Source organism: Spinacia oleracea, chromosome 5 (genome assembly GCF_020520425.1).
Source record: "Spinacia oleracea cultivar Varoflay chromosome 5, BTI_SOV_V1, whole genome shotgun sequence".
NCBI lineage: Eukaryota > Viridiplantae > Streptophyta > Magnoliopsida > Caryophyllales > Amaranthaceae > Spinacia > Spinacia oleracea.
In genome coordinates, this window is record NC_079491.1 from 42,067,763 (window position 1) to 42,139,851 (window position 72,089).

General features: G+C 36.9%; 2 protein-coding genes across 2 annotated transcripts in view; both read left to right on the top strand.

Annotated features, from left to right (window-relative positions):
• The first annotated feature begins 5,900 nt into the window (after positions 1-5,900).
• Positions 5,901-9,320, top strand: LOC110775221 (polyadenylate-binding protein RBP47C). Its single transcript, XM_021979819.2, has 6 exons — positions 5,901-6,572; positions 7,698-8,163; positions 8,293-8,351; positions 8,430-8,560; positions 8,640-8,736; positions 8,818-9,320. The coding sequence occupies exons 1-6, from the start codon at positions 6,090-6,092 to the stop codon at positions 8,968-8,970; spliced, it is 1,389 nt and encodes a 462-aa protein (XP_021835511.2). The 5' UTR covers positions 5,901-6,089; the 3' UTR covers positions 8,971-9,320.
• A 52,903-nt stretch (positions 9,321-62,223) lies between these two features.
• The window catches only part of LOC110775218 (probable sugar phosphate/phosphate translocator At3g17430), a 10,789-nt gene continuing 923 nt past the window's right edge, over positions 62,224-72,089 (top strand). The window contains exons 1-9 of the mRNA XM_021979815.2: positions 62,224-62,429; positions 62,706-62,848; positions 64,145-64,252; positions 65,824-65,855; positions 65,938-65,988; positions 68,300-68,361; positions 68,449-68,710; positions 71,322-71,587; positions 71,873-71,970. Of these exons, the coding sequence (XP_021835507.1) occupies positions 62,765-62,848; positions 64,145-64,252; positions 65,824-65,855; positions 65,938-65,988; positions 68,300-68,361; positions 68,449-68,710; positions 71,322-71,587; positions 71,873-71,970 (963 nt within the window). The 5' untranslated portion in view covers positions 62,224-62,429; positions 62,706-62,764. The remainder of the gene's footprint in view (positions 62,430-62,705; positions 62,849-64,144; positions 64,253-65,823; positions 65,856-65,937; positions 65,989-68,299; positions 68,362-68,448; positions 68,711-71,321; positions 71,588-71,872; positions 71,971-72,089) is intronic.

The window sequence follows — 72,089 nt, forward strand, 5'->3', positions numbered from 1 at the left end:
GGGGAGACACGCTAGCCAATGTGTCTATAACAAGATGCTCAGAACCACCCGGCACACCCCAAGAACGAATAGCAGAGGTGATACACTCTTCCTGTCGGCGCCGCCTAACACCGAAGGAACACTCACGATTACTCCGCGGAGAAAAAGCCGTAAGGACACAAAGTGGTAACACGAGCAACTGAACCCAACAAGCGATGTCATCTGGTTTGCCAATCACCTTATCAAGCGCCCCTTTCAGAACTCGCGAAAAACCCAAACGACATTTGGGAGGGATGGATTTCACAGAACGCAACCGCTTAGACAGTAAAGAGTCTAGAAGAGAAACATCAAAGGAAAAATGATGTTCTCGAGGCGCATCAGAAGAAGACAGCTCGGAAGTAGGAGCTAGAGGTTTTTGAATACCGTAGAGAATAAAACGAATAATACCATCCCCAGAATCAGGTGGATCCACAAAAACAGAACTAGAACCACTGCCATGTCGACACCTAATACGATGAGTATGAGTCTTGAAACAATCTCCACATAGCCAAATTCCCATACGACGAAAGGTCACCTAAGCCGTAGAAAAAACATGCAAATTGGTTGAAAGGGAATGACGGGTTACATCCCGCACACCAGAGCAACAATGACGATCACGTAAGTGAGTGAGCAGTGAACTCCTCACCAAAAAACCACGCCCACCTCCATCCTGGAACCCGCTAAGACCCACAAAAGGGCAATGAAACTTCTCCACGGAAGCCGCCATATCAAAGTACTTCAACAGAAAGCAGCACCTACACGCCACAACCACCCTAAACACCACCGAAAGCCCAGAAATGCCTCCCAAAACAACACGAACAATGCCGGAGAATCCTACGCCACAAATCAACAACAACAAACTGATTGAACAGCAATAACAATAGCAAAGCAACACCACCTGATTGTTAACGCACAACCTGACAAAGACTCACAAACTCACAACCTGATGGTTAACGCACGCGAAACACCACAGCCACAGCACCGCCCTAATAACAGCCCTACCAAACGAACAACCTGGTTGAATGACGCTGCACCTGACCGGAAACACAGCCGAAACACCACCGTAACACCACCGAAATCGCAGCACCACCAAATCACAGCACTACTGAATCACCCCTGATCGAAATAATGGTGCACCTGATTGGAACACACCCAAATTCCGGCCGGCCTGAAAACCTTATTGAACCCCTGTAAATCACCTGAGAACCGCACGTAAAACGCCACCGGAAACCGCCTGCCAAACGGACCAACACTGCACCAAAACCTCAACAATTAACGTACCGAAACTGCACCAAAACGGACCAAAAACGCAACCGAAAGCAATAGCACCGCCCTAATAACAGCCCTACCAAACAAACAACCTGGTTGAATGACGCTGCACCTGACCGGAAACACAGCCGAAACACCACAGCAACACCACCGAAATCGCAGCACCACCGAATCACAGCACCACCGAATCACCCCTGATCGAAATAAGGGTGCACCTGATCGGAACGCACCCAAATTCCGGGCGGCCTGAAAACCTTTTTGAACCCCTGTAAATCACCTGAGAACCGCACGTAAAACGCCACCGGAAACCGCCTGCAAATCGGACCAACACTGCACCAAAACCTCAACAATTAACGTACCAAAACTGCACCAAAACGGACCAAAAACTCAACCGAAACTGCCCGTGGAACTGCCGAACAACTGCCCGAATAACAGCCGAACCGCCGTGGAAGCCTCACCGAACGAACCGCCGCCGGAATAGCCGTGTATGCCGCCGGAAAAGGGACCTGGAACACCCTAGACGCCCATAATACGGACCCTAATCGCCCAAAGTTATGATTATTATTATTATTATTATTATTATTATTATTATTATTATTATTATTATTATTATTATTAAGTTAAATTGAATTGAATTAAACTGAATTGAACTTAATGCTCCTGAACTGAACTGAACTGAACTGAACTGAACATAACTGAATGCTCCTGAACTGAATTGAACGGAACTGAATGCTCCTGAACTGAACTGAACTGAACTGAACTAACTGAACTGAACTGTCAAATAAGTTCTGAAAATGAAATTAAGCCAAAAAGATGTGGGATTGGAGTACCTTCACCGTGCAACAGTACATGCACATGGGTGAATTAATAACTTTAATTTGTTTTATCATGGATTTAACTAGTTTTATGTACATTTTTTGTTTTTTAAGTGTTTCACTTTAACGGACACATAATTTTAGAAGATTTGAGTTGAATTTAATAAACTACTCCTTTTGTTTAAATGTTCTTCTCATTTCACCTTCGTACATTTGCCAATGCGCATATTACACCATTAACATCTTTAATTACGTATTATTAAAAATTATACTCCCTCCGTCCCAGATTAGTTGTTACACTTTCCTTTTCCGTTTGTCCCAAATTAGTTGTTACACTTCTAAATAAGGAATGACCCCACAATTATTATATTGTCTCTCTTCCCACTAAATATTGTTTTGTCCTCACCCCCTCTCTCATTCAATTAAAAAAATACCCCACTAACTCCTATCACATCCACTTTTTCAATAAAATAACAATTGATAACCAAACAACCACTTATCACCTAAAACTTTGTGCAAAGATAAGTGTAACGACTATTCTGGGACGGAGGGAGTAAATTTTCATATTGTCAAAGTGTTCAGTGAGACGAATCAAATAAGACCCCACATGACTATATTTTTCTTATATATTGATAGTAATTCAAGATATTCTATTCCATTGTGAATAGTGTCAAGATTTCAAATGGGAAGATCGAATATAAGGAACGGAGGGAGTAATATGTAAGTGATGTATTGAATTAATTATTTATTTTAAAAATGATAGTAAATGATTTATTTATTATAAAACATAATAGTAAGTGAATTATTTATTGTGACCAAAAAGATAGTGTGAGTAAGTGTAAGAGTAAGTGAGAGACCGTGAGAGTGAAAAAAAGATTAATATTTTTGAAAGTGGTGACCATGAAAGAGGACATATATAATTAAATTGTAAAAACGTAATAATTATATATAAAAAAAATCTTATGAAGGTAGCCACAGTGCCACACCATTGCTTTGACTCTCTTTACATTAAAAATAAAAAAACTAAAAATTGTCATAAATTTTAAAATAAGACTTGGTATCACAAATTCTTATTTACATAAAATGTACGACAAATATTGTATATTGAAGTTAAAGTTAAAGTTAATGTAAAATGCTTAAAAGTTACCCTTATATAGGTAAAAGCTATTTAGTTATGTTCAAGGCATTATTATCTCTATAATGCTCCACCTTATAAAAATTAAATAAGTGAAATAAATAATGGAGCTAGGATTTTTAAATCGTGGTGTCAGGATGTCGAGAATTTTAAATTAGGGTATTTATATGTTAGAAAAACAGTTATTTAGTCCGTATTAATTTATTTTTTCTAATAAATACAAGTATAAGGTACAAAAGTTTTTTTAAAAAACACAAAATTGGGTGGTCGGCTGACTACCCTTGACACCACCTGTCTCTGCTACTTCTTTACTATAAAATAAATTTTAATTCGTCTGGCTGCTCTCCCCTCCCCTCTCCTTCTCTCATTTTATAGGATTTATTTTCTTGGCCATTGTAGGCGGGAGATAGTCTAATTTCGACTCTTTTCGACTCTTTCTCTTCATTTAATTCAGTTATTGTCTCTTATATTCATTAAATTTTCACCTATGGGCGGATTTCGCCCTTGTTCGTTATCTCCCTATGGTGGAGTTAGTTTTAGTATTTTTGTTTTGTCTTTCACTCGTAGTGGATTTATGTAGAATTGATTGTTGATGAAGTTTTATGCGGGATCGCAATAAATATCAAATTTTCGGGTATATTCAGATGAATCAAGTGGAAATCATCATCGCGGCTACAACAAATCCTTAGACCTTGTATCTGAAAAGGTTGCATGTTCCAGCGTTGTATAGGAGACGTTCTACAATGCATCTATTCAACGATCGTAGTTTGATGAAGGAAACCTTTATTTGATTAAATTTGTCATGTGTTAATTGTTTGATTTATATTTCTCTTGTAAATGTCGTATGACTCTGTATTAATGAATTACTTTTCCTTTCAAAAATAAATCCGTAAAAATTAGTATTTCTGAGAAAATTTAAAATAAGAATAAAAGGGATATTTTATTTATTTTGAAACTAAAATTAATCATTGATAAAAAGTCATACAACATCTACAAAAGACACCTGAATCTGTCAAATACATAGAAAATCGTATACAATAAAACTCTTTTTCTGCAAAAGTATGATCATTGCATGTCGAGCATCTCATATAGTCTCTTACACATTGTTGTTTGATACAACATCCAACGGGGATTCTTTTGATCTATTGTAGTTTTAAAATGAAGTAAATCAGATTCAGATGATTGCAGACGTAAATTAGACATCTGCTGCACACCACGCAAATATATATCGACGAATCAATTTCTCCTGCGAAATTAAATAATACTTTTCTCTCGTACACCAAAAATCTAAGATTCTCTAAACTAAGAAATATTCTCCTTAAAAGGAAAAAAACATTTTTTCTTTCGAGGGTCGCACAAGGAGAAAGCATTATATTATTTTATCCGTAAATAACAAACAAACCAACAAAATAAAAAGATCGGGGCTTTCCACCCTTTGACGGAGTATGGCACGTACACGATAATTTAATTCTCCGTAAAAGAAAGGCAAATTTGCCAAATACAACCTAATAAAGTTCTTCATTTTCCAATTACAACCTCAAAGTTCTAATTTTTCCAATTACAACCTTAAACTTGTACATCTATTTTAAATTACAACCCGAAACCATTTTCTGGAAAAAATCACCGGAAAATGATGTCATAACGTTATTAAAAAAAATTATGAAGTACAATTTTTTTTTTCCGATTATTTTATTTTCTTGATTCAATTCTTATGTATCGATTTAATTTTTTTTATAGAAAATATGTCACTATTTTTTTTAATAACATTATGACATCATTTTCCGGTGATTTTTGCCGGAAAATAATTTGGGGTTGTAATTTAGAGAAACCCTATGGTTTTGTTGTATACAACTTTTTTTTATTATATATATATTTTATAATTACACTATATACAAAATGTGATAATTAATTAACCATGCAATAATAAATGTTTTATAAAATAAAATTACACTATATACATAAAATGTGGACAATTAATTAATAATCCGCAATTCCATAGTCAAGACGCTATTTGTAAAATTTGTAAGTGTTTGAGCGGTTTAGATAATCGTTAGCGGTAGAAATAGTGGTTATATAACTTTTGTGAAACGTTAAAATTAGTAGCGTTCAAAGGTAGCAGGTAACATTAGATTTATTTATAGTATATTTTTAAACATACACTTCGTATATAACTTTTATTGTATTTACCGACAGCTAACCATTACACGTTACCCGTTGTTCAACCGTCACCGCTAGTTTTATCGAATAGGGAAAATTATAATTAACAATTATTTAAATTACCATTGAAAAAGTCAAACCAAATATCAGATTTTGCTAACTGTAATTTTCTTTTTCTTTTTGGAAACTAACTATAATGCCTTTGAATTGAAAAGAGTTTTTAAGGTTTAAGAAAAAGAAAGCAAGAAAATCAGTAAAACAAAAAATAAAGACAAAATGATGGGAAGCAAGTGGTAACAAAATTTAACAAATTGACAACATGCTCTCTCTACTGCGGCTCACTTTGTCTCTCCTCAACGCTCCCCACCGTACAATAGACGGCAGAGATCAGAGTGCAGGCAAATCCAATCCAACGGCTACGACAGTGACCGCGTTTTTACCAGAGTGAGGGCAAATCCAGTTCTCTTTTTATTTTTCTTTTAAAAAAAATAAAAATACCCGAAAAAAAAACTCATCTCTATCTAAATAAACCCATCTTCCCCCTCCCCACCCCCCACAGCAGCCTCCTTCCTTCAAAACCCTTTTTTCTCCATTTTCTCTCTCCTCTTTCCTTTCTTTCCTCCCTCAATTTTAGAAATCTTAATAACTGAATAATATTGAAAAGATAGTGGAGTGGACCAGTATAGCTGAAGAAGATGCAACAATCAACTGTTAATGGTAATGGAAACGGCGGCTCGTCTTCGGATCAGAACAACAACAGCAACCAGCAACAGCCGCTATCGGGAGGAGTGGGAACACCACCACCAGCAGGTGCTGTTTGGATGCAATACCCGGCTGCGGCTATGGTAATGCAGCATCAGATGATGGCGGCCCCACAACATTACCCTCCGCCGCCTCACTATATGGCGGCTTACCATCCTCACCATCCTTATATGCAGCCTCCGCCGCCTCATCACCACCACCACCAAAGAAATAACCACCATAATAATAATAATAACAATAGCAATAATAATAATAATGCTAATAGTAATGGAAATAATAATACTAATAATGGAAATAACAATAATAATAATAATAATGATGGGTCAAGTGCTGAAAATAAGACTGTCTGGGTTGGTGACTTGCACCATTGGATGGATGAGATTTATTTGAGCAGCTGTTTTGCTTCTGCTGGCGAGGTCTTTCTTCTTTTTCTTTCTTTAAGATTTATGACGTTAAATGTTAATTGAGATTTGTGAATGATTTCTTTCTATATTTGTGTTTATGTTTTCATAATTTTTTCTGTGTGTTTTTAGGTTAAAGATCGTGTTTATTGAGTTTTTTCATTGGTTTTTGTTTTATTTCGTTAAAGAATGGTTTTTGTGAAGTGGGAATATATTCTAGGATATCTTAATAAAGTTTACAGTTTTTTATTTTTTGATTTAAAAATCTAATTAATGACTCTCTCAACATTAAAAATGACAGTTATTTTATTGGATGGATTTAGATCTTGGGTTTTTCTCTTTTGATGGTAATGAGTAGTTTGACTTCAGTTGTGTTTTTGATAGTTAGAATGCGTAGAAGTAGTTATGTCGGGTTTTGACCACGGAATATGATGCATTTAGATATGTTATTGTGATTGATTGCTTACCACTTAAAGTTAGTTTAGTTTGGAAAAGATAAGTGTAACTTGTTTAGTTTGGGAAAGATAAGTTTAACTTGGGGGCACAGTCATAAATTAGTGTCATTATGATTGACTGACGAAACAAGGAATAACAAGATAAGTTTTGTGAATCTCTTAAAGAAATGTATTTTGTAAGACTATGGTTTGATAGGAGACACTGTCGATGAACTAGAAGAAGCGTAAAGTCAAGGCTTGTTTTTTTTGGTAGCTGTATGTGGTATTATTATCATTGCAGAGTGTCCACTGTCTAGTAATTGAAGCTGCTATACCGGTACAGTGGTCAGAAATTGTTATCAGTTCATCAGACATTCTTTCTTGTTAGTGTTAAGGCTTTCATATGAATTTGTTGATTCCTGTTATTCATATTGTTCTGTTCTGACGATCATGTGGAGTATTTCTGGGATTTCGGTTGCTTTTTCGGTTTTGCTGGTTCATGGAAATCATTAACTTGAGATATCTTGGTATGTTTGAATGGAATCATGAGTTTAAGAAATGTTTTTTCTTTTGATAGAGTTTGATGTTAGTAAAGTCCATGAGTTAAATGAATGTTGACAGGATTAGGTGATTTATCTAGTATCCTATATTGGGTAATTGGATGGGTTTTTCTTAAATTTGGAATGGGTATATTTGGTTAATGCAGATAGCATCTGTTAAGGTTATCCGCAACAAACAGACTGGTGCATCAGAAGGATATGGATTTGTTGAATTCTTTACTCATGGTGTTGCGGATAAGGTTCTACAGAGTTATAGTGGACTGATGATGCCTAATGCAGAGCAGCCTTTCCGTCTGAACTGGGCCACTTTTAGCATGGGTGATAAGCGTACAGATAATGGTTCTGATCTTTCTATTTTTGTGGGAGACTTAGCAGCAGATGTGACTGATACTATGCTGCATGAATTATTTGCAACTAAGTACCCTTCTGTTAAGGCTGCAAAAGTTGTCATCGATGCCAATACTGGTCGGTCTAAAGGCTATGGTTTTGTTAGATTTGGGGATGACAGCGAAAGGACTGAAGCTATGACTGACATGAATGGTGTCTATTGCTCAAGCAGGCCAATGCGGATTGGCCCTGCTACTCCTCGAAAGTCTCTTGGGTATCAACAAGGTAATTGCATTCACTTTAATTTCATTGCAATGTGTGCCGGGCTATAGTGTAGAGATGTTGTATTGATATGATATATGATTCACTAATCATGACTCATGACTGGTTAAAAAAATAACATGTTCCTGTTAGGTGGATATGGATCAAATGGAAATGCTGCACAATCTGAAGGAGATTCGTCAAACACAACAGTGAGTAGATTTTGAATATAATTGAACAAAGTTAAAAGAAGTGTGTCGGAACTGATAATACCTTATTTTTGACTATAGATATTTGTTGGAGGCTTGGATCCTAGTGTGACAGATGAGGATCTTAGACAACCTTTCTCCCAATATGGGGAGATAGTTTCTGTTAAAATTCCAGTAGGGAAAGGATGTGGATTCGTGCAATTTGCAAACAGGTATGGTATCCATAAAGTGCATTCTGAAACAAAAATGATGAAGAGGCTGTGCTAAGAATTAAGATTGTATTAACTGCAGAGGCCATGCTGAAGAGGCTTTGAACAAGTTGAATGGGACAGTAATAGGAAAGCAAACAGTTCGTCTTTCATGGGGACGCAACCCAGCTAATAAACAGGTAAATAATGTTCTCTTGTGTGATATTTGAATAGATTTGAGATATTTGTAAAACATACTTTAACTTTACTGCGGATGACAGTCAAGAGGTGATTATGGAAATCAATGGAACGGAGGGTATTATGGAGGACCAATGTATGACGGTGGTTACGGATATGTACCACACCCTCATGACCCAAGTATGTATGCTTACGGAGCCTACCCTATGTACGGGAATCAGCAACAAGTAAGCTGAAGACAGAAGAAAACAGGAGAAGCAAATTAAAGCCTCTAGATGATCGATCATCGATCATCGATCATCGATCATCGATCAACGATATGTAATGTGTCGCACTAGCTAGCCAAAATTGTTTGATTCTTTCTAGTGTGAGCCTGTTATGTAGAAAACTTTATCAACCACTGCCCCTCCTATTGTGCCCCTCCTATTGTGCCCCTCCTATTGTGGATTGTGGATTGTGGATTGTGGAGTGGAACTAAATTTTGATAACGCCCAACCTAGTTTTTTCTGTTTTTATTTTATATTACTATTAGACATTCATTTGAGGACAAGTTATCAATGGAACGGGCAACTTGCTCCTTACAATATATTATCATTTTCATGCTTGCAATTGCATATCTATTTGTGCTTGCTGCCCAAAGTGTTGTTGTTGCAATTATAGTTTGTGTTTGTGTTTGTGTTTGAAATGCATGTCTAGTTTCAGCTGTATTTTTGCTCAGAAAATTAAAGGATCAAATTTTGGGGGGTGATTATGACTTTTACTAGTATTTTCTTTGTTTTATGGCCTACATATGTTTCTAGTACACTTTACGAAATTTCCTCACCAAAAGGGCAGGCAGATTTTCTATAAAAACAATCGATTTAGGAAAGATGTCTGACCTTTTCCTATAATAACAACTTACTACTCTTACTATTTACGGACGTCTAGCCAATTACTTACTTGGATTTGATTCACACATAAAGGGGAATTTATCACTTCCCTACAGCCTACCTTATGAGAGAGCCCGAGGGAAACCGTACAATCGAAATCGAAATCAAAACCTTACACATATCATATTTTTTGTTGTACCCGTGTCCAAACACCTGACTTAACCCGCTAATTTAAGATATGAATTGATCCAGCAACCAATCAAAGAAAACCGTACACTCGATGTTGCTCTAATAAATAAAAATTGTACCAAGTCCGTGTTTGATTCGATAGAATAACCTGAAACCTAAATTTTCATGGTAAGACTTGAAATTGACCCAACCTGATTAAGTGATTAAACTAGATATGATGTGACCCGCATTAGTATAACCTCAAAATGTTGTTGATTCAACCCAAGTGAACATGATACCCTAAATCAACCCGACTCTAGTTAATCGAATGTTGATTCAATCTGATCCAGATAAGCTAAACCCAATTTTAGTGTTCACTTGACCCACTTAACTAATTCACTCAAATAACGAAAACTCATAGAACAGTTTACAATTATTTAAATAGGCTATGTATACTTCAACTGTATTTACTGAACTTCAATTATTTTCGCCGCCGAACTTAATTTAGTTATAGTCTAAATTATTTTACTGACTAACACTTGTTTCAGCTGGCAGAAACTTTTGTGTAAAACAGCATAACAGTTAGACTAATTATTTTGGTACTAACTAAACTAGTGTAAAACATAATTAAAAGTAATAAAATCATAACTAATTGAATAATAAAATCCCCTCAAAAAAAAATTTGAATAATAAAAAGTTAAGGTATAAAGACAAATAGTTAAATTTAGGAAAATTTGGTAATATTAATCCAACCTTTGGGCGATTTTCTTTTATTAATCCCACCTATGACATATTTTTTAATAATCCCACCTTTACTACCCAACGACTTTTATTGGGCTTAAGTGACCGATAACCGGTGAAAAGGTCAACGAGATGGTGATAAATTGATGATGATGACTGGATATATCGAGAGAGAGTACTACCACGTAGGGATATATTACCGCCTACAACAGATTTATGACCTTTTAGGTCCAATAAAAGTCGTCGGGTAGCAAAGGTGGGATTATTAAAAAATATGTCATAGGTGGGCTTAATAAAAGAAAATCGGCCAAATGTTGGATTAATATTACCAAATTTTCCTTAAATTTATGAGTCGAAGAATTATTATTTTTGAACAAACTTATTATTAACTAAAACTCATAAAATCTTAACTAATTGATCTCATTGATTAACTAATCAGTTTCATTGTTTAACTAATTGGTTAAGTGCTAAACTAATTGATTCGGTTGCATAACTAATTGGTTTCGTTGCTTAACTAATTGAATTTCAGACTTAACTAATTGGTTTCAGTGGTTAACTAATTAGTTAAAGCGCATAAGTAATTGGTTCCAATGCATGAAAGTGGTCTAACAGTTAGACCGTCTTTCCTAAAAGTTTGTATTCAGCTGATACGTACCTAATAGTATGCAAGTTGAATAGGAAATAGGTAACATAACATGTGGTATGACAGTTAAATAGTATCAGACGATGTTTTTAAATAGATTTTTTTCTATTGTAGACACCAAATTTGTCTCCAATTATCTCAGCGTCATGCGAAGATACTAACAATACCTTTACTTGTTTATTATGTATGGTTCTGGTTGTCCCTCTTATACTGTCTTGTTGTACTGGTTTTACAGTTATTGTGGGTATCGTCTGTGTTGTAGCGTCTCTTAGTTTATAGGTTGTAATAGTTTTTCGTTGAATGAACTTCTTGTCAAAAAAAAAAAACAATACCTTTACTTGAAAGAATCCGGCCAATTCAAATTTCACAAGTCTAAAGGGTTAATTTTGACCCAATATTAATTCGTGGTTCACGGTCAAATAAAAGGTGAAGCGAGCCCAAAACCACCAAAAACAAGCTCATGAAATTCATAAATACATTATTGTCCTTCAAAAAAAAGCTTTCCATCCATATATCATATTCCTAACTCCGATTTGAAACAAAAGAGATACTTCCTCCTACTAAAAGATTGCACCATTTGATTTTTCACAGTCTCCATTGCACGACTTAAAACGTAAATATCTCTGATTCTACATGCGTAAAAATTATAAAAGGTTGATATTAAAAAAATGTACATCGAAGCAGATCCAACAAGTCCCCGCATGACTATTATTTCTTATAGGCTTATGAGAATTCATGATCAAAGTTTTCAAAATTTAACATAAAAAATTGCAATGGGGCAATATTTTAGGAACGGAGGAAGTATGAGCTATTTTCTAAACTCGGTTTAAAGCGAACACCGTTCACTATTTTCTCTATATTTCAAGACCTACAAATAATAAGCATTCAAACGGGTTGGGAATATAGACATCCTTAGAATTCTAACAAGTTATTATAAACCTAAATCCAAAATTGCGAGAAAGAGTTATGAGCATTTTATCTAGGGTACGACATAAGCTGCGTGTTGTGTCAGTTCTTAGCATGTTGCGCTGGTTTCGGGAGCATCGTGTTGCACCCAAGCGCGGTGGATTCTCTAGTAATTGCCTCAAATGCTCCGGGTTATAAATTTGACCTAATATCTATCACTTTGGTATACATACGAGCCCAAAAATTGATTAAGGGTCTATTTATTTCAGCTTATTTCAACTTATTTTAGAGAAAGTAAGTTCAGATAAGTTCAACAAAAATAAGTTTTTCTAGACAATTATCACACAAATAAATTCAGTTCAGAAAAGTTCAACAACAATAAAAATTTTCAGACAATTTAATACATGTAGACACCAAAATTGTGTCTCCCTTTAAAAGTCCTATGACGATACTACATGTCCACTTTTAGTTGGATAATTACTAGAAGTGTTAAATTGCTAAATACTAGTTCCAGTTCCGAAAACACAAAATCTGATTTCGATTCCCGATCCCGGACTCCAAATCAAAGTTAAGAAAATCCAAGTTCCGAGTCGGATTTCTGAGGACATCGGCTAAAAGTTACAAATTCCAAAATCCGAGTCTAATTTCAAAAATCCGAGTCCAAAATTCAATTTCGAGAAACAAATCCAATAAAAATCATATACCAACTCGAATATACGAGTCCCAAATTCAATTGCAAAACACAAATCCAATCAAAATCATATACCAACTCGAAAATCTGAGTGTTGACCCATAAAACAGAGTAAATAGGACACTGACCCATAAAACCGAGAAAAACCATCTCCGAAACACTTTTACAAAGAATATTAGTTGCAAACACCATTTTCGGAAAAAAATATAGACGCAAACACTATTTTCGGAAAAAAATATAGACGCAAACACCTTTCCGAATACTTGCCAACACAAAAAAAGTATAAGCATCTAATGTCAACATTTAATGCAAATCATACGAAAATATCAAATCACAAATATTTTTATGCATGCACACAGTTTGTTCAGAGACCAACGACACCTGCGCATCACACCCTTTACACTTGGCTTAGGGCACATGCTCTCGATGCAGCTCTTGTGCCCGATGTAGGCTGACGTCAGGAGACATCTTCCAAATCCTCTATATAAACCCCTCATTTTTCCGGTTTTAGAAGATGAAATTTCCAATTTTAAATCGTTGAACCTCTTCCCAAATTTTTATATCATTTAACACAAAAAACACTAATTCTAAGCATAAAAAATCTCTTCAAAATTCAAGTTCTAAGTTTTAAATCGTAATCAATATTGGAGCCCAAGCTGTTAGGTTATGAGCAATCCAATCTTCATGCGGAATAAACCTAGAGTGCCAAGAAACATTTAAATCACATAATCAATTAGCATAATTAAGGGACATACAGTGTGTGATGTGTGCCTTCCCTTAGCTGCGCCCGAACCAAACAAGAACGAGTTTAGGAATCCAAATGTCGCCCCTCCGTAGTAGTCCACAGTATGTTCGAATTTGCCTTAATTCAATTAGCTTAGATTCTCAATATAAGGTCTAGATAATAATTCAGATTCTCACTTTTAGGTGATAGACAAAGAGTAAAAACTTATTTGTGAATATTATGGCCATAGGCCTATATTTATAGGAATAGAAACTCTAGAATCATACTAGGATAAAAAACCCCAATTTAATTAGGTTAGGAAATAATCCTAAAACCAATAAAAAACTTTAGGAAATTTTGGAAACACACAAAACCCTAGAAATCCAAAAGACTGGTTGTACCTTGCTTGTGGCCCAAGTTACTTGCGCTGCAAGTAATCTTGGTGCCCAAGGAAGCCATTGGGACAGCCCATGCACGTTAGGGTTGTGCGCTGCGATGTTACTTGCCCATAAGACCCGGCCTTGCGGCCAACTCGTGGGCTTGCCTCGTCCATGGGTTACGATGCATATGACCTTTGGTTCGTGCTTCCGGCTCTTGGTTCGAGCATGTGTATCCGATTCGTTTTCAGATTTCGGCAATATTTCCGATTCGAATATTTTCATTTCCGATAATATTCACAATTTCGACAATATTTCTGTTTCCGGTAATATTTCTATCTTTGGTAATATTTCCGACACGAACCATATTTTCGTTTCGGGAAATATCTTTGTTTCAGACAATATTCTTGTCTTTGCCTTTTGATAGTTTATTTAACTCCCACTGAAACCAACATCCATCATTTCCGAATATCCATTATTAGAGTATTTGCTGAATATTGCATTCACCTAAATACTTGATCCGTTCACGTACTATGTTTGTGACCCTAGGGGTTCAGTCAACAGTAAGCTGTGATATTAATAATATTAATCCCACTTGATCTGAAGCGGCCTCTACCTAGGCATTCATATCACTTGATCTCACTGAATAATTAACTTGCTTAATTAATTCTGAACCGCATTTATTAGACTTCGTATAAATAAATGCATATTTGGAGCAAGGACATGTATTCTTCAATCTCCCACAAGTGTGCATTTCCTAATTCCTTTGTCACTTGATGCCTACTCATGAACATAAGGTAAGAATAGTTATCCTTATTACGTTTAGAGGTGTTGCTCAGTGTCAGAGTTAAACTGATCAAATAAATAGATGATCACAACCTATGATCCATCCGAGCACGACCATCCATTTTACAGTTTCTAGCTCTTCGAGTGGCCTTGTACAACTTTTGACATATCTGTTAGGTTATGATACATATAAACGAATATAAATCATGCGGAAAAACCATAAACGCCAGGATTCCAAATTAATTGCCACATAACAATTAACATAATTAGGATGCATACTCTTTGTAGCGTGCCCTCCCTTGCTGCGCCCGAACCGAACAAGAACAAGTCTTTAGGACTCCAAGTGTCGTCCCTCCGTAGAAAGTCCACAACACGTCCGTATCCGCCTTTAGATTGACTAACTAGAATCGCCCTTAAAGTTCTAATATTTTCGGCTATTATGGGCAAAGTGTATGACTGAATTTTTGCTCAAATTCTTACCTTTGAATACTTCAAACTCGTTATAAATTATGAGCACTGATCTCATATTTATAAGCTATGGAATAAGCAATCGAATCCTACTAGGATACGAATTAATTAAATTAGAATCCTGGCAGAACTCTTATTTAATTAATTTAATTATCTTTTAGGATTAGGAATTCAATCATCAAATGAATCCTATATGCTTTAGGTTTCGTATGTGAACACAAACACACACGCATGCACAACAGCCCACGAGGGGCGCCATGCGCGCGCGCGTGAAGCGCGAGCATCGACGCAGCCCAGGCGGCCACGAAGCCCACGAGGCTTGCTTGCAAGCCTTGGGCGCGCGCTGGGCCTGCCTTGCGGTGGGCCTGGGGAAACCTTGGGCTGTTCGTGTGTGGCGCGCCATTGCTTGCTGGACGCGGGCCTGGCTTCGTGCTGGGCCTTCGTCTAGCAAGCTCATCCGATGCTAATTCGTACGACGCGCTTCCGATTAATTTCCCGATTCCGGAATTCTTTTCCGATACAAATAATATTTAACATTTTCGATTCCGGAATTAATTTCCGTCTCGAACAAATATTTAATATTTTCGTTTCCGGAATTATTTTCCGATTCCGCTAATATTTCCGATTCTGACAATATTTCCGTTTCCGGCAATATTTCCGATTCCGGCAATATTTCCATTTCCGATAATATTTTCCGATACGTACCATGTTTCCGTTTCCGGCCACATCTACGACTTGGATAATATTTATATTTCCGATACGATCCATATTTCCGTTTCCGGCAATATCATCGTTTCCGGAGTATTCATTTATTTGCCTTTGACGATCTCAGCTCCCATTGAAACCAAGATCCGTCGATTCCGAATATACATAGATGGAGTATTTAATGCCATTAAATACTTGATCCGTTTACGTACTATTTGTGTGACCCAATGTAATACCCCAATATTTTATGATTTCATAATATATATTTTTATAGAGAAAATGAAGTTATAAGTATTAATAAATGAATTTTTGTTTTTAATTAGTCTTTTTTAATATTTTCGGAAAGTTTATAAAGAGCTATTTTAAACTTAGTAGGACTCTTTTTACGAGACAATATAAATATCCTTAAACCCTAATATTTTTAAAGGAAAGAAAAGGAACCGCCGTTTGCTAGTTTGTTTGATCAGTATCTCAATCTTATTTTCTTATTCTCCTCTTTTACGTGCATTTGATTTCTAAAGCAAGAAACTTGATTCTTTAATGATCATTGATTGATCTTCCATAATTCTTTTCATCTTCCAACAAGTATTTTACAAATAGATCCTCCATAGCGGTGCACAAGGGGATTAGTTTCGTGGGTCTTTGTGCATGTCTGCATATTAATACTCTCAGTTTTTGCACCATGGTATTAAGTTTTGGAAAGGTAATCACACTTAGTCCCTTTTAATTGTTCGTGTAAATTATTATTTGTAATCACACACACTAAGTCTCTTGGAATTGTATGTTGTTTGTTGATTATATGTATTTCTATGTTATTTAGTAATTATATGTATTCCTAACATGTGATGGCTTTAGATTATAGTTTCTTGATGGAGAGTTATATTCACCATAGAGTATATTGTGATTGCCTAATTGCTCGGTTGATTTTATCTGTAGTGCTATATCGTGTTACAAGCGAGGGTATTGCATATAAGTTGTTTGTTGATTAATGGTGCGTCAGATTCAAGTTCTTATATCAGTAATGACAATGTAGTTGCTTGATGCATTGATTTTATTGCTGAGTAGTAAAATCTCCATAGTGGCATAATATATGTTGTTTGATTTTAAGTAGTTGAATTGCTTTTGGGAAAAGCAATTGTAGTGCATTAATTTGGAGGAGTATAATTTAAATTTCTTGGAAAATTTTGATATGAGGTACTCCGTATATTTTTGGGTATTATTATTAGCATTGTTATCGCAAAAGTTTGAAGAGATTATTGACCAAATTACGCGCGTCAACGTTATTATGGAAATTTGTGCCAATATTGCGTATTGTAGCTAACCCTAGATGGGTATTGGTCATATTATGAGGAGAAGGTAGATAGTGAATGTTATATTCTTGGTTTGAGGCTCGATGTTATAGACCTTAGTCCTTGGCATGTTGGTAAGGAGATGATAACCATTAGTAGAGGAGCAAGATACAATCTTTATTTTTCTTAATATCTCCAAAAGTGGGATTTGGTCCAAAAGCAGCCTTGACTCAGAGAGTCTTTTTATTAGCTATTGAGAGTTTCAAGTTTTTATACTTGTTGGTTTATTATTCGAATTACCCATGTCCAAGGCTAGGTATAGAACGAAGAGCAAATATGGCACCTATTAGTTTGAGTACGTTTAGTAGAGGAAAAGATCATATCAATATATTTGAGGTTCATACGAAGATAAGATTTATAGTTTCCATAGAGTATGGAGTTAGTTTTTTTCTTTGGGATCATACTTGAAATGTAGTTTCATACTAAAATTGTTTACATGAGCCTTTATTATTCTATATTAGTATGTTTCCGTTTGTCACAGGTGATTACTCAGCTTTTTGCTGACGTGTGTGTTTATTTACTATGTTTGTTTGCGGCCATGTCTTTTTCTTATGGTAGCCTTGCGACGATCCTTTTGGAATTTTCCCTCTATGGTGAGCAGTCAAGACGACTGGAGCAGATTGATCGTGAAGGATTGCAGTTGGAAGTTAAAGGAGCTCAAGTGTTACCGTTTAGTCTTTTATAACAGTTGTACAGTTGTAAATAGATCACCTAGTAATTGGGTTGTAATAGTTTGAGTTGTGTAAGCCTTAGCACTTGACAATGTGGTCAAGTGTGGCGGTGATACCTCCGATTTAGGTGTAAGCTTCCACAAATTGTTATAAAGTCTTTTATATTTTTATTTACATATTTCTAGTTAGTATATCGGGGGTGTTACACCCTACGGGTTCAGTCAAGAGTAAGCTGTGGATTAATATCATTAATTCACTTGAACTGAAGCGGCCTCTAGCTAGGCATACAGTTCACTTGATCTCACTGAATTATTAACTTGCATAATTAATACTGAACCGCATTTATTAGACTTACCATTAAATGCATACTTGGACTAAGGGCATTATTTCCATCAGTCTCCCACTTGTCCTTAGGGACAAGTGTGCATTACCTAATTCCTTTGTCACTCGATGTTTTCTCTTGAACATAAGGTAAGAGTTGTCATCCTTATTATGTCCAGAGGTGTTTCTCGGTTTCAGAGTTCAACTGATCAAATAAACAGATAATCATAGCCTATGATTCATCTGAGCACGGCCATGCATTTTACAGTTTCTAGCTCTCCGAGTGGCCTTGTATAACTTTCAGCATCTCATCCCGATTTATGGGAGGATAATCCCAATCTTGCGATCTTGAGATTAGACTTCGTTTGATAGGTGATTACCCGAGCGTTGCCTTTATAGCCTCCTTTTACGTTGCGACGGTTGACAACGTCAAAGTAAGCAGTTCTCAAACAAGTAATCTCAAATCTCTCAGGTATTGAGGATTAGTATCTAATAACTTTAATGAAATTTACTTATGACAGATTTTCATCTCTTACAGTAAAGTTTCATAGGTCTTTCCGATACTAGTCTTCCCAAAGTAAGTATCTATGCAAATGATTACGACATTGCCATGTCCACATAGTTCAAGAAACAGAACTACTAGTCATCTTGCATTCTAGTCGTCTAACGTTTTCTATGCGTCCATCTTTATAGAGAACTCCGACCAGGGACCATTTTCAACTTTTGACATTCAAGTTCACTTGTTAGACATTTCTTAGTCACAGGACTGGTCCTGACAATCTATCTTGAATATATCGTCAAATTGAAGGGACTCATTATTTAATACTAAACCAAGATTAAAGAATATGAAAATACATTTCATATATGATAAATGTTCAACCTCAATGTTTTACAACCATGGGCCTCAAACCCATCATTAAAACAGTTCATGGAATTCGAAGCTATGCTTGATTTCCAGTGTTACAATGTGAGTGTTGCTTCTCACTTGTTGCATAGGTTTAGTTATCATGCTTTGTCAATCTTAATATCCCTTTCGTCGAATGTTTTTTGAGATAAGATGATAAGATCTTTTGAGTTTGTTTATTATGTGATCTAGTCTTTTTTACTTCAATATTGGTTCTACGCATTTTGCAATGAAGAACCATCATGGTCAGCAGACATGTGATCCACCCAAGTTCAGTGAAGAACCTTTTAATGTAAACAAATCTATTTTGTTGCTTCTTAGGCAATAAGTACTTTTACTTCAACTGTATAGGTTGCTTGTGATGCTTTGTTTGGATTTACCTATCCAAGCAGTTCACAGATATGCGGAAGACTTTCCAACTATATCTTAGAACATAGAAATTAATATTTAATTTCCCACGCAACAACTCATGGTCTCCAATCCATGTTGCCATTTTAAAACATGATGCTCTTTAGCTCGTCCTTGCCAATGGTTAACTCCAAAGGGATCTTGCTTGATCCTTTGCTAGTGTTTATGCGGCTAGCATCAATATTTAGCATGTCTTTATTTCCTTGAATCAAGAACTATTCCTATGTACCTTTTCAAGTACCATAAGTTTTTCTTGATCTCAATCTACTTGATATTTACTTAGATCAATAGAGATTGGTATATATTCATCATGCCTAAAGTCATACGATACATTTTTGGCGATCCTCATATTATATCATACATGATAAATTCTTTTGCAGAATAATTCCCAATTGAATTCTATTCATGTAACTTTAGCTCATTTAGTTTCAGTAGATACTAAATCCATCTAAATTCTTTGACATACAATATAGGTGAAGAATCTCATTAGATTCTTTGATGTTTTAACTTAGTAAATGCTTATACATAGTTCAAACATTCATTATTTAGATTTATTCATATGAATATCTCCAATGGAGTCTTTCGTGTTTGATTTAGTAAATGCCATTACTTAATCCAAAACAATATTATAAGATCTTTGTAAATGGATCTTAATACCCAGTATGTACTAAGTTTCGCCTTGGTCCATTATTGATGAATAATTTCAAATCTAAGTCATTAGCATTTGAATGTTATTTCACAATAGAGAGATATGTGTGTGATACACATAGGACCAATTAAGTTTTATGTACTCCCACTAAACTTCTTATATATCTATAAGAATCATGTGCATTTTATGAAACTAAAATACTTATTAGCTTCACTAAAATACAGTTTCAATTCTTAATTGCTTGCTTAAATCTGTACTTAGATTTGATAAGCTAGCTTTCCTTTTCAAGTATTTATTTGGATCCACAAATCCTATGACATACCATTTACATAGTTTCTTCCAACATTTGATTGGGGAAGATGTTTTGTCATCCAATTGCCATATGTACCAATATGCAATCATTTATAGACTTGAGCATTAAGATTATGCATGAGGCTTCAACACAATCCATGCCATGAATTTGCTTGTAACCTTTAGCAACTAATCTAGCTTTGTGTGTGAACACAATTCCATGTTTGATTGTTTTTATCCTTAAAACAAACTTGCAACGAATAGGTGTGAAACGTATTCTTGCAAATCAACAAAAATTCAATTTTGTCATCAAAACATTGAGTATGTTTTATGGCCTCTAACCATTTAAAACATTGAGTCTATATATGGCCTCTAACCATTTTAGGGAATCTAGGTTTCGTCATAGCTTTCTTACAAGTCACATACTCATTAATCTTCATAATAGTTTGACTGCAAGTTGTAGGTTTATTCACTATCTAATAGAAGAATCTCATAGTTTCATTGACCTGAACTTTATGTTTCTTCACTATCTAATAGAAGAATCTCATAGTTTCAGTGACTTGAACTCTATGTCTACTTGGGTATAGAACATCAAACAATAGAATATCAACATGAACTTTGAGAGTCCTTTGAATATTCTGTTCTCCGTGAAGCACTTGTAAAGTCTTTTAAGAGATGTCTATTCTTAAAGCCACTTCTAAAGTCCTTAAAGGATACGTGTTCGGATTTTCTAAAGAACTTCGAAAAGCCTCCGGAATGTCCGTTTATGTTTGTTGTTCGCCTCGAATACTTTCGAGGTCTATTTTCTCCCACTTGTCATTTTGGAAACGAATCTCCAAAAGGACATTATTTCGAGCAAACAAACATTATGTTCTCGAAAATTCGTGGTAGAAACAATACCCTTGTGTCTCATTTGAATAAATCACAATGAAACATATATCTATACTTGGGCCTTAGTTTGTTGAATAACAAACACTAAGCTCCCACTGAGTTTAGCAACTCTTTAGATATATATATATATTATTGAAAAGATATTCTGAAATTACTTTTCAATAGCTTTGACCAATTTGGTTTAGTTTAGTGGTAGTTGAGCATTTTGTTTTAGAAATTATAGGAAAAATCTTTATGATTCATCATTGATCGAATCAAGTACTAATTGACTTTGATCATTCCAACTTAGATATGCCATATCTCATGGAGCTAGATTGTGAAATTACAACACACAATCATTGATGATCATTTTTGGTCTCAAGTAATCATTAACATGATCTATCCTAGATGTTTATGATTTCTTACCAAGTGGACGTTTTTATACTTTTCTATGAATCTTTGAACTAGCCAAACAGATTCAAATTTATATCACTTTGAGTAAATAAATCCATATTAACTCAAAACCATGTGAAATAATAAAGTCATAAAGTCTTTCTTTAGCTTTAAACTCTATTGTCTAGGCGTTCTAACAATAGTTCATATCCTTTTTTACTTTCAACAAGTAAGACTAGCTTGTCTTGAATTGATCTAGAAATCAACCAACTTTCAAAAGTCCATAACAATTTATGTTGAATATTTTGTTTCAACTTAGATGATCTTACCAGAAGCTTCTAAAGTTCTCTAAGCATCGATCTATTCGAATGTCTAGGGACTAGACTCATTCGAAAATTTAAATGGATAAAGATATTAGGTTGTTAACCATTGGTAAAGCTGAGCGTTTAAGCTCATGCTTTATGATATCAAAACTACATTGTATTTTGAATTCCCAAGCACCAATCGGTTTGCCATTCGACTTTGATACTCGAAAACAACCATAAAAGTCGATATAAGAAACGTACATTTTGAATTGCTCACTTTCTCTCATTTCCGTGAATCGTTCTTGGATTGACTACCAATCGAGGAAATTTACTGTTACCTTTCTAAAAGGATTTACTGCAGTGCAAGACATTTAACAATAATTAAAACATACATTGAAGCATGCAAAGTCTAAACATTTATCATGAATAATAACTTGAAAATTAAAGCAATCATGCAATTTAAACAAGTTATTGGCATTTTATTCGAATTTTATTGTTCCGGCAGGTGTGAATAAAATGATTCCAAGATCCTTAAATCATTGAAGAATTAAGCACATTATGTATTTAGACTCAATTCTAAAATATTTTAGGTAAGCAAAGCCTTTGCTAATAGTCTAGAAACTACTCTTGGTTGATAGGTACGTCTAAGAACTTATTAGGTAAACCTGTCTCATTTGCCACGACATAAAAGGACTCCTTACTTATATCGCTGAGTTTCACCAAAACTAACATGTACTGACAATTATTTGTGTACCTTACCCCTTTAGAATCAATAAGTAACACCTCGCTATGGCGGAAAACTATTACTAAGATTGATGTAAAGGTTATCTGTAATACCCCGAAATTTTAAAGTCGATTTATTAAAATTAAAAATATTTATTAACTTGATTTCGTTTTAATTAAATTATGAATAATCGAATTTCGTTAATTTTAATCGTTTTTACGATTTATTTTAAACGATAAATTTATAAACTGAAATTATTTATTTTCGTTAACGATAATTTATTTATTTTTAAGGAATTATTTTAATTAAACATTTTATTACAAATTCTGAATTTTTGCCAAATATTGTGAATTTATTATAAAAAAAAAAAAAAAAAAAAAAAAAAAAAAAAAAAAAAAAAAAAAAAAATGAAAATGTCAGCTTTATTTTCTTGCTCCCCACGCTCAAACCAGGAAGTCAAAAACTTCCTTCCTTCCCACATTTCAGTCCAAATGCAAATGCTTGGACCCCAAGCACAATTCCTAGCTTGTTCAACACAATTCTCATGTACAAATTCAGAAACTTTAGGTGGAATTTCAACAACAATCAAATTCAACCTCAAACTCACTCCCTTGTTCCCTTTGATTCGGTTCACGAACCACCACCGCAAGCACCACTGCAACCACCAGCCACCACTACTGCCACCACCGTCCAACAACCACCAGAACCACCCTAATCAAGCACAGCCGCCGCCACACCCACCGCAAGCACCACCTCACCTCCCCTGCTCTCTTCGCACTCCCCTGTCCCCTCTCCCTTTTCTCTTCGCAGCACCACCGTCGACACCACACCACAACCGTCATCATCAGAACCAACCTTCGCCGCCACTCTCCCCGGCGAACCGTCCTCCCCTCCGCCCAGAACCACCCACGAAACCGCCCCAATCTCCCCTGTTTTCGCCCCTGTTCGTGCTCTTTTCCCCTTTTCCTCGCCGTTCTGCCGCCACCAAACCACCAGCAACACCATCGCCCGTCGGCGTCGAGTCCCCAGCCACCCTTCCTTTCCCCCTCCTCTTCCCTTCTTCTCGTCCGTCTCCTCTCCCTCCTCCCCTGTCGTGACTCATTCCCAGAAGCAAAAACCAAAACCCAAAAATTTGTGATTTTAAATTTTGGTTTTAATCCTCCTCAAACCCAATTCAGATTGGGCCATAATCCCTTGGGCTTTTGGGTGAGTTGCAATTTTGCAAACTAAATTGCATGTTCAGAATTCTAATTATTAATTTGCTTGCCTTAATAATTTAGTTATTTTCCCAATCAAATTGTTTATTATCTGTTTTCTTTCAAATAGAAAAATGTATTTAATTTTCAGGTTTTACTAAAATAAAGTCACTAGATTGAATTAATAAAAAAAGAAATTTAAATAATATTTTCATGAAAATCAATTTATATTTGATCGAAAATTCGGTTAATAATAATAATATTTCATTAAATTTCGAAATTATGTTTTATTAAAATTCGTTATTTATAAATCCATTACTTATAAAATTTATGATTTATAAAATATTGATTTTATAACTATTTATCGATTTTAGTACTAATTCCATTATTTACCACTTTTAAAGAAATTGGACTCGGAGCTCAGGACGAACGAACCAACGAAAACCCTTAGCAAATCGCGGAAGTGAGGTAACGGCTATTGCTAGTACCCGCAATTCCCTTATAAATGTGATTATGAAATTACAACGTATGATTGATTTATTAAATGAATGTTTTGACATGTTTTATGAATTGCGGGAAATGAAATATGATTTTATTGAATAATTTATTATAATATGATTTGATGGAATTATTCCTTATTTTATGATTGATTATAAAATGCTATGATGATTGATTGAATTTCTTATAAAATGCTGGTTATAAGAAACCAGGAAAGAAAGGATGTTTGATCTTATGATCCAAAGGAATTATGTTACTTCAACTGAAGTAAAAAGACTAAAATGTAAAATTAAACGAAACATGATAAATGAAAGTGAAATTCCTAGTCCGTTTGGCAGTATATGTTCACAGGTTACGATTCTCGGTCATGCATGTACCCATGGGGCATCCGCCCATTGAGCCAAGGCTCTCATGTTTTCGGGCCAAGGCCCCATGTTTATGGACAGCGGTCCATCGTGGAAGACGTTCCACCATGTCATACTTGCCACGACTAGCATGTGCACCCTAAAGTTGAAAATGAATTAAATAAAGGACTTTATAAAATGTTTTACATTATTCTATTCTCCCTGTGTTATTAAATAAAACGAATTGAAATGAATTTACGTTGCTAGAATAGTTCGTTACTGAGTCTTCGGCTCACCGTTATTTTGTTTTCTGTTTTAGGTACCGCTGGGATCGATGGGAACGAGTAGTGGCGAGGATTTCACTTTAATAATTCCCACCTAGTTTATGCCTTAAGTTTTAATAGTTTAATTACAGACTTTTAGTAATTTATGTACCTTTATTTTGGTAATATAAAAGATTATTATATTGATTTTTGGGATTTAATATCTTATGATTGAAGGTTGCCTTGTAATTCCCAAGAGGGAGTTACGGCAGGTAATGCCCCGACCAATTAGGTTAATTCCGCTGCTAATTATGCTTTAATAATGTAATTAGAGGTCGGGGTGTTACAGTTTGGTATCAAGAGCAAAGGTTCTGGACCATAAGTGCTAAACCTTACGGGTTTTCGCACGAATAGAATTCATTAGGCTTTAAGTAAAGAATTTTAAGGAATGAGTTAAAAAGAATGTTCTAAAATCTTGCTGAGTTAAAATGAATATGAGTGTGAGTGTAGGAACGGGATCAAAGGGTTTATTTTATATTATTATTTCGCTTCAACCTGATAAGATATGTTATGCAGAATGTCGACCATCGATGCTATCAACGATGTTACCAACGGAGCTCGCAACGAGCATCATGTTCACGATGATAACGACATCACTCATGAAGAGTATGTCCATGTTAATGGCCACGAGGAAAGGATGGAACGATTGGAAAATGTGAGTTCAATGTTGGCCGAATTAGTCCATGATTCTCGGAAAAAGAAAGATGTTAGTGGAAACGAGAGCGCAGCGACGTTCAAGAACTTTTCGTCACTCAACCCACCATCCTATGATGGCAAGCCTGATCCAGTTGAGTTCGAGGATTGGATAAGTCGCATTGATCAGTTGTTTGAAACCCTGCAGTGCCCTGAGAAATGGAGAGTTGATTTCGCAGTGTTCTACTTGTCAGGCCAAGCAGGATTATGGTGGAAAGTTATCAAGGAACGAAAGAATGGGCCTGGATTTGGTTGGAACGAACTACAGAAGTTAATGAGAGACAAGTTTTATCCACCATCCTTGAGGAAACAAAAAGAAGATGAATTTCTACACTTGCAACAAGGAACGATGAGCGTGTTGGAATACGCAAATAAGTTTATGGAGTTGTCAAGGTTTGCACCAGACTTGGTGTCGACAGAGCAGTCCAGGATGAACCGTTTTGAACGAGGTCTGCACCTTAAGTACCAGGATAGGTTGTCCACTCAGAGGTTTACTTCATACCAGGATATGGTTGATATTGCGGCTAATGTGGAGCGAGTGGTACTACTTCGAGAAGCGAAGAATGTTGGGTATAAAAGGAGAAATGATAACCAAAGTCAAGGAGGAGCAAAGAAGCCCAACCAAAGTTACCAGGGAAATCAAAGGAGGAATGATGGTAATCAAGGAAATAATAGGGGACAAGGATTTCAAGGAAGGAACAATCGGTCGCAAGGATGTGCCAAATGTGGAAAAAGGAGTCATGTGGAGAGTGAATGTCGTGTTGGCACGAATGCTTGCTATCGATGTGGAAGCCATGATCATTACGTCAGAGATTGCCCAAATCAAGTGACGCCAACCATGAGAGGACCAGTTTCAACTAACAACGATCGTGGTCGGAACAACAATGTAGGAGGTTCAAACCGCAACCCACCTCGACCACCGCCAACTGGAAGAGTTTTTGTGATGAGACAAGATGAAGCAGATGAGGATGATAATGTTATCACCGGTACCTTTTCTATCCATTCGTTACCTGCCCATGTTCTTTTTGATTCTGGAGCTTCACATTCCTTTATTTCACCATTGTTTGCTAAATGTTTAAGTTTGAAACCATGTTGTGACTTTCATGCTATGAGTGTTTCCCTTCCTAGTGGAGAAATAGTGAAATGTAGAACCATGTATAGAGATTGTCCCATTGTAATAGAAAAAGTAGAGTTTCTAGCAGACTTAGTAGCCTTTGACCTATCTGAATTTGATGTAATCTTGGGAATGAATTGGTTGACTAAGTATGAAGCTAACCTTAATTGTTCGAGGCAGAGTGTGACCCTTAGAACACCAAGTGGAGATAGAGTTTCATTCCATAAGTTAGTAAGAAAACCAACGATTCAAATTGTCCATGCTTTGAGAGCACGTAAAATGATTGAGAGTGGTTTATCTGGTTACCTATGTAGTGTGGTTGACCTAAATACCCATGTACCTTCCATTACTGACATACCTGTTGTTTGTGAATACCCACATGTTTTTCCAGAAGAAATACCTAGTATGCCCCCACCAAGAGAGTTAGATTTCAGCATTGAATTAATTCCCGGATCCACCCCTATTTCTAAGGCACCATATAGAATGGCACCAGCTGAGTTACAAGAATTAAAGAAACAATTAGATGAGTTACTTGAAAAAGGATATGTTCGACCTAGTGTTTCACCTTGGGGAGCCCCTGTCTTGTTTGTGAAGAAAAAGGACGGAACTATGAGGTTATGCATAGATTATCGAGAGTTAAACAAGATTACCATTAAGAATAAGTATCCTTTACCCCGTATTGATGATTTGTTTGACCAACTTCGAGGTGCAAAGGTGTTTTCTAAGATTGATTTGAGGTCAGGTTACCATCAACTTCGAATTAAACCTGAGGATATTCCAAAGACAGCCTTTAGAACTAGATATGGTCACTATGAGTTTGTTGTGATGCCTTTTGGGTTAACCAATGCGCCAGCTGTATTTATGGATTTGATGAACCGTATTTTTAAACCATACCTTGATAAGTTTGTAGTTGTTTTCATTGATGATATTTTGATATATTCTAAGAGTAATGAGGAACACGAGGAGCACCTGAGAAAAGTGTTAGATATGTTGATTGAAAACCAGTTATATGCTAAGTTGTCGAAATGTGAATTCTGGCTTAAGGAAATATCATTTTTAGGACATATTATCTCTGAGAAAGGTGTATCTGTTGATCCTGAGAAAATAAAAGCAATTGTGGAATGGTCTAGACCAACTAATGTACCCGAAGTACGGAGTTTATGGGTTTAGCTGGATACTATCGAAGATTTGTTCAAGATTTCTCTAAGGTTGCCTTACCCATAACCCGATTAGTTAGAAAGAATACCAAATTCGTGTGGAATGATGATTGTGAATGTGCATTTCAAGAACTTAAGAAACGTCTCACCACTGCCCCTATTCTTACCCTTCCATCTGGAACTGACGGATTTGTAATCTATAGTGATGCTTCTAAAAATGGGTTAGGATGTGTCTTAATGCAAAACGGAAAAGTTATAGCTTATGCTTCACGCCAACTCAAAGTTCATGAACAAAATTACCCTACCCATGACCTCGAACTTGCAGCTGTTGTTTTCGCCCTTAAGATTTGGAGACATTATTTGTATGGAGTTTCGTGTCAAATTTTCACCGACCATAAGAGTCTTAAGTACATTTTCACCCAAAAAGAACTCAACATGAGACAACGTAGGTGGTTAGAACTTCTTAAAGATTATGACCTTGATATTCAATACCATCCCGGAAAGGCTAACGTTGTTGCGGATGCATTAAGTCGAAAGTCTCACTTAAATTCTATCCTAACTTTCTCCCGAGTCAACCAAGATGATCTACAAAAGATGGAAATTGAGTTTATCAAAGGAGATGCTTGCTTGAATGTGTTGGTAATGAAACCAACTTTGATTGATGAGATTAAGGAAGCGCAATGTAAGGACTTGCAATTGGAAAGAATAAGGAGTGAAGTGGAAAACGGGAAGTCACCTGGTTTTGTCATTCAAGAAGATGGCACGTTAAGGTTTCAGGGAAGATTATGTGTGCCTAATGATGAGAAGTTGAAAAAGAGAATTTTAGAAGAAGCTCATAGTTCACCATACTCGATTCACCCTGGAGGAAATAAGATGTATAAGGATTTAAGGCAGGTGTATTGGTGGAGCAACATGAAGCAAGAAGTGGCAGAATATGTGGCTAAATGTTTGACGTGTCAGAGAATCAAGATCGAGCATCAAAGACCAGCAGGTTTGTTGCAACCTCTGGATGTGCCAGAATGGAAATGGGATTCAGTTTCAATGGATTTTATCATAGGTTTACCAAGATCAACCAAGGGAATGAATGCTATTTGGGTTATTGTTGATCGATTAACGAAGTCAGCACATTTCTTAGCAATGAAGAGTAATTCGAGTTTAGATCAACTGGCCGAGCTATATGTGAACACTATTGTGCGATTGCATGGAGTGCCTAGTTCGATTGTTTCTGATCGTGACACGAGGTATCAATCAACCTACTGGAAAGAATTGCAGAAAGCCCTTGGGACGAAACTTAACTTTAGTACCGCATTTCACCCAACGACTGATGGACAAACAGAACGTACCAATCAAATTGTCGAGGATATGTTGAGAGCATGTATTTTGGATTTTCAAGGAACCTGGGAGAAGTTTCTACCTATGGTTGAATTTTCGTACAACAACAGTTATCAGGCCACCATTGGTATGGCACCTTACGAAGCACTTTATGGAAGGAAATGTCGAACACCATTATGTTGGAGTGATATCGATGAGGCGCGTGTTATAGGACCAGAATTGATTCAAGAAACTACTGACAAGATTCGTTTAATCCAATCAAGAATGATGGCAGCGCAAAGTAGGCAAAAGAGTTATGAAGACCAACGAAGAAGACCTCTAGAGTTTGAGGTTGGAGATCACGTGTTCTTGAAAATTTCGCCAACGAAAGGAATAATGAGATTTGGTCAAACGGGAAAGTTGAGCCCAAGATACATCGGGCCATATGAGATACTAGAAAGAGTAGGTGCAGTAGCATATCGACTAGCTTTACCAACCGACTTGGAAAAGGTGCATAATGTATTCCACGTGTCGATGTTAAGAAAATATGTTCCTGATCCTAGCCATGTGATTACGCACGAACCCTTGCTATTGCGAAACGATTTAACTTACGAGGAGAAGCCAATTGAAATTCTAGAACGAAGAGAGAAACGACTTAGAAGCAAAGTAATTCCAATGGTTAAAGTCTTGTGGGCCAATCACTTGACATCTGAAGCCACATGGGAAGTCGAAGCGCAAATGAGAGCGAAATATCCCCAGTTATTCGTTTAGAAACGATAAGATGTATGAATTCTAATATGCTTTTTGAATGATTATGTTATAATGTTATTCCGCCATGTTTGTCTAGCGAATAGAACGAATAAGTATGAATTGTATGATTTCTAGGAATGGCTAGTTCGACTGAGCTCCAGTTTCGAGGACGAAACTTTTTCTAACGGGGTAAGAATGTAATACCCCGAAATTTTAAAGTCGATTTATTAAAATTAAAAATATTTATTAACTTGATTTCGTTTTAATTAAATTATGAATAATCGAATTTCGTTAATTTTAATCGTTTTTACGATTTATTTTAAACGATAAATTTATAAACTGAAATTATTTATTTTCGTTAACGATAATTTATTTATTTTTAAGGAATTATTTTAATTAAACATTTTATTACAAATTCTGAATTTTTGCCAAATATTGTGAATTTATTATAAAAAAAAAAAAAAAAAAAAAAAAGAAATGAAAATGTCAGCTTTATTTTCTTGCTCCCCACGCTCAAACCAGGAAGTCAAAAACTTCCTTCCTTCCCACATTTCAGTCCAAATGCAAATGCTTGGACCCCAAGCACAATTCCTAGCTTGTTCAACACAATTCTCATGTACAAATTCAGAAACTTTAGGTGGAATTTCAACAACAATCAAATTCAACCTCAAACTCACTCCCTTGTTCCCTTTGATTCGGTTCACGAACCACCACCGCAAGCACCACTGCAACCACCAGCCACCACTACTGCCACCACCGTCCAACAACCACCAGAACCACCCTAATCAAGCACAGCCGCCGCCACACCCACCGCAAGCACCACCTCACCTCCCCTGCTCTCTTCGCACTCCCCTGTCCCCTCTCCCTTTTCTCTTCGCAGCACCACCGTCGACACCACACCACAACCGTCATCATCAGAACCAACCTTCGCCGCCACTCTCCCCGGCGAACCGTCCTCCCCTCCGCCCAGAACCACCCACGAAACCGCCCCAATCTCCCCTGTTTTCGCCCCTGTTCGTGCTCTTTTCCCCTTTTCCTCGCCGTTCTGCCGCCACCAAACCACCAGCAACACCATCGCCCGTCGGCGTCGAGTCCCCAGCCACCCTTCCTTTCCCCCTCCTCTTCCCTTCTTCTCGTCCGTCTCCTCTCCCTCCTCCCCTGTCGTGACTCATTCCCAGAAGCAAAAACCAAAACCCAAAAATTTGTGATTTTAAATTTTGGTTTTAATCCTCCTCAAACCCAATTCAGATTGGGCCATAATCCCTTGGGCTTTTGGGTGAGTTGCAATTTTGCAAACTAAATTGCATGTTCAGAATTCTAATTATTAATTTGCTTGCCTTAATAATTTAGTTATTTTCCCAATCAAATTGTTTATTATCTGTTTTCTTTCAAATAGAAAAAATGTATTTAATTTTCAGGTTTTACTAAAATAAAGTCACTAGATTGAATTAATAAAAAATGAAATTTAAATAATATTTTCATGAAAATCAATTTATATTTGATCGAAAATTCGGTTAATAATAATAATATTTCATTAAATTTCGAAATTATGTTTTATTAAAATTCGTTATTTATAAATCCATTACTTATAAAATTTATGATTTATAAAATATTGATTTTATAACTATTTATCGATTTTAGTACTAATTCCATTATTTACCACTTTTAAAGAAATTGGACTCGGAGCTCAGGACGAACGAACCAACGAAAACCCTTAGCAAATCGCGGAAGTGAGGTAACGGCTATTGCTAGTACCCGCAATTCCCTTATAAATGTGATTATGAAATTACAACGTATGATTGATTTATTAAATGAATGTTTTGACATGTTTTATGAATTGCGGGAAATGAAATATGATTTTATTGAATAATTTATTATAATATGATTTGATGGAATTATTCCTTATTTTATGATTGATTATAAAATGCTATGATGATTGATTGAATTTCTTATAAAATGCTGGTTATAAGAAACCAGGAAAGAAAGGATGTTTGATCTTATGATCCAAAGGAATTATGTTACTTCAACTGAAGTAAAAAGACTAAAATGTAAAATTAAACGAAACATGATAAATGAAAGTGAAATTCCTAGTCCGTTTGGCAGTATATGTTCACAGGTTACGATTCTCGGTCATGCATGTACCCATGGGGCATCCGCCCATTGAGCCAAGGCTCTCATGTTTTCGGGCCAAGGCCCCATGTTTATGGACAGCGGTCCATCGTGGAAGACGTTCCACCATGTCATACTTGCCACGACTAGCATGTGCACCCTAAAGTTGAAAATGAATTAAATAAAGGACTTTATAAAATGTTTTACATTATTCTATTCTCCCTGTGTTATTAAATAAAACGAATTGAAATGAATTTACGTTGCTAGAATAGTTCGTTACTGAGTCTTCGGCTCACCGTTATTTTGTTTTCTGTTTTAGGTACCGCTGGGATCGATGGGAACGAGTAGTGGCGAGGATTTCACTTTAATAATTCCCACCTAGTTTATGCCTTAAGTTTTAATAGTTTAATTACAGACTTTTAGTAATTTATGTACCTTTATTTTGGTAATATAAAAGATTATTATATTGATTTTTGGGATTTAATATCTTATGATTGAAGGTTGCCTTGTAATTCCCAAGAGGGAGTTACGGCAGGTAATGCCCCGACCAATTAGGTTAATTCCGCTGCTAATTATGCTTTAATAATGTAATTAGAGGTCGGGGTGTTACATTATCCAAGTAAGTGTTATTTTGGCATGGCACCTTTTAACTCAAATTTAAAGTTTGAAACTTAAGGCTCTTACTATGTTGGTTAGATTTTAAGTGAACTAAAATCCTTAATCATGCAACATAATCAAGCCATTATCTCATGCATAATTAAGACATATTTAAAGCAATAAATAACTTAAAACATGCATAAGATATAAATGTGATCTAGTATGGCCCGACTTCATCGTGAAGCTTCAACTTCAAAGTCCGTCTTGAAAATGGATTGGAAACTCCGTCTTGAATTTCACCATGGGAGGCGCCATTTTCTTCAAATAGGATAAGGTATAATTAAACTAATTACAACTATTTGATGGTACACACACCATATTTAAATTGAAAACAAAACTTTGATGCATTAGACCAATTTTACATTCAAATTAATGGTACCCAGACCATATTATTTTTTACAAACAAAGAAGAATCCCCGTGGCATAAACAAGCGGTAGATTCGACCGCGGAAGTCCAGATATGTAGAAATAAAAACCTCATTCATGAATCTAGAAAAACCCTATTCTATCCTATTTGGGCCATACTAGTCACTTTTCAATAACCTGCAAAACAGTACATATACAATATATAACATATTCACCCATTCATTATCATGAATGGCCCACATAGCTGGTTAGTAAAACATGTTATGCATCACATAAATATTTGCAGCAATTAATCAAGGGCTTCCAATAATCTACCAATTATTCAATTCTTATTAATTCTAATCAAGTTGTTTTAACCTTAAAGGAATGTAGACCCAATCAAGAGTTTATGACTAAAATGCTCCCACTTAAACCAATAAATTTACATGTTTTACTAATTTTAAACATAAAAATGTATTTCCTAGTCTAACCGGAAACATACAAATTTATTAAAATTTAAAGCTCATATAAATTTATAATTGAATCCATTTAATTTCTTTTCAGTTGAATTAAATGAATTTAAATTAATTCAAGGTTTTAATTTTAGTAAAATAATTAGTATAAATTAAAATTTATAATAAATAGATTATTCAAAATTAAATTCCGAGAAAACAATTTAAATTACGAATTTTAAAATTAATTAAAATCGTTTCCGAACTGAAAATTCAAAATTAAAATTAAAACGAACCAATCGGGTCAAGACAAGGTGTGAGGGGGTCGAAAAAGCACGAGGCTAATGCGTGACCTCGTCCCTCGTGGGTGTGACGATTCTTTTTATTCAATCAAGTGTAATTGGATTTTCTGTGAGTTTACACCCAATTGACTAGTAATATAGGAGTCGCCATTCAGTTTTTAACGACAATGAGAAAAACTGACAAAACCCGGTTATCGTGACATAAAGGGAGTCCAGTTATGTTTGACCACGATGGCCGTAGGTTCCCTTGTGATCCCTGGTGGTGGGGATCGCTCAACGTACACCCGCAGGGTAGGGATTGAGGGTTCGGGGGACTGTAACTACCGAGAGAAGTACTCGCTCTTCGATAACTCCAGAGGGCAGGATATCCTTACTAGCTCAGCATAAATAATTGAAGGGACATGCGTTAACTATTAAACTAATCTGAGTTGACTTTAATAATATGCAACATATAGTACTAGATCGAGCGCGATTATCTGATTTAGATTGTTTTCAGGGACCTAGCATGATAATCCATTTTCCCAAAAATATCATATTTATTAAGCGTGATAGAACAATCAGATTTAGTTAGTTTAACAGTTCATAAAGAGGGCGAGGAAAGTAATTAAACCATCGAGAAGGGACACATTACGACGCACCCTTGAGAGGTGCGTCACGGTTCTCAGAAAAATAACCACTTTGACTTTGCTATTTCTCCTTTTTATTTAACGAATCTCAAATTATGGGACATGATACGTTCTGTTCGATTTATGGATCGATTGCGACAGAACGCGTGAACAATTTCGCAGCGTGAGGCTTGGGCTAGGGGTTGGAGTCAATACTCAGAATATGAATTGTGTGTTGTGTTCTTTTCACGTCGAATTTGGGGCTGTATTTATAGGGAAGAGTTCGTGGAAAGATAGAATTGCAGATTTCTAATAAACAAAAAATTAGGAAAAAAACACGTACCCAGGTATTTTCAGCGCCCAGCTCTGGGCGTCAATGATTTCGGCGCCCATCTCTGGGCGTTGAAAATAGGACCCATGCAATTTCAGCGCCCAGGGCTGGGCGTTGAAATTGATGTTTGGGCTGTTTTCTTAGTCAGATTCGGATTCTTGAAATCCGTAGTGTTTGAGACTTAATCGAGTCTTTTAGTGCGTATCAATTTCGTGACGGAATGCGTCTGGGCCCATTACGAACTCTAGGCTCGTTAGGATTTTAGTTAATACGTAACTCTTATTTCCGAATCATATTAGGAATAGGATTCTCGCAGTTTTCTATCTCATTTAGGATTTATGTTGGAGTGCAACACCTAATTCTGACAGGTTTCTATCTTTTATGACTTGCCACTTTTAGAAGCTACCCTTTACGGCAGTTACTAGTTTTAGCAGGTTTCCATAAATAGCAGGTTTCGGGTGAAATGAAAAGGGGAATTGTGATTCGTTATTTTATAGGAGATGCGTTGTCAAGTGGAGATTTATGCTTTCATCATCGAACCTTCCCTTTCGGGAATGGGGACAAAAGTAGGTGTCTACAGTTAGCCCCCACTTTGACTGAGTCTTGGAGTAAGACGATGGTCAAAGTATTAGACGGAGTGCGTCACACAAGCCATGGTGACCTGTTTTTTGCGAGGGTCTCATGAGCCCCCGAGTGATGACATTTGACTTAAGGGTCGTCACTTGAAATGTCGACATATCCCTCACGTGTCATTGGGATTTTTCAACTGATAGTATAGAAACTTCCTCACTTTGTCATTGGAAGGATCTAAAGGTGCGTAGAAACTCCCTCACTTTGTCATTGGGAGTAGCTACAGATGTTTTCGAAATCAAAGCTATAAACTGTAATTGGGCCTGGCCAAGCCCAACCACGAGGTAAAAATGTTTTTAAAGATTCTCATTTTCAGGGTTAGCCAAACGAGAAAACCCCCTTGTTTTTACAGGATATAAAACGAAGGAAAATCCAGCACATCGCTCTTTTTTGGAAAAAACGGAAAACCAATCCTTTTAATTTTTGGAAAAGGGAAAACCAGAAAAAGTTATCGTTGCAGCGACTAAGGACCTGCGCGGCTTGTGACGTAGACCCCGCCGGCTAAAGATGGCGAGCCTGTCCGCTAAGGGTGGACGCCCCGTCCGAAAAAGTGGACGAATCTTGTTTTTGAAATTTGAAAATAAGGACCTACGCGGCTTGTGACGTAGACCCCGCCGGCTAAAGATGGCGAGCCTGTCCGCTAAGGGTGGACGCCCCGTCCGAAAAAGTGGACGAATCTTGTTTTTTGAAATTTGAAAATAAGGACCTACGCGGCTTGTGACGTAGACCCCGCCGGCTAAAGATGGCGACCTTGTCCGCTAAGGGTGGACACCCCGTCCGATAGAAGTGGACGAGTCTGTTTTGAAGTTCGTTTGTTTTTTTTGAAAATAAGGACCTACGCGGTTTGTGACGTAGACCCCGCCGGCTAAAGATGGCGAGCCTGTTTTGAATTTGAAGACTTTATTTTTCGAAAACTAAGGACCTGCGCGGCTAGTGACGCAGACCCCGCCCGCTGAAGGTGGGCGAGCCCTGTCCGCTAAGGGTGGACGCCCCGCTCGCTGGAGGTGAGCGAAATTGAATTCGTCTTTTTGATTTGGGATTCGCGTGCCGCGGTCTTGCCTGATTGAGGTGGACAAGTCCCTATTTCATTTTTTTTCTTGTGATTTCTCTTTAGAATTTCTTTTCATTCATTCTTGCAGGAGTGAATTCTTTCGAGGGATGCTCGGATTTAGTTGCAACCTGAATGTGGGTTGACAACGTGCTTAGACGGACCATTGTCTTGTGGTCTTCTTCTTTCATGGTTTTGAGCTAGTCTTTATGGCTCAATTCTTCCACTACTTGGGTCCTTGATTAGGGGACTATGTATAAATATCAACGGCGACCTTTGTCTGGAGGTCGTAAACTGGTTTTTTTTTTGAGACATCCAAACACGGGACTTCGTACAGTGTAGTATGGGAATACCGTTTTAACTTTGCACACTTTCTTTTGAAATATATATTTTCTTTCGAGCCCCCAAGCACTCGTGCTTGACGGTCATTTTTTGTCAAAGAGGTTCCTACGCATTTTGTAATGTCTTTGATCGTGTTTGGGATCGTGCTCGTAAGTGCGAGCGATCTTTGTAGTGGTGTGCTACTTTGACAAAGTCGTGAGGTGCAACTTTCAGTAAGGAAATCGGCAATTTTCAAGTCGAATGGATGCGGCAGGGCCCAATAGAAGTTAGGGCCTTTTTTTTTCTTTTTTTTTTGAGCCTGGGTTCATTTTCGGCGCCCAGGCCTGGGCGTTAATGATTTCGGCGCCCAGCGCTGGGCGCTAAAAATAATTTCTGGCGAGGTTTCTTGATGACACAGCCGGCCTCTTGTTCGTCCGTTTTCCCTTTTTTTTCTTTTGAACGCGTTCGTAAATGTTCGATACTTAGAAAAGATGATATGTATGTGCGAACGAGCGTTCATAGAATGGCCGTTGTGTGCGGTCCATTGATCAGTTTGTTTGAATCATATATTTTTTTGAGCAATGACTGATTTTGAATAGTTTGCTTAGAAGCTTGATAGGGTTCAGGCCCATTCACGAGGTGGGCTTAAACATCGTGCCCTTTCGATTGTTCAAACATTTGCTTCGAGATTTTTTTTTTTGCTATGGTCGTTTCGTAGCTTAGAGCTCCCAAGTATGCATGTTGGGATGCTTTCTTTTGGCGTACGATTTTTTAGGTTCTTTCGAGAAAGATGCCTTGGGGTTCCGCTCGTGTAGGTGCGAGCTATCCCTTCCGTGGTAGGCAATGTTTTGCTACCTTTAATCCTTAATGTAGAAGTCGTGTGGCTTACATTTTGAATTTGGGCGATAAGTAGTTTTTTGCCTCTTTTACACATGCTCTTGGTCGTGCCTACATTAGTGCAATATGCCTTACTCTTTTTTAGACTTGTACCGTGGGACGGTTGAACTTATGGTGCGACGTAGGCTTGTGTGGCCTAACGGCGTGTCTTAGAACATTCCTCCAGGCGTTGGGATATCATTATTATTTTTGCACTGGAGTACTTCATCATGCCTCGTTCAGGTGTTTGAACAAGTGTAGCACCTTCTGCGTGGGTTTGCATGGCTTATTACTTCGTTCGATGCGAGGATTCATAGGTGTTTCTTTTATTTATATATCTGGGCAAAACTTGGCTAGAAAAAAGATTCAGCGCCCAGGCTGGGGCGTTAAAGATATCGGCGCCCAGCTCTGGGCGTGGAAAATGATTTATGGGTATATTTTGACAGTTCTTTTCCTTGATTTTTTTTCTTTCGCTTTTGCTTTGGAACGATGTAGACTGTGTAACGGGCGCTTTACAGGGCGAGCGTTATGTGCAGTGGTTTGATCGGAGTTTTGGTGACTCGCGATTTTCAGTTACCCTTGATAGTGGGGTGACTTTATATATTCTAAGTAGAGCTTTAGAATTTGGGAGGGGTTGTAGCCATTCTAAGGTTCGTTTTACACGATTAAAGCTTTAGGATTGTGCCCCTATGACGTATGTATAGCATTAGCGTCGAGAATTTGCGATAAAATCGTCATTTCGAGCATTTTTAGAGTGTTTTTCTCAAGCCTCCAACTGTAGCTACGGGATTGGCTTGGTGCTATAATGCTTGGCATACGTTTTTATGCATTCATGGTGACATGGATCATGAATAGTTTGAACCAGACTCGTTTAGTGCGAGGTACGTTCGAGTAGTGACCTGCTACTTCTCTTGTAAATGTCGTATTATGCGACATCGCCATGGTCAAGGTAGTAACATGTGGAAGTGTGCCTTGACCAAAAGTTAGGTGCCTTTCTTTACCCATAATTTTATTTAGGAATCTTTTTGACTCACTTGCAACATCGAGATGAACGCATACTTAGCTTAAACCAACGACACTTTATTATGTTCGAAGAAGTCTTTTAAAAATCATTTGAAAATTATTTAAAATCCGAGTCCTACTGTGTACAATCCGAGGTGTCCTAAGTAGGTTGACTTATAGAAGGGTTCGTACAGGATTACATGAGTGAATCAAAAATACTGTTATGATTTTTGGAATGTTGTCTAAGGATTTGCTGGGAGCCAGGGTGCAGGCGTCAAGATATACTTGTGTCCGTTTGGCATATGCTTTAGGCTTTTAGGGTCATCTTTTCCAGAATTGCGGGAATATAAACCGTTTTCAAATTGACTTAGATTTACTTGGTGTATGTCCGTACAAAAGGTCAAGGTATACTTAGTTCTTTTCCTAGCTCTTTCATTTCAATTTTTTAGCCCCCAGTTGCTGTTATGTCGTCCCATTAATGATGTTTTTAGATTTCGATTTTAGATGCCCGTGTCATATGTCTGAGTAGGGTGAGCCTTGGTTAAGTGCCAAGTCCTGTTGACAATGTCTGATTTTTTTTTCAAAGGGGATTCGCAAGCATTTGAATGAACGGGTGCCCTGAGTTCGAAGGAACGATGGGGCGATGCCGTAGAACAATCTTTTTTATTGCAAGCTTACTGCCTTTAGTACTTATTGGCGATTATGACTGTGTCTAGTGGTGAAAGAAGGTCTTTAAGCGAACGGCTATGTCTAGTGGTGAAAGAAAGTCTTTAAGTGAGTTAGTTCGCTTTAGGGAGGGTCAAGCCGAGTACTTTAGAGGTCATGGACGCTTGCGCTAGCCCCCATTCAATTGAGGCATAGCGATCTTTTGAGTTTTGGCTAAGTGTCTAGGAGTGTGAGTGCTCCTTCTGGCAAGGGTACGTGCCCTTATTATTTTTCGATGTGTGCTCATTAAGTTTGGCATCTTGGTGACTTGGATTCTTCCTTTGACTTAAATTTTTTCTTTCGACTTGGGTTGCAAGTAATTAAATTTCAATAAGGGACTTCTATTTTTTATTCTTGTTTTTTTATAGGCTTTAATATTTTTGCAAATTGGTTGGACCGAATCATGGATGTCCTACGTATCCGCCTTAAATAGATTTAATTTGGAATCAGGTCTTGCGTAGTTCTTAGTTCTTAGTCTAGAAAACTTTAGAGGCGCTTTGCAAAGTTTGCTTTTTTATTATTTATTATCTTTTTGTACTTTTCATTTGTCTTCTTTTTTTTACTCGTGACTCAGGACGGTTTGAAAGATGGGTTGAATGAGATAGGATAATTTGTATAGGTATTGGTCAAGCATGAGGTTTATATCTGCTAGGATTCACAATTTGCGGCCTCAAGCTAGTGTCACGAGTTTACATCAATCAAGGCCAATGAGTAGCATGGGGACGGCTCAAGGGTATATCAACAGGGTGTATCCAAACAGGTTGTATGGTTATTATACTAATGGTGGTGTAAGAGCAGGTATGGACTTTGGAAATGATGGGCATGACGCACGTGTCAATGGCCGTGCGTGGTTTGCGGTTGATAACAAGTTCAAAAACAAGAGTCGAGGTAATGGTTTCTCGGGTTATGGCAATGAGAACATGGATGGGTTAAATGAGCTGAACGGGGACCCCAGAGCGAAGGCGTCTAAGAGCATAAGGATTGGAAAGGGTAGACATCGTAGAATTTTATGATTTGGATTGGTTGACTCAATTCTTTTCCTTCGTTTACTTGGGTAGATTTCGCACCTTGGGAGGTACGGGCTAAGTATTTCATGGCTCTTTTCGCTCTCCCTTTTCTCTTTCTCTTTCTCTTTTTTCTTTTTGCTTGGGATTTCTCCCCAACATAAATCCTTCAAATTTTTTATTTGGGCTAAAAGGTAGATGTTTGTGGTCTTTGAGTCACGAGGCGAGACTGAGTGAGCCTCGTTTGGTAGGCCTATAGTGGACCTTTAATTTTAGCGGGCCTAGGGTGGACCTTTAGCTTTAGTAGGCCTAGGGTGGACTTTTAAATTGTCTTACTTTGCAAGCGTATTTAGTCGTTTCTTAAAATGTGCAAATAGCGTAGATTCAAAATGTTGTTTTTACCTTATTGAAATTTAACGAAAGAATTACATCGAAAATAATTTTTTTGTTTCTTTTCAGACTCCAGTTCCTGGGATTTAATTGGAAGTTGTGATTTAGGCTCGAACTTTCATTAATTTTTCTGATTATAACCCGTGTATGAATACAAGGAGGTGGCCTAGACTTAAAATAATGACGAGGTGTAAGCCTATAACACTTGACCAAGCAACTCTCAGACTTAGGCTAATTGGACCATAACTTTCGTTGGTTGACACTTTAGATTTTAACCCTTGGGTGTTCATTTGTCATGCGCCATTTTGCTTAATGTTGGCAAGGTAGTTAATTGGGGAGATCAAATTTTTATTTTTGCAAGACTAGAATCATTAGTGCGGCTTCTCTCTCAGTGTGTATTGCTTTACCCCAATGGTAGCCTTATGGTATGCCGATTTGGGTATTTTCATGGTTGGTCATGTTGCATTCTTGGAAAATCTTTTAGTCCGCACTTAGTAGTATTTAAAGGAGTGAGTGACTCGAGAGGACTATGATAGTCGTGACCCAATGTGATCATAAGCCTTGAGGCCATTAATTCTTTCTAATGGTATTGACACCTTAGGTTCACTTTAGGGGTTGTGCGACTATGGGGGAATGATTTCCAGAATGTGACCGTTTCCATTTTGCAAATACTATAATATATTCTTTTTATTGGTGAGAGAGAGTATTGAGGCCGTGGATTCCTAGCAAGGGATGACAATTACATATGGGTGCTCATTGATTTAAATGTTAGGAAGGGAGACTCAATATGGTTTAACCTTTTAGCTTGCAGAACAACACCAAGCATTAGGACCGATTCTATGGATAAGACAACTAATACTTAGGATTTAGATTGTACTTTGGCATAACCTAGTCTAGACTCGGATTTTTTTTTTTATTTGAACATTATTTTTACTTTGAAGACTTTATTCGAACATCATTTTTTGAATACTTTGCCCATGCGACATTCAAGGTTATTTTAATTAGCATGCTCGGTTTTGGTGCCGAACATCGTCGTCGTAGGAGGCCTAACAACGACACAAAGAGTTATTTATTTTTATGAGTCATTTTTAGAATCGAGTGCTTTTCTTACGCCCTCGCAGCAATTTTTTTTACGAACGGTTTTTTTTTGCTACGTGTTTTCTTTTTCGCGGGCACTGAGGCTGCTGCGCCTGACCAGAAAGCCAAGCAGCAACTTCAGCGCCCAGCGTCGGGCGTGAGAAATTCTGGCGCCCAGCCAGGGGCGCTGAAAATGCGTCCCTGACTGGTGCTCGATTTCTGTTTGCGTATATTTTTTGTTTATGCGACTTGATTTTGCACGCTTGCCTTATAACGTCCTTTACGCGTTGTACAACGTTTGTGGGATTCGTTATGGGCCATCCCGAGCGTCGCTTATTTTTGTGGCGATCGTTCGGGTTTGCGGAACGCGTATTTCGGTATAACTCTTTGGCAAATTGGTTTATGAATGTTTGGGCAATTTTTAAGGTCGTTGGCTTTCTAGCATTATTTGTCTAGCATTATTCGTACGCACAATCATAACATAGTCACATAGTTCGCTACACATAACTACATTACAAACATGGATTTGAAAATTAAATATGTCACGTAGTTTATGATAGGCTTCTATGGGTAGTATTTGCGCCTGGCTTGGTACCGCTTCTATCGTAGATCCAACACATGCCCCGGTGGAGGTAGTGTCTTCAACAGACGAATTTCGCTCAAGAGGCCAACCCGCAAGTGCAAGCCAAGGGGGCATGCAGGCGAGAGGGACCTAATGAGCGAGCAATTGGGTTCGGGATAGGTGTACTACCTGCACAAGTACCGAGTGGGCAACATGCGCGGCGTATGCACCCCCCTATTGGCGAAAAAAGGTATCCTTAGTACCAACTCCCTAGGGAGCTGAGATTCGTTATGCATTCTGCCCGCTCACATTAATATGCTAATTTTCAGGTCGTCCCAACTTGATGGGGAAATAAACGCGGGGTAGGATCGTTTCACCCTTCGGCTATTTTGATTACCTACGAGCACGAGTATTTCCTTCACTATCCCCAGTGGAGTCGCCACTGTGAGGGGGTCGAAAAAGCACGAGGCTAATGCGTGACCTCGTCCCTCGTGGGTGTGACGATTCTTTTTATTCAATCAAGTGTAATTGGATTTTCTGTGAGTTTACACCCAATTGACTAGTAATATAGGAGTCGCCATTCAGTTTTTAACGACAATGAGAAAAACTAACAAAACCCGGTTATCGTGACATAAAGGGAGTGCAGTTATGTTTGACCACGATGGCCGTAGGTTCCCTTGTGATCCCTGGTGGTGGGGATCGCTCAACGTACACCCGCATGGTAGAGATTGAGGGTTCGGGGGACTGTAACTACCGAGAGAAGTACTCGCTCTTCGATAACTCCAGAGGGAAGGATATCCTTACTAGCTCAGCATAAATAATTGAAGGGACATGCGTTAACTATTAAACTAATCTGAGTTGATTTTAATAATATGCAACATATAGTACTAGATCGAGCGCGATTATCTGATTTAGATTGTTTTAAGGGACCTAGCATGATAATCCATTTTCCCAAAAATATCATATTTATTAAGCGTGATAGAACAATCAGATTTAGTTAGTTTAACAGTTCATAAAGAGGGCGAGGAAAGCAATTAAACCATCGAGAAGGGACACATTACGACGCACCCTTGAGAGGTGTGTCACGGTTCTCAGAAAACTAACCACTTTGACTTTGCTATTTCTCCTTTTTATTTAACGAATCTCAAATTATGGGACATGATACGTTCTGTTCGATTTATGGATCGATTGCGACAGAACGCGTGAACAATTTCGCAGCGTGAGGCTTAGGCTAGGGGTTGGAGTCAATACTCAGAATATGAATTGTGTGTTGTGTTCTTTTCACGTCGAATTTGGGGCTGTATTTATAGGGAAGAGTTCGTGGAAAGATAGAATTGCAGAATTCTAATCCACAAAGAATTAGGAAAAAAACACGTACCCAGGTATTTTCAGCGCCCAGCTCTGGGCGTCAAAGATTTCGGCGCCCAGCTCTGGGCGTTGAAAATAGGACCCATGCAATTTCAGCGCCCAAGGCTGGGCGTTGAAATTGATGTTTGGGCTGTTTTCTTAGTCAGATTCGGATTCCTGAAATCCGTAGTTTTTGAGACTTAATCGAGTCTTTTAGTGCGTATCAATTTCATGACGGAATGCGTCTGGGCCCATTACGAACTCTAGGCTCGTTAGGATTTTAATTAATACGTAACTCGTATTTCCGAATCATATTAGGAATAGGATTCTCGCAGTTTTCTATCTCATTTAGGATTTATGTTGGAGTGCAACACCTAATTCTGACAGGTTTCTATCTTTTATGACTTGCCACTTTTAGAAGCTACCCTTTACGGCAGTTACTAGTTTTAGCAGGTTTCCATAAATAGCAGGTTTCGGGTGAAATGAAAAGGGGAATTGAGATTCGTTATTTTATAGGAGATGCGTTGTCAAGTGAAGATTTATGCTTTCATCATCGAACCTTCCCTTTCGGGAATGGGGACAAAAGTAGGTGTCTACACAAGGCCGTGGGCTTGCGCCCATGCCTCGTCAAGTCCAACAAGCAACAAACCCCTTGTCACTCGATTGATCGTACCGCAAAGCCCAAGCAACAACGTACCAATGCAGCAGGCCCGCACGAGCCACGCTTGCGCGCATCCCACTCGCCCACCGCACTGGCACGCGTCTGGGCAACGCTGCTGGACAGGCCAGCCAACGCTGCCTGCGTGCACGTTGTGCTGCGCTTGTCGCTGCCTTGGCGTGCTGCTTGGCGTGCTTGCTGGGCGAGGCAACGCACGTTGTGGCGCATCATCATTCGCTGCCCACGCGTGCTTGCCTTGCTCGCTGCACTGCTCGCCCATTCCCCATCGCCCCACTCGCGTAGCACACAACCCCTAGGCAGCCATTGCCTTGTGCATGCCACGCTTGTTGCTCGATGCATTCGTACCGCATGGGCGACGAGCTCCCTTGCTCGTCGTCGCATGCCCGCACTATACAATACCCCTTAAGGGTAACATGCAGCGTCCATTGCTTTGTGCATGCACCTTTTATGAGCGAATGGTATAAAAATTAAAACTTTTTAATCCAAAATTAATGACAAATTAATAAAACATATTAATTTCATTATTTTAGGGCGAAAAATCTAAAATTTATTAATCAATTAATTTCCGATTATCATGGATTCAAATCTAGGTCATAAAAATTTAAAATTTAACATAAATTAACAATTTTTATGGTGGTTTTTAATTATGGATGCCTAATTAAATCGTTAATTAATTATGAAAATCAAATCAATTCTAAATTATTCGAATTTCAACAAATTAATTACAATTACAAATTAGGTTGTATAATTAACAAGCTTAGGCATTCAAATTTGTTAAACATATACAGTAGGTCAATAAAAAATTCAAGATTTAACAACAAGAATCGCAAATATTTAATTTAACATCTTAAAATTACAAACTTTTGCGTTCGAAAAACTAAAACCTCCGAAAAGTCATAGTTAGGCTTCGAATTTGGGAATTCTGGGTTCGGCCGAAAATTAATATTTTTGTCAAAATTTTAGAATGCCTTTTACATGCGGAATTGACACAAAAATCACTCGATTTCGTTGAGTAACGAAGAAACTGCCGAAAAAATGCGTACATATAATTAAATAAACATAATTTACAATTAATTAACAATTACGAAAATTAATCACCCCTTTTAATTCTTTGCAAATTTGTAAAATTTAACCATGTTAAGCAATTATTATGGAATTAATTAGAGGCTCGTGATACCACTGTTAGGTTATGATACATATAAACGAATATAAATCATGCGGAAAAACCATAAACGCCAGGATTCCAAATTAATTGCCACATAACAATTAGCATAATTAGGATGCATACTCTTTGTAGCGTGCCCTCCCTTGCTGCGCCCGAACCGAACAAGAACAAGTCTTTAGGACTCCAAGTGTCGTCCCTCCGTAAAAAGTCCACAGCACGTCCGGATCCGCCTTTAGATTGACTAACTAGAATCGCCCTTAAGGTTCTAATATTTTCGGCTATTATGGGCAAAGTGTATGACTGTATTTTTGCTCAAATTCTTACCTTTGAATACTTCAAACTCGTTATAAATTATGAGCACTGATCTCATATTTATAGGCTATGGAATAAGCAATCGAATCCTACTAGGATACGGATTAATTAACTTAGAATCCTAGCAGAACTCTTATTTAATTAATTTATCTTTTAGGATTAGAAATTTAATCATCAAACGAATCCTATATGCTTTAGGTTTCGTATGTGAACACAAAAACACACACACGCACAACAGCCCACGAGGGGCGCCAAGCGCGTGCGCGCGAAGCCCGAGCAGCGACGCAGCCCACGCGGCCACGAAGCCCACGAGGCTTGCTTGCAGCCTTGGGCGCGCGCTAAGCCTGCCTTGCGGTGGGCCTGGCGCAACCTTGGGCTGTTCGTGTGTGGCGCGCCATTGCTTGCTGGACGCGGGCCTGGCTTCGTGCTGGGCCTTCGTCTAGCAAGCTCGTCCGATGCTAATTCGTACGACACGCTTCCGATTAATTTCCCGATTCCGGAATTTATTTCTGATACGAACAATATTTAACATTTCCGATTCCGGAATTAATTTCCGTCTCGAACAAATATTTAATATTTCCGTTTCCGGAATTATTTTCCGATTCCGATAATATTTCCGATTCTGACAATATTTCCGTTTCCGGCAATATTTCCGATTCCGGCAATATTTCCATTTCCGATAATATTTTCCGATACGTACCATGTTTCCGTTTCCGGCAACATCTACGACTTGGATAATATTTATATTTCCAATACGATCCATATTTTCGTTTCCGGCAATATCATCGTTTCCGGAGTATTCATTTATTTGCCTTTGACGATCTCAGCTCCCACTGAAACCAAGATCCGTCGATTCCGAATATTCATAGATGGAGTATTTAATGCCCATTAAATACTTGATCCGTTTACTTACTATTTGTGTGACCCTACGGGTTCAGTCAAGAGTAAGTTGTGGATTAATATCATTAATCCACTTGAACTGAAGCGGCCTCTAGCTAGGCATACAGTTCACTTGATCTCACTGAATTATTAACTTGCATAATTAATACTGAACCGCATTTATTAGACTTACCATTCAATGCATACTTGGACCAAGGGAATTATTTCCTTTAATATCTTCCCAGTTTATGGGAGGACAATCCCGATCTTGAGATCATACTTCGTTTGATAGGTGATTACTCGAGCTTTTCCTTTATAGCCTCCTTCTCTGGTGCGACGATTGACAACGTCAAAGTAAGAAGTTATCGAACAAGTAATAGCCAATGTCACGGGGTCCCGTGGACTCATTCTGACTGAAACAGGTGGTGGGTCCCATGATGCTTGATAACAAAAGGGATTGGCTCTAACTCCAGTTTAGAGGCCTGTTGAGGGTTTTTTTGTACTTTGATGGAGTCGCCACCAAACAAATTTTCGGGTCCGGTTTGGAAAGACCATATGTGACTCGGAAAAGGAAATAGGACTTGAAACTTTTAGATATCCGGGTAAGGGAACGAGACACTTATTTGAGCAAAACTTACAATTGGTTCAAACAATACAAGCATCATTTTCAGAGTAAAATCCTAACATGAAACTAATATTTAGGGGGGTGAGCATGCTTGATTAGAACATTGAATTTGCTAAGTTTGTATGGTGATCACTTTTCTTTAAGTCAAATTTAAGGGAACTTAAGCTGGTTTGTCCAAAAATTATCTTTGTTACGCGTGATTAGAACTTGTATTTTGTTGATTTAGCATGTTGTGTGATGAAAGCAATAAACAAGTAAAACATCATCACAATGGAATAGCGATGGATTTCAATTATAGTGCGGAATTAGTAAAGATTATACACCACCTAGAAAAAGGACTAGGTGTAAACCACATTGCCTAGAAGGACTAGGCAAGTAAAGTTGCATAAATAGTAAGTGCAAAATTGAAAGGTGCAATATTTAAAGGTGCGGAATTGAAATAAGAAATAAATAAGCAATAAAGCATTGAACTTGTATGATAGAAATTGAATAGCTTGAATATTGAAATCCGATTGAGGAACACTTGCTCAAAAGTGTTTTGGCTCCCCATCAAATCCAAGCGTGTAAAAATAATCTCACTTTAGAATGAGTTGCTCGTTAAAAAGTATCATCGATTTTGTATGTTGAATATTGAAATAGAACTTGATTATTGAACTTGAACTTGAATATAGAACTTGAATGTAGAAATTAAGAGATTTTTTTCTCAAAGGCCAAGAATTTATGTAAAGGCTACACCTTTGGAAAGCTCCATACTTGTATTTGATTCTAGTTTTAAGGGAAATGGTTCCCACTAAAACATCATTGAATATTTGAATTTTAGAAATTGCATTTGTACACGAAATTAAATTATTCATGTGCTCTAACTTGAAGAATGGGTTGCACTTCTTTATGTATCATAGAACTTGTATAAATATTGAAGCTTTTTTAAAACTTGAGTCATGGTTGTTAGAAGGAGTATTTTCAATCATGAAAACCTCTATTTCTTAACCAAGTATATAGAAAATAATGCATAGATATTGAATCTTGAACTTGAAATAGGGTTTGGAAGATCATTTGGGGGGGGGGGGGTTCAAGTATGAAATCCCCTCAAAGATTACCCCTTTAGACTTTAGTACATAACCTAGTTCAAATGAGTATGAACATCCTTGGGTTTTTAGAAATTAGCAAAATAGATTAGGAAAATAGTAGATTAGAAGGGTCTCCGATTACCTAAGTAGGCTAGATTGATTTCTCCAAGGTGATTTCCCAATTGCAAAGTAGTATAGAAGTTTGTGTTTTTGGAATTTTGGGGATTTGTTAATTGTAGATTGATTTTGGCATTACGATGTTGTATTCTATTTTTTATTTCCTGCCCTCCAATGCTTCGAAAAATGAGGGTTTGTATGGAAATGCGGCTGAAAAGCCGACAAAAGGCTAGTGCCAGGTGCCAGGCCAGCGTCAGGTGCTGGTGTTGAGCTGGCGTTTGACGCTAGGAAACGCTGCCAAAAAAGGACAATGATGCCGTCCTTTTGAGGCGCGTCTTGATTAATTGGTACGTTGTACCTTTTTGTATTGTAGCGGGGGAGGTTTTCTTAAGGAGGTTGATTTCCTTGTTTTCAGACGCAAACCTCTTGCACATTTGTACAATCTGAATCCGGTTTTACGGGTCGGTGCTCGGGATGCTCAATTTTGTGGGTCGACGCCCCAATTTGGAATTCTTAGTGTCATTTTGACTGGAAATGTAGCTCGGAGACCAATGAAGAGGTCCGTTTTGAGAGTTTGTATTTGGAATTTCGAATTTGTGTTTAGGAATTAAATTTTGTACCAATTCTGGAATGGGAACGGACTTGGTGATTGGATTTTGGATTCTGGACTTGGAATATTTTCATTGTATTTTAGGAATTGGGACTTCCACTCGGAGTTGTACCAATCTTGGCACTAGGCTAATGGTTTCGTCATCGGCCCTAAAGGGGAGACACGAATTTGGTGTCTACGGATCCCCCACTTTGACTGAGCGTTCAGTGAGGAAAGAGAAAGTCAAAGTGTTCCAATTGGGACGGAGAACGGTCAAGATGTTCTACAATCGAGACCATTCTTTGTACGCCGGTACCTGCATAAAACAAGTGTTAGAAACAGGGTCGAGTCTACCTCCGGTCGATTTTAACAACTCAACTTGGTACGGTTTGAACGTCCCGGTCGTTGCTTGAGACGGAGCTTGGAATCGAAAATTTTGAACTTTGAATGTTGAATACGCCGTTTGAGTTTTACCCGGCTTGATCTCAAAATTTTGAATTTTGAATGTTGAATACGCCGTTTGAGTTTTACCCGGCTTGGTCTCAAAAATTTTGATTTTTGAATGTTGAACTTGCCGTTTGAGTTTTACCCGGCTTGATCCACCTGGGAGTGGTTTTAAAGTCTACGCTGGGGAATAGAACATTAGGTTACGATATTTTGACTTTCCCATAGCATAAGTCTGTTAGGAGTGCCTTGTCCAATCTTGCATATTTTTCGGAGCTCGGATACTTGAGACATTTATCCGTTGTTGTAGCCAAAATAGATGCATATCCGTATTTGCTGGAAAAGATTCTTGATTTGATGTTTGATGCTTGCCGCAGAAAACCGTAGCAACAAAGTACGTACAACCAGTATGAAGGAACGTGCGGAGATTCCCGCATGCGCCAACAGTGGGACCGGCGCTGGCCTCGGGTTATATATACTCCATCCGGGAGCTAACTTACTCACTCTTGCTCATTAACTTCTCAAAATTTGTTCTTGCCCTTGCTCGAGGTTGTTCTTTGCTTCCCCTACCTCAATCCATGTAAGTATTTCAAGTTTTGATTTTGAAATTACCTTAGGTTCATTTATAGGATGTTTTCTTTATTGGAATTGCTTTTTGTATGTATGAGGCCTAGAAATGTTTCTCCCTTGGGTATATATGATGAAGGGCTCATGAATTTGTATGTAGAATTGGGAAATGCTGAAATTTTGACCACTTTTGGTAGGAGGTCACCCATACCTACGGGATAGGTATATTGAAAAGGGGTTGATGTTATTTTGTATTTGGGAATGATAGAATGTTAATTTATAGTAGTAGGTGCTAGCTTTCTGTAGTTGTATTGGAAATTGTTTGGTAGCCATCTTGAACATGAACTGTTGGAACTTAGAACTTGAAACTTCGTACTTTGTATTTGAATTTCGTATGGGGAATTTGTAGATCCCATATTTGACATAGTCCTGTAGGAATCTTGTACGTGGGCCCTGGGTGGTTTTTTCTTAACATAAACCTTGAGGATCCTTGTAGGGAAATGATGGGCTTGGATAGCCTAGGCGTTGATGTAGACTTGGAACAACTGCTTAGGCACGGATAGCCTAGGCGTTGGTGTAGACTTTAAATATTTGCATGAGGATCCCTGGCTGTACTTGTAATACCTCGTATTTTTCTGAATTTATAAATATATTTTAACGTGTTTATAAAGTATTTTTATGAATTTTACGAATTTAATTACATTTAATAATGATTTAAATGTATTTTTATTTAAAAAAAAGTATGTAGGTAATATCCGAGCCCCTATGGATAAATAATGAGTGATCAGATTTGTTGTGAGAGAAATCAATAGTGGCAACAAAATCTGCAAATCTTTGGTGCCAAGCTCGAGGGGCTTGTTTAAGGCCATACAGTGACTTCTTCAATAGACATACATGATCGAGAAAATATGGGTCCCGAAAACCCAATGGCTGATGCATATAAACAGTTTCAATGAGATTTCCATGAAGGAATGCCTTCTTGACATCAAGCTGGTGAATGGGCCAAGAATGAGATAGTGCAATACTGAGAACAGTGCGAATAGATGTCGGTTTAATAACCGGACTGAAAGTTTCTTCACAATCCACGTCCTTTTGTTGAGACATTCCATCACCTACAAGACGGGCCTTATGCCTCTCCAAAGTACCGTCAGATTTCTTTGTATTGCGAAAAATCCAAATAGAACGAATCATATTAACATCAACATGTCTTGGAACTAAATCCCATGTCTTATTTTCAATTAGAGCATTAAATTCATCAAGCATTGCTTTTTTCCAATTAGAATCACAGTGAGCGGTCACGAAACATTTTTGGTAATGGAGAGATATATATGGTCGTTTCAGTGTTTAAGTTCAAAAAATATTTGGGATTGGGCCTGAAGATGCCATGATGAGACCGGATGGTCATACGGCGCAACAATGCAACATTGGATTAGAGGGAGTAGGCATGCTGGTGGGTGATGCTATAGGACTTGTCATGGAAGATGGTGGTGGGCCTGACACTGGATTGGGAGGTGGAGAATATGTGGGGCGACACTGGGCCCGTGGCGAGGGAAGCCCACTGGTAGGAGTTGAATCGTGTTGGTGGGAAGGAGAGGATGGAGCAGCACGTGCAGGTGGGCTCAGCGGTTGGGCCACCTGATCACCACTTGCAGATGGGCTTGGGGGAGTGGATTGATCATCACGTGTAGTGTCTTGGTGATGCATTTGGTGTACCAAAAATGGATTAATTCCATTGTCCAAAAAGTCATACGTTTGAGGAAGTGGAGTATGAATTTTGGAAAATGGAAAGTTATGTTCATCAAATATCACATGGCGGCCACTGCAGAATGATTTTTCGGCTTGACAAATCGTAGAACTTATATCCTCTATGATCGGGAGGGTAGCCTAAGAAGACACATGGAGTGGACCTTGCTTGCAACTTGTGAATTGGTGGTGGGAGAAAATAAAGGTTAATAAAAACACCCAAAAACCCGTAAGTGAGAGTAGGACAGATATTTTTGGTATAGGTATTGAGTTGGGGAGAACGACCCTAACACCTTTGTGGGTAGAACATTTAGAAGATAGGTGGCCATGGCAAGAGAATGATGCCAAAAGGAAGGAGGCATCGAGACATGTGCAAGTAAGGTTCGAATTATGTTGTTTGTAGATCAAATGTGACGCTCGGCTTTTCCGTTTTGGGAGGAAGTATGAGGAAAAGATAGATGAAATTGCATTCTATTATTATTGGAAAACACTTGAAGGGGGCCATTATCAAACTCTTTTCCATTATCACGTTGCAAATTCTTAATGGCCTTTCAAATTGTGTTTTAACAAAAGTGTGGAATGTAGTGAATAAAGAGTAAACTTGAGACTTTGTAGACATGGGAAAAGTCAAGAAAAATTTACTAAAATCATCAAGAAATACTACGAAGTAGCGATGCTTATTAGAACTAGCTACGGGTGACGTCCAAAGATCACTATGCACAATATCAAACGGAAAAGAAGTGAACGACATTGAATCATAAAAAGGTAATCTAATGTGTTTTACCAAAGGACGTGATTCACAAAATAATTGTTTGGAATTATTACACTCAATAAAAAATTTACGACGAAGGGAGCTTATAACTTTTGCTCCCGGATGTGCTAGGCGGCTATGCCATAAATGAGGGGACAAAGCAGTAAAGACAGAATAAGAATTTGAGGAAGTGACCTGGTTTATCCGAAGGAGGAGGAAGATATAAAAATCCTTGCTCTGATACCATATTGGAAATAAGTACCTTGATTAATCATATTGTCCAGCAATCAATATATACACGGCTAAGTTAGCGTAATACTAGGATATAATTAGCGTAATCTTAGGCTATAACTATTAGCTTAATCTTAGACTATCAATTATATAATTACCTAAGTAGGAGATATTCTAGATGTACAAAGTAATTGTATTACAATGTTTATCAATTGGTTTTGGGTCCACAGTAATATTATTGTGGATCCGGTCCACGCAAGAATAATCCAAAACCAAATACTCCCTCCATCCTTAAAAATTGTCCCATATTTTTTTTTTGGATGTCCCTATTTGTTTTCGCCATACCTTATCTAATAACTTTTTACATTTTCTATCTCTGTTCTCAAGGGCCCACTTTAACAACTCATGTGAACATTTTACACCAAAATGCTCCGTGGGGCATTTTTTTGGGAAAGAGGTAGTACTAGTATACTATTGAAGTAATGACTATCTTGGAAATAATGCATTCATGTTAAGTTTACAATGATGGCATACATGATACTATGACGAAGTCAAATAATTATGACCACAAGGCCCTGATCTGAGCTACGCTGAGCTGAAATGAGATGAGAAAAGATGAACCGAAAAGCTGAAAAATAAGCCAAATGAACTGAAAAATGGAAAAAGCAGGTCCAATCGAACATTTGAGGAATGATGATAGATAAACTTAAATGATTTTGATAAGTTATGATCAATTAAGATAAGTTCATGCATCTAAGTCAAATTTACTTATATATCACGATTCCTTTAAATTAAATTCCATTTAATTGTTTCGATTTTATTTTTTAATGTTAAGGCCCCTTATATTTCCATTTTATTGTTATAAGTTTAATTTTATATAGGCTAACGTAAATATTTGACGACCTTAACGCCCTAAGTTGAGTTGTTGCACTAAGCTGATATGAGATGCGCTTTGCTAAGCCGAGATAGCGAGCTAAGATGAGATGAGATGAACGAAAAAGATGAAAATAACTCAAAATTAAATGAGTTTATCTAAGCTCGAATAAACCGAATAACGAAAAAATAAGTCCAAACGAACAATAGTGCATGATAGATAAATTTAAATGAGTTTGAATAAGTTATGATCATTAAAGATAAGTTCAGTTATCTAAGTCAAATTTACTTATATAAGACGATTTCTTTACATACATTTTCGATCTAATTGTTAAGATTTCAATTCAATTTCATATTTGCTAACGATAAGATTTGACCATTAAGGCCCTAAGTTGAGCTATTGCGCTAAGATGAGATGAGATGAGTTGTGTTGCACTAAGCCGATATGAGAAAAGATGGGACGAGATGAATTGAAAACCTGGAAATAAGTCCAAGTCAGATGAGTTGAGTTAAGCTCAAATTAATCGAAAAACTGAAAAATAATTCCAAACCTACAGTTGAATTGTTATGATAAATAAGTTTAAATGAGTTCTAATATGTCCAGATAAATATGATAAATTAAGATAAGTTCAGATACCTAAGTCAAAGTTACTTAATAGTATCATAATATTTCTTTAAATACATTTCCATTTAATAGTTACAATTTCAATTTCACGTCTTCCATTGTAAAGATTGAGATCATAAGGCCTTGAGATGAGCTAAGTTGAGCTGAAGAATTCCAAATTAATTGTTTTAAGCTAAAACAAAATGAACTAATAAACTGATAAATAAGTCTTTCCACGAGTGGGTCGATCTGCAAGATTCAGATTGGGTCTAGGTTAGGTCATTTCGGGTTTCGCTCCAATTCAGGTTTAAGTTTGGGTCTCGGGTCGGTTTTCTATTTGGGTTTCGGTTTGAGGGTCTCGAGTCGCATCGGTTTCGGGTTCGGTCGATTTCGGGTTCGGGTAGGTTCCGGGTCGGGTTTGTTTCCGGTCTGGTCAGATTATATTGAAACAAATCTAATAAGATCTCACAAAAATATATTGACTTACCTGATATGACCCAATATCCGAAAGAAACCGAATTCGATTAATTAAAATCCTGAGTATTCTAACAATTGTAACCGAAACCCAACACCAAAACAAAATTACAATATCTAGACTCGACCAAATCCGATTTGACAAGATTTTGTATCCAAATGACCTAGATCCGTGATGACCCGAAGTTGATACGACTCGACCCTAAACTAATCCGACTCGCCCGATTGCCACCTCTAAAAGTGAGACAATAAATTATTCGGTTTTTTCATGAAATGCCCTCGAGATTTCACGGAACTCACCAAATACCCCTCATATTTTTTTAAACGTAATATAACCCTTTGTTTTTTTAAATGCACCAAATACCCTTCCTTTTAACGAAATTATAACTCTGTTAACATTAACTCTTAATTAAATACCTAACCCATAATTAACCTACTAAATTACTGTATTGCTCCTTCCTTAATCTCTCTTCTTCCTCTCTCTTTTTTAACTTTGCTCAACTCATTTTCACTCCTCCCCTCCACACCATAGCAGCCTATTGCTCCTCCGTCCACCTCGCCTGACCCTTCTCCGCCCAAGCCACCTTCTCGCTCACCACCACCCGCGGATCGACCAACAACACAGGCTACCACTCCTTTCTCTTCGATATCCTCATGCGCCTAGTAATTGCCCCCTTACCTTTCTCTCATACCTTCTCCTCCAACCTCCAATATTCCCTCCTCAATCAACACCGCCAACATCCACACAAAACACCTTAATTTACAAATTCAAGAACCCTAATTCCCCAATTCAATCACATCCCCAAACTTAGTTTTCCTACAAAATGGATCCTAATTTAAACGACAACAATAAACGAAATTCAATCGATGAAATGCATTGGTTGCCTCATCCTCTTCCCTCCTCTTGATCTCTTTTTTTTTCTCCTCTCGATCTAACAACCGTACGCACAATTATTGGACCTAATTAATCATTTTGATCCCCAATTTCTTCAAAATTTTACCAATTTAATCAGTATCAATTAACAATGTAACCAAAAATTCACTTTGTTCTTGTAAATTCCTCACAATAGATAACAATCGGTAGCGGCAAGGAGCTCTTGGTGGGCAGCGCCAAAGGGAAGAGGAGGTGGCAGACTGGCAGTGATTGGAAGGTGAGATGAGAAAGAAGCTGATGATGGCGTAGGAAAAGAGAAGAAGATGAGGTGGTCACCCCATTCTTGTTGGTCTGTGGTGGTGGTGGTCATGACTTCCATGTAGGGATGGAAATATCCAGTAGATGATCCAATAACCCAGTCACCCGCTCTAATTAAACGGATGAAAACCCGAATTAAATGGATGAGAAGCGGGTGATGGGTAAAGCGGGTGATGGGTGCGGGTCGGATGCGGGTGATGTTTTTAATCCATCACCCGGCCCACCACCCGTTTATCACCCGATCTATCACCCATTTATTATATTTATTATTTTTATTTTTGTTTCAAGCATAAAAATGTGTTAGTAAATCCATTATTTATTAAAGTTAGTGTTTGTTTAATTTTTTTTGGGTTACAAGTTATGCACGATGAGAAACATTTATATGTTTTGGTAGTAAATATAGGTATATAAGATTGTTTTTTTGGTTAATTATTATGCATATTCTTAGGTGATGAATTTGTAGTGGTTAATAGTTTTCACCCGAATATCACCCGATCCACCTGGTTCACCCGCGGGTGATGGATGGACGGAATGCGGGTGATGAGTAAAGCGGGTGACGGATGGACCGGGTGGAGCAGATAAAAACGGGTGATGCTCCACCCGAACCAAATCCCACCCATTTCCATCCCTACTTCCATGGAGATGAGGGATGAGAAGATAGAAGATAATGGCGTAACAGAAGCAAAAAAAAAGCACAATTGTTTTAGGAGTTTTTTTTTTATAAGATTGCTTCTAATGCTTTTTTGTGAATTTGTTGCTCAAAGAGGGAATTGAAGTTTAATTTCTTGGTTCATGATGTTTGAGGGATGAAGGACGACAACACGCTGTTGGTAGTGATGAGAGGAGAGTGAAAGCAGGGGAGGGGTGGGGAGAGGAGAGAGAAAGGGAGGAGGAGTATTTTTTAAGGTTAATTTATTATTAAGTTATTTTGTTAATTAGGAATAAATGAGCTAATTAGGATTAATGGTTAATTAATTAGATGTTAATTAAGATTGATTCGGGCCAATAACTAACGGTGTTAACGTCCGTTAGTCATTAAGGACATTTGGTGCACTTATATAAAAATAGGGGTATAATATGTTTTTAAAAAATATGAAATGTATATGATGTGTTTCATGAAGCCTCGACATTATTTCATGAAAAAATCATTAAATTATTTTAAGTGGGGATTAATAAAGGGGATTTTTAATCGACGCCCGCGTTGGTTAAAAACGCCCTCAATTATTACGTAAAAGTACATATTTATCCTTTACCAAAAAAACCCAACCCCTGGCCTCTGCTATATATCCCCTCCCAAAAGGTCCGGCCATTATTTTGACCACCCACGAAAATCCGGCCAAAGGAAAATCCGACATCCCACGCATATTCCTCTCTGTTTCGTTGTAATCCCCCGTAAATTTATAAATTTTATTAATATATTTTAACGTATATTATTTATATTTAAATAGAATTTATGAATTTTAAGTAATAAATATATAATTAACGTATATTTATTTTATTTTAAGTACGTTCTAAATATTTAACGATTTTTGAACCTTATTATATTTATATATTTAATGTATATTTAATTTTATTTAAATTCTAAATATTTTAACGGTTTGTGCAATCAAAAAATAATTTTAGAATTTTAAGTTAAAAAGATTTTGAATTGCGAAAATCGATTGAATTTAGAAAACGATCCTATTCGGTTTTGGATTCGAATCCTAAAACTGAACTCCTAATTCTAGCCCAATTGCAAAGCCCAAACCAAAAACCCAAAACAACTCTCCTCTCCTCCCTTCTCCTTTACTTTCACGTGAAAACAGAAAAAGAAGAAAAAAAAACCCTTTTCTCTCCTTCCCTCCTTCACGTGTAACCCTTGCTGGCTGCTGTACCAGCCACCGCCGTCGACCCAGGCGTGCCGCACCGACCACCGGCGACCACCGTCGTCCCTCGTGGTAACTTCTTCTTCTTTACTCTTCTGGTTCGTTCTTCTTCTCGAGCTATTTTATTTCTTGATCTCCTCCTCAATTGCCTTTCTGTTTTTGCACAGCTCTCCGCGATCCTCTCTTCGCACACCACCAGACAACGTCACCACGACAGCCACCGCGCCGCCGCCCAGTCCGCGCTGTCGTGCTATTTCGCCGGCCAACCTTGTTCTTCCCTCTTGTTCGTCGTTCCTCTTTCCTTTCCTTCTTTCGCGTGTTACCACCATCAACGCACGCCACCACCGACGCATCTACCACCCAACGCAACCACTTGCCACCCAGCCGCGACCACCGCTGCCGCGCCTGTGCTCCGCCGGCCAGCATCTCCTTGAATCTTTCTTTTTTTGGTTATTTCTTAAACCCTAAGTTATTTAAATATTTTAATTAATTTTATTAATTTGAATTTATGTTTCTTGAATTAAATTATTAATCCTTATAGTTAAATTATAATTTTCAGATTTGGTGTTGGTGTTATAAATTAATTATTTCAGTTTTGGGTTGATTAATATACAAGTTAGGGTTTTAATTAGTTTAGTGATTTAATTCATGTTTATTGAATGTAAATTATAAGTTATTATGATTAAATTATATTTTCAGATTATATACTATGTTTAAATAATAAATTTAATTTTCAGATTATGTAATTGAATTGAAATAAGGAATTTAATTATTAAAGCATGGATTTTTTTTAGGTTTTAATATTCTAAAATCATAATAGAACGATTATATATTATTAAAGTTATTATTTTTATGATTTTAAAGATGTTGAATATATTTTGAGCAAGTTTTTAATTATTTTATATTGCTGAAAATTTTAAAAGGGATGTTTTATTGGAGTTTAGAACGTTTTGGGATCATTAGTTTAATAGTTACTATGCTTGGAGGTTATTTAGTTAAGTTTCGATATTGGGGATGGTTCAAAATATGTTTAGGGTGTATTTAGAGTACTTAAGTATTGCTGTAAATTGTTGGATATTGATTGGGGAATGTTATTGGTTGTTTTTAGGCGGAGAATTCTTTGTAGGCGACTTTTGAAAGTGTTAAAGTGGCCTATCAGGTTGTTTACACAAGGTACGTACATACTTGGGTGCTTGGAATGTGTGTGATTTGTTGAAACCATGTTGAAAGTGTTGATGAACTTGGTTATGTTGAAATTGTTGATGAACTTGGTTATGTTGAAAGTGCATGTTTAATATTGTTGGATGGACATGTTAAGCATATATATTTCGTTATGAGAATTATAACGTGTTAGTAGATGATTGATGCGAACATGTTGGTTGGGAACATTAGATTATTATATATATTGATTCAGATCGATTGATCGTTGTTCCCTTTTAGCTTTTCACTACTTTATAAGGGCCGAGGACCTTGTTTAGTAAGTTGAAACCTTATACCCATATAGAGGGGTTGATCAGTATTAAAGGAAAGGTTGGATTAATTGGAATAAGTCTTGATTGACACCTCTGTGATCACGTACTTAATTCCAAGATAAAAACAGTGGAGAATAATTGTTGATTGTATGACTTATGTGATTGTTGAGTCATAACAGAGTTTAATTTGTAAATCATGTAAAGTGAAACTGAGTAGCAATAGCTTTAGACTGTGCACGTCTAAAGTGACGGACAATCAGGAGTTGGGGTCATGGGTAGCCTATGACTTTTTCTGAGGCCGGATTGATCACCGGTTCTATTTTATTCAAAAGTCCCTCGATATCTCAGGTCATTGGGGTTTACGGAGTCGCGCCCGTACCTCGTCTTCCTTAGTGAAGAAGAAGAAGTTTCTAGTAGCAACTCGGTCCATTGACTATTTCAATTAAAATAATGTTACGGATACAAAAGTCTAGTCCAGTCAAGTATAGCTTTCAAGTCAATATGTTTAAGTTTTCCTTACTTATGTTTCATTAGTATCATGTTAGGGTTGTTCGTTTATTAGTATCATGTTAGGATTGTTCTTGTTTTAGTATGTAGTACTCAGCTTTGCTGATTACGTGCTTTGTTTGTGTGTGTTGATTATGGCTATGCCTTATTGATCCTGTGATGACCCATTTTTGGTGAGCAGTCTCTAAGGATCAATAAGCATTGCCCATCTACAGGTTTGAAGATGATGCATCATGGGGATCGGGATTAGAGAGCTTGTATTTAGTTTCGTTTTGCTAAGTAACTTGGTTTGTTAATTTAGACTTTAAACTTATCGTACTATTTATATTCCCTTATTTTCGTTGGTTGGTTTTTGGGATTAAACCTGTAATCGATTATTTATAAACCTAAAGTTAGTTTTATGTTTTCCGCTGCAAAATTCTGAATAAGCCGTTACGTTTTCACACGGGCGATAATGCCTTGATAATTCTCTACGTTTTATATAAAACTAGTTTAGGGCCCGTGCAACGCATGGCTACTACTAAAATTTATTATTTTAATAGTAACTAAAAGACTTGTGATATTAGAAAAACATGAAAGTAAAAAGGATATATGAAAAAGTATAAATTCAAAATTGTGTAAAAAAATATTCAAATGAACTAAATTTGCATATTACTATACAAAGTTCAAAATTATAGTCGTTTACTTGTATGTAGAACGATCTACTAACGTTAACCAAACCCGAATGACTCAAGACTAATTTTCGAAAAGACCCGATCATAACCGAGTTAGTCAAATACAACATATTTTAAATTGAGTAAAATCTTGATAAATAAACTTATATGTTAGTCTACTTACCATGTATTATTATTATTTTAATTAACATTCTTACTTACCAGTTACCATGTATTATATTATTAATAGTAGACTAACATTAGAAGTTCATTAATCAATATTTTTTATATTTTTTATCAGATTAAAAAGTTATAATAATACATAAATAAAATTATATCATAAAGGAAAAAATAATATTGATTTAGCTTTCCTCCAACAATATATTATGCAGTACATATCTATGGTAATTAAAATATATTTTTATCTTAGTTTCCTAAAATAACGTAATGTAATTTATTTATTTTAAAGTAAAAAAATAAAAAAATATTTTGGCGGAAAAAAATCGCACCAGGAAATGACACGTGTCATTCCTGGTGTCTCTTTTAGTATATAGTAATAGAAGGTTATTTTAGAAAAGAGAGAATTGTCGGGGTGTTACATTCGTGGCCTCCCTCGCTACTAACATATTCATTTTTGCTGCACTCTCATTGATCGGTTAATTGATGTTTAATGGCCTCCAATAACGTAACTGATGTTTGAAAAGAAATTGAAACATAATAATTGATGTTTATCTCACTTCAATAACTCAGACCACCCACCACATTTTTTGGATGAAACTAAAATCAATATTGCTGGAGTCGACCAAAGATGGAGTGGAAGGCATGAAAAAGGAGCAAGAGGGGAAGGGGAGGCTGCGACTGGAGGGAGAAGCGAGGAGGAGGCAAATTAAATTTTTTTTATTGTCGAAGACTAGAAGCCGCGCACAGCCTTTGCGGGACTGACAAGGCAACCGCGCACAGCCTTTGCGGGACTGACAAGGCAACCGCGCACAGGTTGTGCGCCGACGACATGGCGCCAGCATAGATCTTGTGTGCGGCCTCCATGTAGCCGGCGCACAATTTGTGCGCGGCTGCCTTGTCAATCCGGCAAAGGTTGTGCGCAGGAGAATGAGTATGATTTTTATTGTTTTTCTTTTTTCTTTCAATTCATGTTGTTATTGTTTAATTTTCTATTATCATTATTATTGTTTAATTATTTTTATATTTTCTGTTTTATAATTATTGGTTTTCTTTGAAAAATTATTTGTTTCATTATTTTTTAAAATAATAATTTCTGTTTATTATTATTATTGTATTATTATTATTATTATTATTATTATTATTATTAATTTTTAATAAAATTTCGGGCAAGTAATGTTAAAAGAATAAATAGGCTGCCGGAGGGGGAGAGGTGAAAAATGAGTGAAAAAATAAAGAGAGGTGTAACATTTTTATAAGGCTAAAAGTGTATTTTCACGTTAAAAATATGGGCGTTTTTAACGTATGTGGGCGTCGAATAACGATACACTTAATAAAAGATGGAGAAATACGGTAGTTTTCTTAGGTGGTAGATTGGGAGGTGGCTGCATATTTTTTGTTTTTGTTAAAAGAAAGAAATGTCGATGTCATAATATTTTTCTCTCTCCTCAAACTCCAAATCTGTGCTCTGCATCTCCTTCCTCAGTCCCTCCTCTCAAAACCCTCCAAGAAAATCAGCATCTCGTAGTTGTAGTTGCATCTCTAGTTGGAGGCGCCTGTGCCAACCACTTCTTCTTCTCAGCTGCTGCTATTCTCGGTAATTATCTACAAGTATTTTGTATCGATTTTTCTGTTGATTTACATTTCTATTGATTTCCTGGATTGTTTGTTAGCTTTGTTTTGATATGATTCTCATAAGCTTGATCAGGATCACGGATTCGATTTTTCTGATATGATAGGTTTCACATTGTTAAATACATTGTTGTTGGGTTTGTGTTGGTATTTTTCATGAGAAATTCTAGTTGCAATTAGTATAATCCTTTTTAATATGATTGGATTTTTCTGATAATCACTGTTCATCTCTCCGGCTCAGGGCGGGCGCCCCTCCTGCACTGCCTCAGGGACGGGCGTGGTTGGTAGTTGTAGGCGAAAATGATCAACACGTCACTTGCACTGACCTATCTCTACTTATTGATGTACATTTTACTTTCATCTGGAGTTATACTTTACAATAAGGTAATCTTTCTCATTTCCATTTATTTTTCAGGGAATAAGTATTGCTTTCATTTGTTTCATTCTTACTTTATTATTGTTAACTTGTTTGCCAGCGAAACAATGTTTTCAATGCCCGTTAAGTGTTATTATGCATGAGATACTGGCCGTGGAATCGGTTTGAAGCAATCTTTGTTTAGAAGATTTTGTTCTAGTGTTCTGGCTGATCCCCATGTCACTGTTTTCAAATTTCTAGGATGTAGATGGCTCAGCTCTTCCGATAAATGTGCACATCTTAAGTTCCAAGTTCATCCAACTTCTAAGTTGCCGATGTGATTTGACAGTACACTGAGTACACTATGCTTGATAAAAAATAGGTGCTTCCAGAGTTCCAGAGTTAGAAGTCAGATGAGTTAAACCAGGAAATAACATGTTTTCCTACTCTCAAACCACTAAGGTCTAAATTTTTTAATAAAATGTGGTGGCTCATCATACTGGGTAATAATCCATGGGAGAGTAGATAGTGGTTATTGCTTTACATAAAAGCCTAGATTTATTTCCCAAGACTTAGGTGCAATGACTTCAATCTTTTCATTTCCTGGGAACATGTTCTGTCAAAAGTGACGTCTTAAAATTAACGAGTGAAATAAGTGGGAGCATCTCTAACAGTTGTCAACTTCTTTTTGGGTATGATTTTGTATTTGTCAATCTAGATAGAATAATGGTTCTGTTTCCAACTTTGTTATGGACTTATTGTCATTGGAAGTCTGACCATATGTCATTTTGTTCCATCCCATGGTTTCCACACACATTCAGCTGAAGAATCAAGAATTTGTTATAGGTTTTAGCGTTTTACAGACATCCATAGGTGACGTGTGAGGGATCCATCACAAAATATTTTCGTCTTAAGACAAATGATATAAAGCTCCCAGAGAGAGAAGTATTGCTGAATGTGGAACTACTATGTTAGTTTCACTTGGGTACTAGTTCTGGACATTGGTGTTCAAACATGAGATTTGACCATTTTATGTAAAGTTGAGATTAAAGTATTTCACTTGGGTTTTTAAGGTGAAAACGTGTTTATAATAGAGTGTGCATATGTTGCATGTGTGTGTCTGTGTGTTTTAGAAAGTCGGGGGTGGAGTCATAGGTGTCCCGGTGCAAAGTAATTGAATCACTCCTTCCATCATGTTCATGGCTACAGCAGGAAAGGACATTTCCTTACATATAACATTTATAGGAAAATTTTGGCGTATTTTACCTTCATTGTTTCTATTTGCTGTCTTCATTTCTGGTCATTTGCAATGATTGCTTTTGCAGTGGGTTCTTTCTCCAAAGTACTTCAATTTTCCATTTCCAATAACACTCACAATGGTTCATATGGGGTTCTCTGGAGTGGTGGCATTCTTTCTTGTTCGTGTTTTTAAGGTATGATTGTATTAAGTTATAGAAGTAAGCTTTTACAGTCTTGCTTCTTATTAGTTGTAAATATTGTCATGTTTTCCTGGACTACTATAACACATACGAAGTATTTCAATTACTACTATTCTTGCTATTTCAAGAAAGTAATTTATATAGACTGCTATATTGATTATTGATTAGAACGAGTTTCACCTGAAATCAGTGCTTGGATTATACTTCATCTTCATATATGAAGCCCTTTCATGACGTAGAATAATCTACTCCCCATGCCTCACCTATCCCACTTTCATCTTTTGGTTAACATTTCACTCTGCCAGTCATATGCCTAATGCTGTTTTTGTTTGCCAATGGATTTGGTAATTTATGCTACTCTTTTGGGAATTTCTATGTGGTCACCTTGTGTTTTGCAAAATTCTAGATGGTGGAATTTTATTTTTTTTGATATTCAGAAGTGATCCTCAACTTTGTATAAAGTAAGTTTCACGACCTCATTTCATTAATTTGATAAGAAAAACCGTTAAGTAATTAAAATAAAATAAAATAACCTTCCTCTCTCCCTCCTTCCATGTTTTATCCTCCTTCATGGAAGTAGCTCAAAAATCTAGAATTCAAAAGTGCAAATTATCAAAACCAATTCGTTAAAAACCCGGAAGATAAAATATAAAATCATGAAAAATACAGATCTAAAAAAGGCTAATTATCAAAAACCCAGAATTCATAAATGCAAAATATCAAAAACCCAAATATCAAAAACTAATTTAAGAACATAAAAGTTGAGGAAAGAAATTGCAGGAAAATATCTGAATAAAGTAAGCTTGAGGAGCAAAATCCATGGAAGTATAGGAGAGAGAACCAAATTCAACATAAGCATTACGAGAAATTGAAGACTTAAAAAGAAGCAAGAGCAGACGTAAGACAATAAATTGAAAACTTAAACGAAGCAAGAGAAAAAAGAAGAAGAAGAAGAACAAAGGAGAAGAGACAAAGAAGTGGAAAGGGAACACGAGGAACTGGAAAAAAAAGGAGGCAAAAAGAAGAGGAAGAACACAGGGGCTGGAGGGGGAGGGGAGGAAGTGGAAATTGTTGTTTTGAAGGGTATTCTTAATAAGATAACAGTTGGTTAACGGAATTGCAAAAAGAAGGTCACGGAAGTTATTTTATACAAAGTTGAGGGTGACTTCTGAAAATCAAGAAAAATAAATTCCACCATCTAGAATTTTGTAAAAATAGGGTCACCACACTCTTTACCACCTTTATGTTTTGTTATTTTGACTGCATTGCTGAGGACATAAATGAATTTACATTATTTTGGAATATAAATCGTTGAGTCGGACCAGAACGATTTACAAACTTGTCCTAGCGAGTTGTTATTTACCTCCATTTATATTCCTAATATTCACATGCTTTTTGAACTGAGGGTTTTAAGTAAACATAATACTAAATTTATAATTGTTTGTTAGACAAATGACAACATCTTTTGAGCATAGTTTAATTCTATGTACTCATTTGAGATATCACTCTCTTCTTTTTGTCTCTTTCCGGGATGCCTGTACGATTTGATTTTATATATTTTGCAGGTTGTAGCTCCTGTCAAAATGACATTTGAAATGTGAGTGACATCATGCACCTATAAATTCTTTGCATCTTCTCAATTAAACTGTTTCTTATTCTAATTTTGGTCTCATTGGCAGTTACGCGACATGTGTAATTCCCATAAGTGCCTTCTTTGCCTCAAGTCTTTGGTGAGCCTTTTCATACATTGCTTCTTTATATAGGGTGATGTCAAAGCTAAATAAGTTTCAGCCAGTCTGAATATTTGCATGCTTGTGAGTTATGCCATTCTAGAATTGAAAATCTTTAGAAGTTTTTCATTGTGTTAGGTGAAGCTTGATTAGTCCAGCTTCCATGAGAAGTGACGAAAATTATTCGCGGATAATAGAAAATATTGTTGCATCTTTTATCTGATAGCCTTAGGAAAATAAATCTATTAATACCAAAATGAACTAGTTGTGTTCGTTATTCCATTAAAAGTAAAATTAAAAAAGAAAAACTGAATCAACTTACAGAGTAAACCAGATCAAACCTTTCAAAACTTCAGAGGCAGTCCTGCACCACCATTATCAAGGTTTTTAGGAACTATCCACTTGGCATGTTTAGTTTCGAAACAGAAATTGACAGCTTAGACTGAATCTTTGCACTTGTCCAAGTACCAGCGAACCTAGAGCAGAGTAATGTCAGCATATATACAACATAGCTGGAGATAAGAACAGTAGCTCCTGTATGGGTGTATGTATGTGATGAATATCTTGGAGATTCACCATGGCAAAGATGGTAATAAGGTAATGGTGTTTGGTGACTGAACATGGAGAGAAAAAGAGAGACTTACGTCTTCTGGGGAGTGGTTGATATTCATGTAAACTTGACATCAGACTTTATAATTCATTGAAATAGGGAATGCTTTAGCACATCAGAGTTGGTTCTTGTGGGCAAGATTGTTTAACACTTCGTTTCACCTTTTGGATGACCAATGAAACCTACGCTCAAACCTCATACTACCCTAGCCTCAGTTCCAAGAAAACTTGATGAACAAACTTTAAAATTAGACGAATAGCCTAACGATATATGATAACGCCCCATCCTCCGGAAGAATAAGAACCCAAAGCCCGAAACTAAACCACTTGCTTGATGGACTATGAGTCAATGTTTATTTTTTATTTTTCTGAAACTTTAATAGTATGAGTATGTTATATAGTCTAAAATTTTGAATTTCAAGCATTTAATGAAGATAAAATTAAAGGATTATCATACGAATACTTCTCCCTCCTCCGTATAACAAACCTATATGTACTTATTGATTATCTTATACGAGCAATTAAGTGAATTAATTTTTTTATCAAATAAAATAAAGTGTGAGTTCTTTTATTAATATATTGCAAGAGCTAATTTGGAACTGGCTTCTGGAATTTAGGAGGAGATATGTTATTATATTGTTGATTTGATCTTGACAATACAATGGACTAAACGAAAATTTTGATGCATAGTATTTTTTTCATTTGGTGAAACAACGTTATTCAACTAATGTGTCAAATGTATTGGTTTAATGAGATACTCCCTCCGTTCCAGAATACTTGTTACACTTTTTCCAACCCATTTTAGGAAAGTTTTTATTATATTTTAATAGATGTACCTTTCTCACTTTGGTCCACCACACAAATATTTTAATTTCAACTGTCCTATCCTTCAATATAAAAATATCATACATTGTCTTTCTTCTAATATTAAAATACCCCACTAACTTCCATCATATCTACTTTTTAATAAAATAATATTGATAACCACACTACCACTTATCACATTAAACTGTGTGCCTAGAAGAGTGTAACGACTATTCTTGGACAGAGGGAATAAAAAGTACATTTTGGAAGGGGCCGTAGTCTCTTGTTTCGCCTAAGGGCTAGGGCCCTAAAAATGTCAGGATCGGGCCTGAAGGCAGGGAATGCTTGTCTAGTACTATAAAGGCAAAATGGAAAAGCACATTGTTAAGCGACAAGTTGTAGAGTCACCTTTTGTTGTCAATACTTGGATTTTAAAAGATTTTTTAATAATGTGATTGGATGCAATGAAGGTCTTTGTCGCGCTTCATTATCCACACCCTTTATCATTTTCTTATGCATTTATGTAAGATTATATTGTCATCTGTAGTGGCAAATGACTTAGTGTCATTTGTGGCTATGATGCTGTTTGGGGAGGATAGATTCAAGATGCTTGTATATCTGTAAGTTTGAAATCGTCGTTTAGGCGTGTACCATTGAGTGATTTGAATTACCTTTTACAAGAACATAATTTTGAATGGCATCTCATATAGGCAATTTGTCATAAGATGTTACATGGAGTTGCAATATCTTTAGTCTCTACTCCTACTTTAGAGCCAGGCCTGCTGGTTGACATGGAGAAACCTCTTTCTTACCTAAAAAGTTTTTATAGCATTTTTTACTGCTTAGTCTGAGCCAAACATTAATGTACCAAAGATGTTTGTCTTTCTGGTAATTTCAGGTTTGGAAACACTGCTTATTTGCATATTTCAGTGGCCTTCATCCAAATGCTTAAGGCTCTGAGTATGTGCAATAAATACCTCAAATTGTATTTCTTTTATTATGTACTGTCATTACTATGGAGTTTTTTGACCGTGTTACTTAATGCAGTGCCCGTTGCAACTTTTGTCATGGCCGTTGCGTGTGGCACTGACAAACTAAGGTGTGACGTGTTCTTGAACATGCTCCTGGTCAGTGTCGGAGTCGTCGTTTCCTCATATGGGGAAATCCATTTTAATATCATCGGCACACTATACCAGGTCACTGGAATATTCGCTGAAGCACTTAGGCTGGTCCTAACTCAAGTTCTCTTACAGAAGAAGGGTTTGACTCTAAATCCTATCACCAGCTTGTATTACATAGCTCCGTGCAGGTATGAAGTGGGCTTTTCAGATGCTTATGTCTTCACAATATGTATAGGGATTCCGTCATTAGCGAATTCCATCACTGACCATCATGTTTTACTCATTAACTCAATTCATTGAATTCATATTAGCCGGAGATGACTGCACAAAGAGAGTTGTCCACTTTAACAATTAGATAAATGAAAAGATTACCACTTGAAAGTTTTCTGGCTTTAATCTATGACATTGAAACTGTTGGGAAGTAAGTCGGTTAGTCCACATCTTTCTGATAATATGGAGGCAAAAAGTCCTCATTAGCGGTAAAGACTGCATTTATCTGATCTGTCGGTCTTTCCAAACCCTTGATGTCTGTGGAAGCCTCATGAGACTATGAGTTGCACTAGGATCTTGTATAGTAAAATAGTTACAGAGAATGATGCTCATATTTCTCTTCTACTTGTCTCTGACCTTCCTTCAAACTTGAGTTATGTTTTCTGGGTTAAAAAACCCTCGAGATAGTTTTTTTTTAATTTATTTATTTATCAGAGCAATTCAAAATTATTTTTTTAAATACTCCCTCCGTTCTTGAATATTAGTCATATTTGGAATCTTGACACTTCACAATTGAAAAGAATCTAATTTCTTTCCAATATGTATTTCAAAACATATTCACTTGAGATCTTGTTTTATTCGTTTCAATGTGTACTTTCACATTATCAAATTTTTATAATTTTTTAACATACATATTTGGAGATATTTAAGTTTAAATATTGAGTCTAAACAGATGAAAAAGTCAAAATAAGACTAATACTCCCTCTGTATTTATTTAAGGGATACACTTGCCTTTTCCGGCCGTATTTATTTAAGAGATACACTTGCCATTTTTAGTAACTTATCAATCCCACCATCTAATTAAATAATCTATCTACACCCCACTCCCACCCCCCACCCCCTAAAATGACATGGTCCCCACTTGTTTTACTTATTAAAATATCTACCCAACCCTACTTGTTTTATTTTTTTATTTCATTCAATTCTTCTTCTTAATACCTGTGCCCGGCCAAGTGTATCTCTTAAATAAATACGGAGGGAGTATTAAAAACGGAGGGAGTGTATCATTTTGATATTTTGTCTATTATGAATTGATTTTTATGACAATTAATTTTAAATCACTACTTGAAGCCGAAACATAACCAAATTTGACCTTTAATTGGTCAACCCAATCACCACTCGTAACTTCTCTACATCATCAATAATCGGAGGCTATATTTTGTCCACTAAGGGTTGTTTATGGTTACCGCAATAACCGTTACGGTAAGTTTAGAGTCTTATGTTTTGATTAATTAACGGTGATTTTAGGCATGGCTTCCTTATATATATAGTGATTTGAAAGAAAAATGTAATAAAAAGTGTTTATTTTAGGAAAGTCCATAAACCTGTTTAGTAAAGTAGTGTTGTTTCTTGTGTGGGGTACAGTTGGGTGCAGGATAGGCAAAAAAAGTGTTCCCGCTTATAGAATGGGTAGTCAAACTGAGATTGCCTGACCTTGAGAAAAACATTTGTTGGAATTAGTGACTCGGTTAATCGAATAGAGGTTCAAAACACAAGTTCAACTTAAAATAGACATATCTCATGATCTACTCATTTGTTTGAGGTGATTCCAGTTGGAGCTGAAAGCTTGTTTCATGGTTATTGAAATCGCGATTCAATCGTAGAATCTTATGATTCTACTATTTAATTATGGTCTTACGATTCTATTTACGATTCAACACGATCCTACACTTTTTTCTTGACTAGCGATAAGCTCGTAAATTTGAATCACAGTGAGAAAGTTATTACTAGATAAAAATTGTTAATTATTAGCTAGTAAATAACTATATATTTTAATTATTAAGTTTTTCACCTACAATATAAGCATTTTCAATGAAGTTTGAGTATAAATCTTGATTACACTTGTTCGTATAATCTTACGATTCTAAGACTTCTTTCCGATTCAAAGTAAAATCCCGGTTTTGATAACCTTGGTTTCAATAGCTTTCCAACGCCTAGTCATAAGCTCTATTTTGGATAAGAAACGAGAGAGTTATGTCAATTTTACGAAGAGCTGTCCAGGAGCAGGGGTGTGCGGGTGCACGGGTATTGCGACCCTCGTGCGACCGCACGTGAGGGTTCATCGGGTTTTCTCTGTTTTGAACCGGGTTTGTGATTCATTTATTGAACTAGTATAAATACCTTTTGGGGGCATTTTATTGCATACCATCCACAATTTAGAGAGAGAAAGCTAAGGTTTGTGAAGAAGTTCTTCATTGTGTTCACCCTTGTGCTTGTGAGGGAGAATTAGAGAGAGGATATGCTAAATACTCTTATAAACTCTAATTCTAAATCAATACAACAAATCTCTTTGTTTAGGGTGGGTTTTATAGTTTTCAAAGTATTTTCCCACCTCCCAAATTTTGTGTCATCTTGCTTCTATTCTCTTAATTGTTCCAATTTGTTCTTCCCTAATTACTTCAATAATCACCAATTGGTCTAACAACATTTATAGCCATGCTTTCTGTTGTACAGTTGACTCACTGAACAACTTAGTATACTATGTTACGAAGAAAACAGTCTAACTCATCCATGTTTTTTCCCATGCAGTTTTATGTTTCTGTTTATTCCATGGTATATGCTGGAGCAACCTCAAATGGATATTTCCCGCATTCAATTCAATTTCTGGATTTTCTTCTCCAATGCAATTTGCGCTCTGGCCTTGAACTTCTCAATTTTCTTGGTAATCGGTAGAACTGGGGCAGTTACTATCCGTGTTGCTGGTGTTCTAAAAGACTGGATTCTGATTGCTCTTTCGACAGTGATCTTTCCGGAATCAGCTATCACAGGGCTCAACATAATTGGCTATGCAATTGGTACTTCCCCTGTTTAACAGTATTTGACTCTATTTGAGTGATCCTTAAGGGGTTTATCATTTCATTCTGTTTCCAGTCACTAAAATTGCATCTTCTTTACTTGTTGCCTATATATTTTAATGTTTACTTCCCCTGTTTAATGTTTCCAGTCACTAACAGTATTTGACTCTATTTGAGTGATCCTTAAGGGGTTTATCATTTCATTCTGTTTCCAGTCACTAAAATTGCATCTTCTTTACTTGTTGCCTATATATTTTAATGTTTACTTTTGATTCAACTGTGTAGCACTTGTTGGTGTTGTTATGTACAACTATTTGAAGATAAAGGATATCCGTGCATCTCAACCAGCTTCACCTGAAAGAATTACAGAGAGAGTTGCAAAGGTTTGCTTCTTAGATCTCAATGATTGACTTTTCTGTCCAGTGGGCTAGTACTTCTATGGCTTTCTGGTGTCAAGTTTCATTAGGCTGTTTTTGTTTTCGGACGGGACACTAGGCTGGTT

Coding starts and splice junctions, on each gene's coding strand:
- LOC110775221 (XM_021979819.2), top strand. CDS start 6,090: ATGCAACAATCAACTGTTAATGGTAATGGAAACGGCGGCTCGTCTTCG. Junction 6,573..7,697: donor GTTTTGCTTCTGCTGGCGAG/GTCTTTCTTCTT, acceptor TGGTTAATGCAG/ATAGCATCTGTTAAGGTTAT. Junction 8,561..8,639: donor TTCGTGCAATTTGCAAACAG/GTATGGTATCCA, acceptor TATTAACTGCAG/AGGCCATGCTGAAGAGGCTT.